Source organism: Sparus aurata, chromosome 12 (genome assembly GCF_900880675.1).
Source record: "Sparus aurata chromosome 12, fSpaAur1.1, whole genome shotgun sequence".
Taxonomy (NCBI): Eukaryota; Metazoa; Chordata; class Actinopteri; order Spariformes; family Sparidae; genus Sparus; species Sparus aurata.
Genome location: NC_044198.1, coordinates 22,221,554 through 22,293,642, shown reverse-complemented (window position 1 = coordinate 22,293,642; position 72,089 = coordinate 22,221,554). Strand labels below are relative to the sequence as shown.

Sequence of the window (72,089 nt, the reverse complement as noted above, 5' to 3'; positions counted from 1 at the left end):
TAATCAATAATCGAGGCCGTTATCCTGACTAAGCGACTCTTGCCGGAGCCATATGTGGTGTCTGGCAGATATGAAGACATACGCTCTATCTTGATTGCAATCACTTTAACGGGTGATTGAGGTGACTGAAGTTCCTTGAACTTGAGTAGATGGGTCAAACACTTCGTGCAGCAGGTCTTAAAGAAATTTTTTTTTCGAGGTTGAGATAAGTGGAACAAATGACTCAGGAGGGTAGTTAGTTACTCTGGGGAAGTTACTCATAAAGGCAGTTAAGGTGCTTTAAGGCTCTCGTGGACAGAGTGCATGATTATTTTGGCCAGGGGTTTAAAACTTTCTGTAATAAACAAAAAATCTAAAATCAAGTACAGTCAGAGTCTTATCAGACTCTCAGATCTTATCAGGATGCCGGAGCAAAATATGAACTGCTTTGCGTCAGTTTACGGGTCATTGACAGCTGCTTTAAAGGAGCTGTATGTAAGATTTATATCACCGGAACATGTGACATAACAGATGCTGTTCTTGTTCACGTTATGTCAGAGATGTGTAGCGTTTTCTTTTTTTCAGGCAGAAAAGCGCTGGCTGAACGCTCCAGAGCACTGAGACAAAGCGCATTCGCCTCTCGTCTCTGACAACAATAAACATTATTTGCCTCTTGTGCGCAGCTGCTCCGAGCGCTTTTCAGAAAGGCGCCAATGACATCATTGTCTTTACTTTTTCTGTTTCCTGGCCTAGGCGCGATCACTTACCGTAATTTTTTGTCTCTTATGGATCACGTCATTTACCCACATCCTCTTCACTCTGATGTCCCGATGTCAAATCAAAAACAAGATACAAACGTCAAGATATTTTTGTCATAGAACGCTGTTTTTTTTTTGCCCTCAGCACACAAAGGCCTCATCTCAGAAGTCCTGATGTCAGAAGCGCTTTTCTGCCTCGAAAAGACGCTGTGTGGACACAAGAAATGCCAAGGTACAGCAGCCAGAGGTCAGCAGGAGAAAATAACCATAAAAACAGTCCAGTTTCACCAAAATCTGTGAATAATGTTTTAAAGTTGTAGGTGTATAGTTTTAATAATATGGCAACATTGCACTTCCTGTTTACATTCTCCAAAGGCCAACATTTTGGGAACTGTGCTTCAAAAACTAAGGTTAAAGAACTTTTTTCATCTTGCATTATGAATACTTTCTCAAAACAAGATTCAGAATGTCTTAATTCAAATACAACGTCTTCATGTTTGCTTAAAAGTCCTGACAATGTATTGTGTCAATCAGAATCTTATTCTGAGCGACTTGATCATTCACTAACACACAATTTTTCTGCCAGAAGACAAGTTAAGATATATCTACATATTTCTTTCCTACATTCTCTTCTGGCTCAAAGTGGGCGTGGCTCAGTTGGAAAAAGATGATGTCGCATCCAATTAGGCGATTGCCAATCAGGATTTCGCATCATTTGAATCGGAATGTGATTATTTATTAGTCACTGTTAATCAAATCTGATCGAACCACACCCACATAATCCTAACAGAGCCGATTAGCTGACTTTTTTTCCAAGCATAAACTCTCATATTATATCTCGAAATGTTATTTTCTTTAATTGTTGCTCATCATGTCATGAATATTTAATGTTATAGAGAAATACTTAAGATTTAAAGCTCAGATTTCAGGACCTTTAAATCCCCAAAAGGTTCCTGACTAAGTGGAATCTATAATGCCGTCTCCGCAGTATGTTCAAAGATAATGCTCAAAGCGATTATCTAATTGCTAATGTGTAATATGGGTCTGTTAATAATTAACGAGGCAGGGGCCGTACAGCTGCAATGACATCAGCTCTGGTTAGTGCTGCTGTTTGAGAGCCGGCCAGACCATAAACTCTGGTTCCATTATGGCTTCATTTATTAATTTCCCAACAAGTCCGTCAGGTCACAACCCACAAATGGCAAACCCAACAGAATCTGCGCCGCCTCACAAACAAAGATGTTAGATTTGACTCGACAGTGAAAAATGAATGGCTGTCGAGGACAATGGTATTTTTTATTAGCCTGTGGTTTTCCCCGATCACTTGTTAGAGCTTGTTCACCCTTCAAAGCTGCACCCAAGGCTATAAAGACTGAATTACTTTCAATTCTTGGCTTGTTGATCTTCCCTTCAGGGTAAGTGTCAGAAGTCCACCAATCGTAAAATTCAGAGTCTGTAATTTCAGGTATGACATGATCTCAACAACAACTGAACATAAGTGACACATGTAACAGATACTAGGCTTTTACAGGTGTTTGTGAAAATAACTGGCAGTGAATAAGTTTTAGCTGATGATGGCTGTAGATGAAAAGCTCAGGAAAGGTGTACAGTTCATCCTGAGGGGGACATGAATATATGTGTTAAAATTCATGGAAATCCATTGAGACATTTCACTCAGCACCAGAAATGTCAACCTGGTGGAACTAGAAGGAAAGTCTGAGGATCACCAAAGTCCCTAGGATACCTCCTCTGGGGATCATGAGTGTCACAATTTCTTTGAATAGATGTTGAGATATTTTACTGGATGGGTGGACTGGACGAAAACGTTGACAGGCTCGTGAAACTAGATGACATTTCAGGGGATTGCCGAAGACTATTCTCTGAGAACCATACATATCTGTAAATTTCATGCCTATCATGAAACAAAAAAACAAAAAGCAATCTGTCGGTGGTGCTGGGGGATTCATCAAAGTCATTGTTGACTAGGAATATCTGGACCAAAATTTGTGCCAAAGTTGTTGTTGAAAAATCAGTTTGAGATTACTGGAGGCTCTCAATGAAAACAAAAGTCTTTGTCTTCTGGGGACATTGACAATTTGAATGAAATTATGCATGGCAAGAAATTCATCCAAAAGATGAGGCATTATCCCAAAAAACTCAAATGTCGACATAGCGTTGGTGCAAAAAGGGAAGTCAGAGGATCACCAAAGTCATGAGGAAGCATCTTCTTGTGATCATAAATGTGACAAATAGGCGGAGTGGACGTAAAAGTTAACATGCTGGTGGTACGAGAGGAAATTTCAGGGCAACTCTACAAAATTTCATGTCAATCCATCAAACAACCCCCCCCCCCCAAAAATAGCAATCTGCTAGTGGTCTGTGAGAACCATGAATATCTGGACCAAAGTTGACATACTGGGGGCTCTAAATGAAAAATCAGGGGATTAACTACCAAGGTTTAGGATAAAGATCTTCTGGGGAAAATGAAAATTTGAATGAGATTATACACCACAAGAAATCTATTCAAAAGATGAGGTATTCCCATAAAAAACTAAAATGTCAACATAGCGGTGGTGAAAATAAGGGAAGTCTGAGAATCAACCAACTCCAGAGGATACAGCCTCTGGGGATCAAGAATGTGTCATATTTTATGCCAATTCCCAGAGTAGATGTTGAGATATTTTACTGGATAGGTGGACTGGACAAAAACAATAACATGCTGGTGGTATGAGAGGAAATTTCAGGGCATCTGTACCAAATTTAACGCCAATCCATCAAAAAAGAAAAAAAGGGCAATCTGCTGGTGGCGCTGGGGGAGTCAGCGAGAACCATGAATATCTGGACCAAGGCCTTTATCATCTGGGGTCAATGAAAATATGTATGAAATTATATACACCAAGAATTTCATTAAAAAAATTAGGTGTTCCCATATAAAATGAATATGTTGACATAGCTGGTCAGAAGTCAGAGAATGACCAAAGTCCAGAGGATACATCTTCTGGGAACAATGAACATCATTGACAAATTTGTGCCAGTTCATGGGAAGATGTCTAGATTATATCTCAAGGAATTACTCTGAGATTTAAGAGAGTTGATTAAGAGAAGTGTGACATGAAAAGCATCTCAGTTGATCTCAATATGCTTCCTGCACCTACAGAATGATGAATTTGCTCTCATGACCCACAAGACCATATTTGAGCTCGGAGGCTTCGACCTCATGATGTGTTGACTTGAGTCAACACTACACAGTAATGACTCGTAACCTTGTTTAACTGTCACAGATAAACTGACCTGGTGGCGAACGAGCAACACCATTTTTTCTCCTTCGTAACAGTGCAAGCAACAAACTGCTCCTCGGAGGCCGTCGTCAGAGAACTGTGGTTTGAGCAGTTTCACAGAGGAAATGTGAACACAGAGGATGCCACCAAACACTGAATGCTTGTCAGTTAACTATTAGTTACTGTTTTTCTTTCCTTTATGCGTCTTCCTGCAAATCATGTTCGGATTTGTAACTTCATTCTTTTGTCATTTGCTCTTTTATTCTGCATGAAAATCGATTCTTCACACCGTCAGACCAACAAAATCTTCCCATTATCATCATCAGCCTCTACTGACCCATTGGTTTGAAACCATTTCAAGGCTCTTTGGAGGCCTTTTGTGTTTTTATTTCACAAAAGTAAATTTCCAACAGTTTAAAAAACAAATCCAATCTGGCTTCAATTACTTTTATAGTCCTAAAACTGCACTCATAACTGATTTAATGCATTAATTTACATTTTTTCTGGTTGAAATTTATTTTATTGTTAAGGTGTAACAAGTTGTATAACTCTTTTATTCATGAGGCCACTAACCTTTTAAATGCTCAAGACAATCCAGGTGATGATTAGTTCTCCCATTTAAAGGGAAACTCCACCAATTTGACACATTAAAGTATGTTAATTACTTTTTTTTCACATATGCAGAAGTACTGCCCTGTAAAGCCTTTTGTGGCTCCAGAGGAAGCTACTTGTAATCTGATAAATTGCCTCCAACGATGTCACTCGTGGCTAAATTGCATTGTGGGTAATGTAGGCGCTAGCTTTTAAAAAGGAGAACGTGTGCAATAAATAACAACGTGATATCTCTATCCATACTGATGTTTGTTTTTAAACTGTTCATAATGAGTCCAACAGTGTAATGAGTGAAATGGGACTACGTTACCCACAATGCAAAATTTTTAAAACTATGTTTTAACACATTTTGGTTTTATATTCTATGCACACTTTATCATTATTCTCTGTTATTATTATAATTATCATAAGAATATTTTATCATTTATTTGATATTTTGTGAAATTGTTTGATAATTGTTTTTTTTTTTGTTCCTATTAATATTTATTGTTCCTGATATGCAGCAATGGCATCCATCCATCTACTGTACACATCCAGGCCATCAGCTCTATTGGACACACATCAGAGATCAGTGCCCACATAACAAAGTTGGTTTGGCACAGTGACGGTCCACACAGCCACATACACTCGGCCCACATTCAGTAATGAATTACGGTCCAGACCTGGCAGCCAGAACTCGGTGCCCATGACATATGCATGCCTAGGTTCTGGTCCAGAATAGGGTCCGCTGTAGTCAGACAGTTGGCTATCAGATCTGGACCACCTGTGGAGCATAATTCATTGCTGAATGTGTCCCAAGGTCTAGCTTGTCAGCGGTCCTGACCAAAAATTGCTCTATGGGTGGTTACACCAGGGCTGCAACTAATGATTATCTTTACTATCGACTCATGAGCAGATTATTTTCAACCCAGAGCCCAAAGTGACGTCTTCAAATTGCCTCTTGTCCAACCAACAGTCCAAAACTCAAAGACTCCTCATTTACTGTCAGAGAGAACAAAGAAAAGCAGCAGATCCTCAAATTTCAGAAGCTGGAACCAGCAAATGTTTGAATCTTTTGCTTGAAAACTGACTTAAATGATTAATCAAAGTAGCTGGCAATTAACCACTAATTGATTTATCAACTGAAGATTGCAACAACTCTGCTTCCTTGATTTATTTAGTGAGTAAATTTGAACATCACCGTGCAGAACGCTATTATAAAAAGTAACTTACGGAATAATTAACCAAAGTGGGTCAGGAGCTCCAAGGAAGCCGGTGAGAATGCAGTGAAAATGTACTGGCAGATAAAAACTTTTCACCACCGGACAGCCCCTCTAAAACAGCTCCGCACTTATCAAAAACGGACACCTCGCTGGAATGACAGCTGATCAAATCTATGTTTAGCTATCACAACACAGATGGGGATTTAAAAAACATTTCAAATGTTAAAGGCCATGGAGGAGCTGACCTCTGGGTTTGAATGCCCGGGGATTCATTGTGATGCTAATCCTGTTTTATCCAGTCGGACCCTAAAATAAACCGAGCGCTCTGAAGAATGAGCCGTAATCCCCGTCAGCGAGCCCGTGTGCTCCTGTTCTGAGCCGGGATGTTATGTCACGGAGCTGCAGAGCTAAAACCATCATCAAATGAGAGCGAATGATTGAATACGAGCAGGTACAACAGACATCATAACGGGATTGTCAGAGTTGATTTGAAATGTTTTTTCACAGCATGCAAACAAACAAATACGTGCCTGTTGTGTGGTGACGGAAACACAGACTGATGGAGGGAGAGGCAACGTCTTTCTTAAATGTGATTTAAAGGAATAATTCAACATTTTGGGAAACAGCTTATTTGCTTTCTTACAGAGAATTAGATGAGAAGATTGATGCCACTCTTTTTTTTCATTTAACCTTTATTTATCCAGGAAAAATCCCATTGAGATTAAGAACCTCTTTTTCAAGGGAGTCCTGGCCACTCTTATAGCTTATATGGTTAGCTTAGCAAAGCCAGAGTGGAAACAAAGGAAAACAGCTCATCTAAAGCTAAACAAACCATGAAATCTAAATGATTAACACTAGATGTCTTCTTTTTGATTTTTTTTTTTTTACATGTAATCAAACTTAAGTCTAAAAAAGAGCAACGACTAAAACACAAATTGTAGTTTTTGTCATTTTTATACTTTGGTTTTTGTAGAAAATAAACAAACAAGGTAAAACATGTTACCAGGTTAAAAGTGACCATATCATTTGCCTGTGAAAGCAGCTTATTATGACCTCGATTACTCCATAGTAATTATCATGGCAGCAAAGGAGGAAGTCATGGGGGGGAAGTATGGTAACTCTAGTTATTCTAAGCCAAACCACGATGTTTTCCTGAACATAACAAAGTATTTTTGTTGCCTAAACCAAACCAAATGTGAGTGTACGACAAAGATCTGTTATGTGTTGTTGTTAAGCTGCAATAGTCATGTTGTTTTGGGAAGATTAACATGTTCTTTTAAGAGCTTTAAAGGTGCTGGTAGTAGCCAGCTGTTCCCCCCATTATCAGTCTTTATGCTAAGCTAACTAGCAGCTTTACATTTACCATACAGACAAGAGAGTGACATTGATCTGTTCATCTGGCCTTCATCCACAAAGCAAATATTGTTTTGTTTATTGTTTTTTGTTATTTTTTAGTTTCCCAGCACACGTTTATCAATTTATGCTTAGCTAACTTGCTGCTGGGTCAGACTTGAGATCAGTCTCATTTTTCTCATCTGACTCTTGGCAACAAAGAAAATAAGTACATTTCCTGAAATGTCAAACTACTCTCTATAATAAAAAAACAAAAAACAAAACAAAACACGTGCTGCAGAGTTCAAAGGTTGAGATATTTAGTCTGAAAAATTGGACCCCAACCAAGCAAAGCGCCTTAATGTCTATTTGAAAACCCAATAAAGCAAAGTACATGTTGTTTAAGTTATAAAACACGCTTTTCAATCAGGATTACCCCTCCTACAGCAATTAAATGCACATACATGGCATTTACTATACATTCTTGAACGTATACATGCTGATGGAATTTGGTAGAATTCGCCCTAAGGAGCTTTGAACCCAAAACTCCCCGAGTCCAGATGGCAACTTGATGAGGTAAAAGAAAATGGGGTTGTGATCTCTGTAGTATGCAGGACCGCGATGAAGCAGCTTGAGCCCGTCATATGTGAGATTCAACATGCATGCTCTAAACACCACCAGCCACAATCCTCTTAGGCTCAGGTCCAAGTTGACATACATGTGCAGCGATCTAATGAAATGTTTTTTTTTGTGTTTTTCTTTCTTAATGCCCTCAATGTAAAGCAAAGGAGGACTGGCCATGAACTGCAATGTGAGGATTACAAGATCCCTTCATTTGGGCTAAAAGTAAGAAGAGCGGCTGCACTCAGAACAAAGAGATCAAAACTAGCATGCAGCGGAATAATTCAGTTTAATGTCGCTGTCAGCTCGGCATTCTCGGCTTTTCATCAGAGGTCAGATATCTGGCCTTGGAGCTTTCATGTAATTGCTCTGCTTTTCTGAAATGGACAATAGCATAAAATCTATACATTTGATCCGATCCTCAGTGATTAACTAAATGAGCTCTGTTGTTAATCTATGAAATAGGGATCCATTAGAGGAGATCATTCACCATCTTGATAGGTTATAAACCCGATGCATGTTGGTCCACACATAGAAGGTCACTGACATTGAGCGTTTTACACGGATGGATGGATGCAGCCATTGTTGAAGCCCGCAGATGTCAGGTGATGATCCCAGTGATTAATGATCATAAGTGGATGATTTTACACAATCCTTAGTGTCATGTATGTGACGCTACAGTATCACTACGAGCTGTTTTACAGGAAATACAATAATTTTTACGAGTTAACCACTTTCGATTAATGAGGTGCAGTTACTGTTAACGATTACAAATTACAACTTGTCTCGAGTCAAAACAGTTAAAATTATTTGACTTTCTCTCTTCAAATAAAAGTTTACGAGGACGAATCCTAATGGCTCTAATGATTTCTCGACCTTTCATAAGTGCCACAATGATGATGACATTTGTGGTTTTAAGTGAAATACTTCAATAAGTATCGGATGGGTTGTCATTTATTTTGATACAGGCATTAATGATCTTATTTACAGTTGAGAAGTTGTAAAAATGCTTTTGAAAATAAAAAAGGATTAATCTGCGATCAAATCGATCGACTAATCAATTAGCTACGTACAGTATGTTAATGTCCCCCTCAGTAAACAAGGCACTTGACTACGCATTAAAATTTGATTTGTCCGAAGATTAAAATGTATTCCCTTTAAACTCTGACATTAGCCAGTTTTAGCATGCTAAGCTAATACAGTACAGTGAACACTGTTAGCATTATACCTGTTTGACATTAGCATCACAAAACATAACATGATATTAGCATGCCAAACATTAGCAATTAGCAAAACCTAGCTAGCATGGCTGTAGACTGTAAACTAATACCACTTTTCCACCAAAATTCAGTAGGTGGTAGGTGGTTATCTCATTCCCACAAGGCAGCTGTGATTTATAGCTGAGGCGTTATGTTGTACGTCACGTCACGTCACGAATGCGCCGGAAACAGATTTTACAGAAGAGAAAACAACAATATAGCCTGTGAAACAAGCTGGGATACATTCTTTTGACTGGTCTCACTATCATTATTTGAGCCAGTCTATCCAATAACATTTGTAAAGTCTAGAAGAGCCGCACAATTAAATTATTTATCCTCATTCAGGTTAGCCGGGCGCTAAACAGGAAGTTAGCTGGCTCGCTCGGCGGAAGTCTACAGTGCTCGCGCTCTATGGGCCGCAAAATGTGGAAGCCAGCCGGAAGTCGAGCGTTTTTTTTTTGGCTTCATGCGCCACTAAGCAGCTTTCAAGACTCAAGGTGCAAGATTAAAAGGTTTATTTATCACAAGAATTAACTTGTCTCCGCCGGGAGGACTGTGTCCATGGTTCACCCACATCAGTTGTTAAAACACGATGGTAAAGACACACAAGATTATACCTGCTAAACATTAGTACCACCAAAAGCTAATGAGCCTAGCACTGGTACTACACTTGTGTTAGCATGCTTGCATAAGCAACACTGTGCTTCTAGTAGAGCCCAGCTAGCAAATCTGTAGACTGTGAATGCTAAGATGATAAACATGGTAAACATTATAGCTGCTAAACGTTAGCAGCACAAAACAATCATCTGACACAAGCATTGTTATTGTACATATGTTAGCATGCCAATATTTCCCAAACTAGTTTGGAGTGAGCCCCACTGTGCCTGAGTACAGCCTCACAGAGCCACTTCAGCCTGTAGGCTTGTTTAAATTTAATTTATCCACTCTGGAAAGTCTAGAAAGTCCTCTCTGCTGTAACTTGCTGTACACAGGTCAGGAGCTGCTATGCACACTTCACTTCTTATAGGGTTAATGCAAGAAGGTGAGGCTCCAGTTCAACAAGGACCTGCCTGAATACATGTGAACCCAAATTAGCCTTCAGTTCTCAGAACTGTCATGGTGTTGCGACACATGCTGATACTCTCACTATTTGTTCAGTATTATATCATTGTTTGCTCAAAGAGCTGCCTCGCATTTACACAGCCAGCTCTCTCCTGCTGATGCAAGACGAATCTGCCTTCTCACAGTTTCTGTTCAGTTTAATTCACTTTTTATTATTAGGTGATGTTCTGTGTGTTATTCCTACATGAACTGGTGCTGCTTCTCCAACATGTTATCATGCAGAAAAGGGGGTATAGTATGTAAGCTCATTTCCCCCTAGTTTTATAAAAAGAAATGGATGAAAACTTGATTTAAAAAAAAAAAAAAGAATGTGTATATTTCCATTGTATCCTTATGGAGATAGATCAAAATTATGATAAAAAAAGAGAAATTATGAGATTTGAAGTAAAAGCTATGAAATTTTAAAGTCATTATGTGTTAGAAAGTCAAAATTATGGGATAAAAAGTCAGAATTTGGAGACAAAAAGTCGGAATTATCCAGAAGATACGTCCAAATTATGAGATAGAGTATCATGGGGAATTTCATTTTAAATCAAGCTAAAGTTTCATCTATTTTTTATTTTTCTTTAACTGTCAGGGATGGGTTTCCATAGTTTAAAGTACTCTGAAAACTACATGGCGATCATATAGAGCTTTTTTTTCTTCCTGAGGTCGAAAAGAGCTGAAATGAAAATGTGATTTCTGTCTGTTGAGCAAAGGTGACTCTGTTGCCTAAGAAAACCTGTTTGCATTAGTCACGCCATGCAGCCGCGCTGAAACACGCCGAACCGCCATAAATCATGTTTTTCAAGGAAACTTTTTCCCAAGAGTCTGTGCTATATTTGAATTGGCTCCGCTCTCGGTGCAGAGTCCCTGGCACTGTGTGAACACGTATCTAAATCATCTGCCACGACCCTGTCAGTGCGCTCAGCACTACTTTCCACTCCACCATCAGACATATGTAACTGAAAAATAGGTAATTTCACGCTCCGTCTCATTATTGTAAATGCGGAGCGACTTCCTCATACATATGTTGTAAATTGACGATGAAGGTACATTAATTTTGTGTTTTTTACAGTTCAGCCTGCAGATTTGATTTCATTTGTATTTTTCATCCTTAAAAAAATATGGAAGCAGATGTGAATTTCTGGAGTGCTAAAGGAAAGTATGAAGCTCAGACCTGAAGTTTGACTCCACAGGAAAGAGACACTGCATCCATTACCTGGGGGACTGCACAAAACAAAAGTACACTCTACCGACCATTGTTAGACATTGATTAATGCTGTGTGTATACTATAATGTGCTGCATTCAGGCAGCAGCACAGCAGGAGTACAGGCCTGCCTGGTTCAGTGAAACTTACTGTAGGGCTAGTTGTCAGTGTAATGGATCAAATTGATACAGATCATTAATATTAACCAATATTCAGATTTATAATCCAATTGCGTCATGTGGTTACACAACACTCTGGAGGTAACAAGTTATGTTTGACCATTAATCCCACATACCTCGATTCTTTAGAGACCTATTAAGACTAGAGACTGCAGAGGGGTCGTAGATGACCAGGGGGGCAAATATGAAATAAAATTAAATTAAATGTATATACTTTATGTGGGGAAATAAAGCAAACAAGAGTTCGCTGATGCTATCGTTGAATTTCCCTTCAGCTGGAATTCTTTTTATTAGTTGCTTTTTTTTCTTTCAGTGTTAATGATTGATACAAACTGGGGGGCGGAGAGCTTGAACTTTATTCAGCTTCTGAAGGGTTCATGACAGGAAAAACTTTTGAGAAACACATACTGAACTACAGAGTAAAGCCAAATTGCTCGTAGTTTTCCTAATTAAAAGGTGCTGAAAATACAGATAACCTGTGTAAACAAAAGACAGGAGTAGTGATGGAACTTCTTTACTCAAGTAAAAGTAATAGAGTAGAGGCTTGTTTTCTGTGCAAAGCTAACTGAAGCGCACGGCATATTAATACAATTCAAAGACTATTAAACTTAAAGGTAGCATCATTAGGATTTGTCACAGCTGTTCCTGAATGCACCACAAAGATAGTGATTGTTGAGTGTCATTATAAACCAGTTTTTCTGCTGTCATACCACCAGACTACAGAGCAGCTGCTGTCCTCAGCTCCACCACAAAAATCATTTTAATTTCTGGAATCTAACCCCTGGCAGACATTACATGTACCGGCAACTGCTGCCAACTATGGCTGCCTTTAGCTAGTTAGTTCAGTTAGCCGTGCAGCTAGTTATCTGGATTGGGAGTTTGGAGGACCAGGGGGAGTGCCGGTGTTTACGACACGGCACTGCTAACATGCTGATGTTTGCATGCTAAATTAAGCAAATTAGCATTATGCAGAAAGTACAGCTGAGGCTGATGGGAATGTCAATAGTTTTGCAGGTATTTGGTGTACAAATTAAAATGTAAACCTTGTGATGTCAGTGGGAAGTCAGAGGATCCTGTAAATTACAAACAACTCATCCAGGAGAGAAACAACACGGCGATCAGACCAACAGTCGTCACAATATTTCACCCAAAACAGCAAATGTGAACCACGTGGTGGCGCTTCGAGAAAAATCACTGGATTTCCCAGAGTCATTACGATCTGTCCTCCTGAGACCTCCGAATGTGTGTAATAAAACTTTCCTGGCATCCACCTCATGGTTGTTGAGAGGTTTCAGTCTGGAGCAAAGTGGAGGATCAAATGACCAACAGACATCAGAGCTGCACCACCAGCGGGGCTAAAAACATTAGCAACCAAAAAACTAGCCATTTCCTTTGGTTTGTTTTCTAGAAAATCTGATGGATTTAGGGCAGCAAGCTGTGTGTGCTGCAGTTTGGCTATTTCACCTCTCAGAATACATATGATCTCGTAACGAGGCCCCTTATCGTCTCTTATCTGACCTCCTGACAACAGGAAGTGATCGAGGTCATAGGAAATATGGTCCTGATTTGGACAAACACAAGAAGCAGATGATTGTATAATCTCTGTGGGGGTAAGATCACTGGAAATCCTTTACTGGAGGACACTCATATCATACGGACGTTTGCCTCATGACACCCCCGAAGTCCTTATTTAGAAACATCTCAGGATGAAATCTGATCTTAGCGTTGGGCTCAGGCTAGAAATCCAGGTCAAAAGTTATTTCTAAGTGGAAAACTTTGAGCTCCCTGCCAGCCGACATCTAGTGTCTCATCAGGTCCTCTTCGCATTCCTCATTGTCATCTTCAAACAAAATGTTCCAACATCTTTAACCTTTAACAGCTGAGAGTCACACTTCTCTGAACACATGAAGAATACTCTGAAACCACTGCTGTGATCGTGACTGCCTGTGACTGAGTTGTCGGTCTGACTGCTCTTGAGGAGGATCCGATGTGAGGGGGCTCAAATGTGCCGATTAAATGGAACTGCAAAACAAACAGAAGCAGAGGGGACACAGAGGCGGCTGCCGATCAAGACGAACGATCGACCCGAAGCCACCTGACTGATGTCGAAAGACTGAAATGACCTTAAACTTCCGAGCCAGCACAAAGTAGGACGCAGAGATTAGTCATACTTCATCAAAATGGTCCCTCATTGAAGGCTCTTGTGACTTTTAAAAAGACATCGTCTCATTTAGCAGAACCACCTCAGCGATGGATGCGATGACAGCTATTGATTTTGTGAGGTTTGCACAATAAGGCTCCAAAGGGCTCCGGTTGCAAAAGACTGATAACGCTAATTTTAACCTAAACTTTGGAACTTCTGCGAGGCTGCACTCGAGCCAGCCAAGCATGTGTCAGGATATACTGGTACTGGCGATAAACTGATATTTCAAAATTAAATACTTGTAATAAATAAATAAATAAATAAAACCATCGTCTCTTACGTTCGTCATAGCAGGAGTTGGTCATGCACCTTAAAAGACAAGTTCAGTCAAAAATGACATTTCAGTCATTATCTAAACAATCTCATGCTGATGGAAAAGTCAGGTGAAGTTTTGTGGTCCACCAAACATTTCTGGAACTTCACAGCAGCATTCTCCTAAACAACTGAATTAGATGGGGACTTGCAAATAAAAAGGGGCTCAATTTGAGATCTCTGGGATCTTCCTGAAGCTTCCATTACACCATACGAGCTTTATGGAGCCATTTTATGTTCTTATTCATCTACTTCAGTTGTTCGGGGGAATGCTGAAACTTTGTTCTGCTGTGGAACTCCAGAAATGTTTGGTGGACTACAAAACTTCACCTGACTTTCCATCAGCACGAGGTTGTTTATTTAATGTATAAAATATCCTTTTTGGGTGAACTTCTCCTTTAATGCTGTTTGCCACTGACATAAAACGGTTCAAATCTTGTGTACATTGATGTGAAGATATGATCCTACTCTTCCCGCTGTATGTAACAGTAATTCCTACTATAGCTGATCAATCAATGTGACTTGGTCCAAGATAACTATAATATAATGATAATTACTTGATTTGACTTGCAGGTTTGTTTAAGTTTAATGGTGTGGATCTGAAAAATATACAGGCCTTAGTTCAAACATTTTTTGTCTTTCTTTTTAATACCCAGTACCTTTTTTTTTCTTAACAAACTCAATTCTAACAATTTTAAAGTCTTTGATATGTGCAAATGTCCCAAACAATTAATATTTATGTTATTTACTGTCCATTTGCTTCATAACATATAGTCATTGGTAGCAACAGGTCACATTCAAACAGCACATCACACTCTAAACATGTATTGCACAGAGAGTTAATGCTGCCATCTGCTGGAGCGGAGGTGGAAATGAAAAGAGCTCAGACACACTTTTATCAAACTAATGTTTTTATTTGTTTTAAAGGTTGCAGAGCATCAGATCCTTTTTTTTTTCCTATTAAAATAAGTAAAGCAACATTTAAATATGAAGTCAATGGTATCAGTGGCCTCAAAATGTGACTGGTCACTTGGCCGTACAGTAAATATAAATGACATTTTATTCTTTAAGATGAATTGATTTATTCAGCGTATTCTTGTTGATGACACTGAACAACTTTATGGGATGTGACGCCTTCTGACTATGTGCCTTTGACATGTTTCTGATTCAGTGGATCATTTACACAATTTTACATTTAACTCTCATGATTACAGATGTTTGCTGTCATTATGGTTTGTGTCCATTCACGCTGAAAGTCTTCACTTCTTTTCTCTTGGAACGCAGAAATATAACAAACCAAAGTTGCCAAATTGGAATGGCTACACAATAAAAACGGCTGACTGTTTGAGTCTTTGGTGTGATGTTATCAGAACTGAACGACATTCAGTGTGATTGTCTTGTGTTTGTGTGTAATTTACAGAATGATTCGAGGACGGGGGAACATGGGAATTCATGACGAGGCTCGCGGGAGGCGGAGATGAGGTGACGAGTCTATGATCGCTTTTTTCTGTTCTCAAAATTTCTGAAGTTGGCCGGCCTGATCTTCATCTCTGCAAATTCAATTGAGTGTTCGTGGCCCTTCCAGTGGAACCAGTTGATCCCCTGTGGAAAAACAGAAAGAGCACAAATGATGAGAAAGAGGCTCGAAAAGTGAGATATCTAACACTTCAGAGTCATCTTTCCACACACACCACACACATCACAGAGGAGGAGGAAATTCTCCTGGAACAATCTGACTCGTGTCTTTATTACACTGAAGGTGAAAAATAAGAAGTTACATAACGTTTGACATAGTGTGGAACATCTGATGTAGATCACTCACATGTTTTGGAAAATGTTATATAAAGTTTGACAACAAATACTAGGATATTAATCTCCTTTTAGTTGTACTTTATATCTTCAGTTGCATCTTTATATATACATTGAGAGCTACTGTGACTAAAGATATGACACAAAGCACTTTGAGAAGAAGAATGATGAGCTAAAAGGTAAAATAGCCAGGGCAGACAGAAATATTAATTTTCTTACTCAAGCCCTTCAGGTAAGTATAAAGCTACGAGTATTTGGTCTCCTCAGATGTAGGTTTTATGTAGGAATGTTATTAATTATTCAAATTAGATTAATCTTTTTTTGCCAACAGGTGATATCACACATTATGAGGTTCAGTCGTGGATTTAAAGACTTTCACACAGGAGGGCTCGACTCATTCAAAAGGTGGATAAATTACATTAGATTTAGCAATTAAGACCACACCAATTCAAATTCAGACCATTTAATGACTTTTAAAGCCTAAAATTTTATGAAGTCATAAAGTTTTAAGGAGGAGCAGTCACCCCGAAAATGGCAACAATGGAACAGAGCTGCAAATAAAACCATCATCAGGACTGATTGATGAAAAATGTGAATAAATTAATTTTGTTACTGTGATCGTTTAATGTTGTGGACCACAAAGGAATCATCCCTCCGTGAACAAGACAGGGATAATCTTGTCTGAATGATTTTATGGAATATGTGCAAACTGTACCCACCTTACTGTGACTTGTGTCTCCATATTTCCCCATGAGGTTGACACGGTGACAGTTTTTATACCAGAAGGCGCCTTTGTAGGACAAGGCGCAGTTGGTGACAGCGATATCGTTATCGTTGTCGTAGGTGGAGAAGGGTCGACCCTGGTGGTAAGTCATGGAGTCACCTGGTGGAGACATTTGAAAGGTAAGCCAAGAAGACACGAACACTTGAGCTAATTCATTTACAGACTGTGATTTTTGTTAAAGGGGTAGTTCAACAATTTGGGAAATATGTTCGTTTTCTTGCAGAGAGTGAAATGAGAGGATCAATACCACGCTCATGTCTGTGTGCTCAGTTTGAAGCCGCAGCCTGGAGATCATTACCTTAACTCAGCGGGGTTTTAACCTCATGTCCACATACAGATTATCATGATGTCTGGATGGGACATTTTCAATATCGCCCAAGCCTAACTGCATGTTCTTTAAGAGGTAAGCTTTTCAAATCAGGATGACCCTGTACTTTTTGCAATTCTATGCACATACATGACTTGTTCTTCACGTACATTAATGTATACGCTGATGGATTTGGTCAGACTTTGCTGCAAGGAGCTTTGAACCCAAAACTCCAGATGGCAACATGATGAATAAAAGAAAATGAGGTTGTGATCTTTGTAGTATGTTGTCCCCAAAGTCCTTTAATGGGATACCTACCTGCTGTTCCGCTGTACGCTCCTATGTAGAGTTTATAGCGTGTTCTGGGCTCTGCGATCGTAAACTTGTCGTACTGAGCGTAGGCCGATTCCCCTTTGTCCCTCAGGTCCACTCGCAGCTCGTAATGTCCAGAATTTGTGATTTTATGGAGGTTGGAGAGACCTGCGATAATTTAATATGTGTGAGTTGGGAGAGCAGTACGAGGGAGGTGAAGTGTATAAGACGAGAAGACGACTGTTCTCACCCAGCCAGAACTCATCATTCATGTTCCCGAAGCCAGCGGTGTAGTTCTTCCAGTTCCTGTAAAACTCCAGCTTTCCATTCTGGCGTCTGAGGAGAACCTGAAGGAGAAGAGGAGTGTCACAACAGCTTCACCATAATCACAACGAGCACGGCCAAGTTCACTGTGGTTCAGGCGCTGCATAACTTCTATGATCACATCCTATTTGAAGCGAGTTATGGTTTCAGAGCTGCTATTAATTGGACTCCAGCAGGCTGATGTACTCACCATCCATCCCCCGCCATCTGTCGTCATGTCACAGTAAACCTGGATGGGCTGGCTCTCCTCTCCTCCCACGTAGATGGTATACAGACCAGAGGTCGTCTCACCGTTCAGTAAAATCTGAGCACAGTCCCGAGGGCGTCTGTACAACTGTCCAACTAGAAGCACACATTAAAAAGAAATCATCTCAGGCGACACAGTTGCTTCATCTTCATCTGTGATGTATATATGAATAAAAAAAAAGGAGTATTGAGTTTACAGGATCGTGTGAGAGTCAGGAGCTTGGAAAGAGGAGAAGGGTTTTGAAAAAGGAAAATTAAATCCCTTTGGGAGCAGCTCAGACAGGATGAAAAATAAGCACAGGTGAACTGACTGGAACATCACTTGAAGTGAAAGGAATTTGCATTAGAAGAAGGAATATCTGTCTAAAGGACTGTTGCGTAACGCATCACCAACCAGCCAACCAAAGAACCTTCAGCTTTACTCACGCAAATGATTTCTACAAAATGATTTTTTTTTAAAAAAGGAAAAGAGGTTTGATCTGGCCTTATCTCATCCTTACTGGTGGTGAAGACGGTGCTGACGAAACGACTCCTCTGGACTCCAGCGATGGCTTGTAGTCTGACGGTGTATTCTGTAGAGCCAGTCAGTGGAGCCATGCTATAGGAGGACGCAGTCGGGCTGAGCACCACTTCCTGAATCCATGAACACACATCAACACAAAGTACTCACAGAGATCAACAACATACTGTGCACTTTACTGATAACCACTTTATTAATACTATATAAGATATAAGTTGACAAAATGCCCAAAAAGTGTTGCTACTGATGAGCAAAGGTGACACAAAATAAAACCTATAAGCCAAACAACACCAAAACATGGAAAATGTAAAACAAACTATGTAAAATTATTAGTTTCTTGCATCGAAAAGTTCCTCGAAAAAAGCAGATTTCCAAAATGAATTTCCTTGAATGCACAGACAAAAAAGATTAGGATTGATTGCCAATAGTTCTTCAGGTGTAAGCTGAAAACAATGGCTGCCTAGAAGGTAGAACATAAATTACAGTATGTTTTGGAAAATGGTTGTCAGTAGAGAAGGACTGTGCAGTCTGTGGAGTTTGGGTTTTAGCCATGGACTTATAAAAAGATGAATGACGCGTCTCCACTCCCTCCAACTGCACAAAAATTAAGCCAAAATATCCTGAACCGGAGTGTTGTCATCTTGTGCAGGTGATGTCATTTGTAGCCAGAGTCTGCACAGTGTAGATCTGGCGGTGGTGCGAGCAACATCACCTCCTGTAACGCATCAAATAACTAAAATGGCACTCAGAGTGCATACCTCCACCAAGGCTCAACAGTCCCCTCTTGCACTCACTCATAGATACCAGCAACTTAAATACACCTGATTCAGCAAGATCAATGCATTATTACCTGAGAAATTAAGAATGGTGGAGCTGTTGAGGATATCCTGATTGAATCTGACTGAGAACCCGAGGACACGTCATGGTAGCAACTAGTCAATCACAAGGTAACCACACCCTCTTATATTTTACTCTAAATGAGACTTACAAAATGAAGAAGACTTGAAACTAGAGATTAAGGCCATAAACTCACTAGGAAACTGTTTATTAAGGTCATGCATAAAGTGACAGGTAGTGTCATTTTCTCATAAGACTTCTTGAAATCAGTAGAGTACTGGTCATTATTAAGAAAACAGATTTTAGGCGCTTTACAGTCAATGGTTGTGAAAAGCCACCAGTGTTGTCATCAACTGAATTTAAGTGAGGATGTACGTACCCTGATTACACCATCCACAGAGGAGAAGGTGAGCTGGTAACCAGTGACAGCAGCCTGCGGAGGTTTCCAGGTCAGAGTCGCACTGTCAGTCTGGATGTTTACAGCTGTGAGATCACGAGGAGGGTCCACGTCTGAAAACACAACATCACACTGTGGGTTAATCATTCATTAAAAACAGCTGCGAAATATACAAAGATTAGAATAAAAGTTGCTTCATGGTCTTCTCTCTCAGCGTACCAGTGGTGAATTCAGTAACAGCAGAGTCGCTCTTCTGAGCTTCTTTCATAGCGTGTACTCCAACTGTGTAGTGAGTTCCTGGAACCAGGGAGCCCATCTCGAACTCCACTACGTTCCCAGAAACATGCTCCACCATGGGGGACACTGTAAGGAGAGGCGCATCAATAAATCAAACCAGACGATCAAAGTTGCTCTCTCTTACACACACACACACACACACACACACACAAAGAAATATCACTTTTTAAAGATGAACTGATTTTGCTTCTTGTGTAAATCAAAGGTTAATACAAACAAATGAAAACACTGTAAACTCACCTGAATCTGCGCTGTATGTGATGACGTAGCCATCGACAGTGGCCACAGACGGTTGCCACAGCAACAGGGCGGATGAGTCCGTGACATTGACTGCAGTCAGACCCTGAGGTCTGTCCAAAGCTAATGGGCACAAACAGGAACACAGAGTCAGGAGGGATGGCTTCAATTAAGGTTTCCACGAACTGACTCCACAGGAGGACTGACACAGAGGACGTGAGTGTTGTGTAAAGAGAAGAAGAAGGCTGACCTGTGGTTACAGTGTCTGTGCTGGGGTCACTTTCCTCCAACCCCTTCACAGAGCTCACGGTCACTTGGTACATTTTGCCGGGGATCATGTTGGAGAGCAGAGCCTCAAACACGCCACCGTCAACCGTCACCATCATCGGGCTACCTGAGGAGGAGAGAGAACAAAATATGAGTTTTACTGGGCACAAAAACAACAACAATCAAAAACCCTCCTCGTTTATAAATGATAGGTGCTGTGTTACTTAAAAAAAAAAATGTAGGACTAGAAGTATTACACAAAAACTACTGAACAGATTTGCACTGAATTTGCAAGGATGATGGGTTTTGGCCACTTCGGTACAGATCCAACAATATTTTCTCTCTGTTAGATAAGCAGTTTCCACATGCAACATTTATGTTAATTTCTCAGGAATATTGCATGGCTCCTAATGAAAAAAAATCAGGCGTGATGAGGTTGGTTGAATCTTTCAATAATTTTACTTACTGATGCAGATTAACGAGACTGTTTACTACTGAGTGCGATTCTAGTTTTTACGTTATCCAAGTTGGAAACAGAATTAAAGCCCACAGTAAACTATATCAAAGCACAATAACCCTGATTGACCTCTTACCTCCTTCAAAGGGCAGATAGGTAATTCTGTAGGTGTCCACAGGAGAGCGAGGCATGGACCAGTGAACCACGGCTGAGGAGTCAGTCACTTCAGAGAAGTGAAGTCCCCGTGGAGTGCTCAGGCCTGGCAAAGTGCAAATGGATATGCGGGGACAAGAAAGCAAAAAACAGGAGAATTAAAGTGAAGAAAATATGGCCAATAACGTTGTAAGAAAAAAAAAAAAAGGAGAAAACTATGAGCTCAGAGGAGCCACATTAAACTCCAGAAATTATGTTTCCCAAAGGACCATTTTCCACTACAGTCAGACATGGAGTTAAGCCTACACCAGACAAATAAAGATGATTAGTGGGACTGTGGATTCAATTCTGACAGCAGACGACACACCAGAATAGTTTAACAGTTAGTATGAAACTGCACACTCTGCAGTGTTCTTTAGTACCTGTCTGAGCCACCCCAGTAATCGAATGGGAGCGTTGGTCCAATGTGACCCCGTAAAGCTCGATTTCATACTCGGTGCCACTCATGAGTCCAGTTAAAACCTTGGTTCGTTCGTCTCCACGGACACTGAGCTCCTGAGGATGAGCTAATCTTTTGCTGTCTCTTATTTTGATCACAAATCTGTCAAAGACGTCTTCATCAGAAGTCCACGACAGACGGAAACTATCGGCTGTGATGTCCGAGACAAAGAGATGCTCCACCTCCGGCTCAGCCTCTGGTTAGACAATAGAAACAAAACGTTGCAGTAGGTTTGGCGTTTTCCCCGCAATATTCACCAACTTCTCAGAGATGGCCAAAGACATCAGTTTGGAAGAAGTCGACGATCAGGCAAGAAGGTTTCCGGGGTTAGATTCCAGCCTGAAGGCAGCTGTGATCTGCCATGCTCAGGCGTCTGTTAGTGTGAATCAGTCGAAAAACACAGCACACGGTGAACAAAGACGTACGTTTGGGTGGATTAAGAAGACAAGATGCTTTTGGTAAATGTTTATTTATGTCAGTCAGCAGGTTCACATTCTGTAAAAGGCTCCAACGGATCTGTTGGAGGTTGAGACGAGGTCCCCATGCGTCTTCAAGGCCGGCCTCGATGCATTCAGTGCATTCAAAAGGTAAAGAAACAAATGAGATCAACTGACATTTCATGCTCAGAATGTCTTGTTGATGTTTCAGTGTTTTCCCGCTTCTGTTCATTTTGTTTTAATCAGTGGTTTCAGCCAGATTTAAAAAAACCAGCATGAAAAGGTAGCAGCATGGTGAAATCAGCTTTAAAGAGACATTTCAACCCTAAATCAAAAAATACATGTTTTCCTCCATTTTTGCCTGCAGTGCCATTTATCCATCTAGATTGTTTTGGCGTGAGAATCTTTATACTGAACTACATCCATCAACCGTATCGCAGAATAAGTAATTGTGTATCTATTCATGGATTAGAAGCCTGAGCATGTGACGGCGTGGGGCTGTAAATAAACGCACAATATCCCAGAATTGACACCCAGAGTCACATCAGATTCTGCTCTGATTCGGAACCATTTACTGACGGAGGAGAGCTCAAAGATTCATTTTTAACTTTTGGGATTAAAAAGTGGATTTATCTTTACTTCTGTTCATCAACCTGACTGCTGCAGTTATGCACGCAGACCTCTGTTATCGAGTGTTTACTTTCTGTAATGTTGATTTTCGATTACAGCTGAAGGGGATTTGAACATATGTTTTGTTGAGTTGTGTGCATTATCCTGAATGTATCCAACAACAACAAAAGTCAACAAGGTGTGGCCTCCATGAGTAGATGCTTGCTTCCTCTTATGGAGTGACACTATGATGGGAAAGAAAATAATTCCTACATGAAACTGCTCACATAAAGTCTGTGGATTATCTTGAGTGTCATGATTTTGTTTTTTTGGCACTTTTTAGCACCACAAGCCAAGTGCCATCTAGCTCCAATATATGAGAGAAAAGTTAGCCATCTCTACAGCTGATATCTCCAAAACTCAGCCCCTCACACCAAAACAGGTCAAAATAGCACTACAGGTAAAGGGAAAAACATGGGCTTTTTTGGTGAACTGTCACTTTAAAAGACAGACTGCATTCTTGTCATATATCCAGAGACAAATGTGGTCAGACATCTGAAGGAAAACACATTTTAAAATATGAAAACAAACATATATGCTTGCTCATATTTTTTGGAGGTAAGAGAAAACAGACGGGAGCTCCACATCTCATCCTCCCGTTGACGAAGCTTCATACCAAAAGAATGCTTCAAACAGAAAAAGAAAGTGAGGTCATTCTGGAAGAGAGTTGTGTTATAAATCTTGAGTTGGGGTTAGGTTACAATACTGAGCTGAAGCCTCACAATCCAAACATAGCAGTAACCAATATTTGTCAGGCTGATTTTGTTACATCATCTCTTTTGGCAACTTCTAATAAAAAGAATGAAAATCAAATGATTCTTTAATTTACAGATCTGCCAGGTTGTGATGGTGAAACTTCAGTTCGGATCATAAAGTTTAATGATCATATTTGTACAGTGGTTGAACAACAGGAACTGCACTCTTTAGTTAGAGGAGGGGCCTTGCAGCGCACTGTGAGTGGTACCTGTCACAGCCACTGTAGTGAGAGGCCGAGAGAGAAGCCCTGACTCTGACACCCCGGTCAGCCTGACCTCATAGCCAATGCCGGTGATGAGGCCCCAGATGTCCAGCTGACTTTGGTTTCCTGGCACAGTGAACTCTTGAGGCTCCAGCAGCCAGCCAGAGTCTGTCACCACTATGTGAAAGTGGCTGAAGCCACCACTAGAGGGAGCTAATTCCTCCTGCTGCTGCAGCTGCTGCTTCACCTTCCACGACACACGGAAGCCGTAGGGGGTTATGTTGGAAATGGTCAAGTTTTCCACTTTAGGCAAAGGAGCTGGAGGGGGAGTGGGTTTGATTGTTTTATGAGAGGGAACACATGTGGGAGGGGAAGAAGAGTGAACAACCAAGTGTGCAATTATTGCAAAAGCAAATCTTAATATCTGTTCTTCAAGGTTTTAAAGAGGTAAAAGGAAGTTGTTTTGACATTCAAAATGAGAACATCTGATCTGAATAAAAGGCCAGAACACAATAAGGGCAAATTTGGCACGCATCACAATGCTGTATATACTTCTACAACAGACTAGATGAAATGAATGCTCTTTCCAAATATCGTCTAGAGCCACAAAACTAAATGAAGGGGGAAAAATTATCACTGCTGGAATTCAGAACAAAAAATGGCAAAGATACTTCCCAAGACAAATAGACAACATACACTGCAAGAGGTGAAGACAAAAACCTGACACAGACATTCAAATTCCCCTGAGAGCTCAACACAAACATCTAGTGGTCATTTCTGGTTCTGCACCTTGAGACAATTTTGCTTTATGGCCAAATTATCACCTGATGTGTTCTAGTGACATTCCTTTAGGTTTAACATCAACCCTGTCAAACAACAGCAGTTTTACTTTAATGTTTACATTTTATACTACTACCTATATAACAATTTATTATTATAATAGACTGCCCAGCTGTCCATTATGTTCTTAACCTGGCAACAAAAAAGTTTATTGTTTCCATGTATGATTATGAATTAAACGCAGATTGCACTATGTAATGGCTGTAGAATAATGACATCATTGGTGCTTGGACTGGTTTCTTTCACTTTGCTTTCACTCTTTAATCTGTCTGTCACCTTGACAAAAATCTTGTGAGAAAATGATGGCTGACTGGTGATCGAGTATATCGAGTAACATAAAACAAATAGTTTTTCTACCATTGTCTTATTTTTTAATACTCGGAATCCACTGTCACTAGCCAGTTTTGGTGAGATAAACTACTTCTACACCATATGGAAACTAACATTTGAGATTTATTCTGTCGTATATCAAAAGATGGTTAGCTGCCAGCTGATAAAATATAATTAGCAAAACTTTAACATCTGTCTCTGACCTCTTTGAGGTTAACAAATCAAATTGTTTTATGCACCAAAATTGTTACCAGATTGTGAAAACAGTTGGTGCTAATGATGCATGTCAAATTGCTCTTAATGCATTTTCAGACTCTAGACCTGCAGACACAAATGGAAAAACCTTTTAAATAAACGTTGAAGGTTTTCAGTCATTCAGGTCATGGTAATATAACGTGCTATATCATCCAAGCCTAATGGATGAGAGGTGAAACATCAAGAAACTGAAACAAGTCCAGTTGCCTATGATAAAGCAACTGATGGTAAATTAACATGACAGAATGACACAAAGTTCCTCATTTTAGCCTATTAAATGTTTTGATGCAAAACCTTAAAACTACAACTGATGACAGAGTTTAAGACATGAGAAAAATACGTAGTACCTGTGACAGCGTGGGCTAACAAAGAGGGAGTGTGGCGCCCGTGAGAGATACCATACAGCTCAATATCATAGCCTGTGGCATCCATCAGGCTAGAGATGGTAATGTTACGGGCTTCACCAGGCAGTCTGAACTCCAGTGTATCAGACTGCTGCTCAGGGTCACTGACCCGGATAACAAATCCATCAAAGTGGCCCGACACTGTGCTCCAGGACAAACTGAGATCATGTGGGCTCACAGATGAAGCAGTTATGGGCCCCAACTGTGGGACGTCCTCTGAACAGAGAAAGAACAGTGCTTTTCAGTTATGTTGTGCTGATAAATCACAATGTGGTTGGTACATGCAGTGTCAGAAAATGCATGTAGTTGTGATACCTGTTGTAGCTACATCAAATAGGGGCTGTGTGTTCTGGCCACCAGCGCTGGCGTACAGTTTTATGTTGTAGCTTGTGCTCGCTTTTAGCCCGGCCATGACTGTGGAGCGCACGTCTCCAGCCAGAGCGCGCCCCATCGCCTGCGAGGGCAAAGCAGACTCTCTGACTTCAACTATAAAGTTATCAAAAGCCTTTTCTCCTGTCCGCCACGACAGAGAAATTCTGTCTGAGGTAATGTTAGAAACAACTAGCCTGGACAAATCAGGCTCTTCAGCTACAGGGGAGAGAAAAATATAAAGTATATTCATTTAATGAATTAGAAAGCATGTATTTGTCGCTCTTTAAAAGTCCAGCATATGCATACAGGCCCAATTTAGCTTTACGGTGCAGATATTAACTGGAGAATATTAAACATAGCCCTGGTCTTTGTAAGTCTGACAAATACAAAAAATCCAAATACCTGTTGATGCAACAATACTGACAGCATTTGTTCGGGATCCCTTGTATGTCCCATAGAGGTAGGCTACATAGTCAGTGCTGGGCCTGAGCCCTGTGACATCATGGGACTTTACATTGTGGGATATGTTATATTCCTTTGGCTCCATCAGCCAATCAGAATCAATTATCTCCAGGATAAAACCATCAAACTGTCCTTCAGTGCCGTTCCAGAGGATTGAAAAGCTCTCTGACGTTAAGTTTGAGATATATAGCTTGCCAACCACAGGCTGATTCACTAAAGAGAGAAATCATTATTACATTTTCATCAAAAGCATCTTAACACAAACTGATAAGTGTCCTAACTTATTGGTTGCTTGGTGGTTTATCTTATAAAAATGAATATAGTGTTGCAGGACACTCACCACCACCTACTTGAAATTGACGATAGTCTGAGTAGCTCAACAAAAGATTAACACGTGCAAAATCTTTCGCATTAAAACCCCTCCACAATAATTCTAAAACAAATATCTTTTAATCAAAGCATTTTTCATCAAAAACATTATTATTAGAGCCTGACTGATATATTGGTCAGCTGATGTCATTGGCTGATGTTTGCCCATTGTCCACAGATACATCAGTACTAGGGTTGCGGTATACCATGGTATAAAAATTGTTGGTTACTGTACCATGTACATTTGTTTATATAAAGGTATTGATTTCTACTGTATTAGTGCTATTAAAAATATAGTATCAAGTTTCATTTCTATCTTAACATTATAATAATCTAATAATTAATTTCACATGGACATAACGTAACATTGGTGCTGCAACATACAATCATGCACAAGCCCCAGATGCACTTGTGTACGGTGTTGTAAACGAGCAAGATGCTTGTTTACAACACCTCTCCATGAGAGGCTTTTCAAAAGCTAAAGCTTGAAAGAAGAAAAGCAAAGCAAAAAGAAAACAAAAACAAATTACAGCTACAAAAACAGTACAGGTAAAAATACAGTACGTGTTTTTGTATAAGGTTTGAGAACAGTGTTGTTTCTTTTTGACCCATGATTCAACACTTCTGTTTAAAACATTTAAGTTGTGTTGCATTTCATTCCTTAAAGTATCATTGTAATTGATAATAACAAAAGTAATTGCGTAATGCATCTGAACTTTTTTACTCGCCAATATCGCTATCGGCCCCAAACATCCAGTATCGGTCAGGCTCTAATAATAACATGGACAAACAAGTACTGCCAAAAAAAAAACACAAAAGCCTTCATAGTGTAGCTGAGAATTACTGGCCTGCAAGTTTAAATGACTCAATTGTTTATTTAAATGTGAAAATATGGCGAAGGAAGAAATATAATTGGATTTAGTCTCTTTCATGCATAACGGAGGAACTGCTGGCACTAAGGAGAAGATCAAATCCACATAATCTTGCAAACGATCAGTTCAAAGCAGAATGAGAGTGCTACAGAGAAAGTTTAACTAAAACACTATTTTTCCATGCGATGAGAGTTTTAGTCAGTTGAGTGCAAACATGCAGTTGAATATTTAGGCATCATTCAGATGTAAAACAAGGAGGCGTGACTGTTAACCTCAGATTGTATCGTCAGCTTTTTACCTTGAAAATGACAAGATGATTTAATCATTTGCCACCTAGCAGTCCAAAAGGAAATGAGCAGTATTTACTTTGACGTTCTGTGCAAATAAACTTCATCAGAATCGACAAAACTGAACTAGCTCAGTGTCATTCACACAAACCAGCAGAACTCAAATGTCACTAAAACTGTGAGTACTTACACATCCACGGGCAAATGATCCCTCAAGGTTAATCAATTACACACTGAATGAGGGGTGATGGGATGAAATGAGATGGTCACGCTGTCGTGGTGCGACGGGCGTGTGAGGATGAAAGTTATCGGTTTGCTTTTGCAATCATTGCAGCACATCAGCATCAAACCTCACCACGATGCAGGGGATGGTAGAAGGGGGAGGGGGCTTCATGCACTTTGGTAACTGGGATGGATGGAGCAGCTCGGGGTAAGGGTGAACATTTGAGGGGCGTTTGCTCGGCTCAGTGATGCGGCACTGGTGCCCATCACCCTGCCCTCTCTCAGCTAGACAGAAACAGTGGCTGGAGGGTAAAGAATGGGTCATGACATGTTTGTTAAGATGAAGCAGTAGAGCACCCTGAGGCCAGGGTGTCGGACAGTGATGACAAAACAGAAATTAGGTTATTATGCTGTTCTGGTTTCATGCAGCGACGCTCCACTGTGAGTCAGGAAACAGAGGTTCTAGTATGTGTCTGTGTGAAACCAACTGGAACAGAAAGATGATAAAATATCAAAGGAAAGAAAGAAAGTTAAGAGGATAAAACGCTGCAACGCTGTAAGTTGCAGGTACCTGTGGTGGCGTCAGTGTACACGGGTTCAAGGAAGGAGCCCTGATACATCCCAAACAGGCCAACCATGTAGCTGGTGTTGGGATTGAGCCCGGAGATGACCAGGCTGAAAGCGCCTCCTGACAGAGTGAGGTTCTGGCTCTCTGCGAAATTCTCCAAGTTTGTTACCTCAATGACAAAGCTGTCAAATTCCCCACCAGAGGGGCTCCAGGACGCAGTGAAGCCGTCCCATGTAATGTCAGATATGGTGAGGTTCGTCACCTTTGGCTTCAGCTCCTCTGGTAGATAGACAGATCAGAGTGGGGTCAACTGAATGGCAAGATGGATTGTAAAAATTACTCGCACATAAGGAACAACACAGAATGACATGAGTGTTCGGGCCACGGTTACAGAAAATATGGAGGATTTAAGTCGTTCTATAATGAAAAACCTGTACTTCAAGAGGGAAGTTGTAATACTTTGAGAATTAATTCAGAAAATATATCTTGTAATATTACAACTTTCTTCAGAGTATTATAATTTTTACCTTTAAAATATGACTTAAATCATAAAACGGTATGACTATAATCTTAAAATTACAAGTCTTGCTATATGACTTTCTTTGATTTCTATGTTATAACTTCATCAATCTTCAATATTATGACTTTTGATTGAATTTGATATAGTACTGAAATATAAGTTTTTGACTTTTGAAGTCTCTCCTCAGTTTTCGTGGCCCTAATACTCTGCCGAAAAATAAGATTCAGAAATCAAGTAAAAGAAAATAAATATAGAATGAAAGACAACTATCTTTTATAACAAAACAGTCTGTGGGGAAAAAAAATCACCATGCAGAAATACTGAAATGTTTAGAGCATTAAAAACATAAATGATGTGATGACGATGGGTTGTGATGAATGCCTACAAAAAGAAATACTTGCTCCATGTACCTGTAGTAGCAAAAACTTTGAGAGGCAAAGATCGTTTCCCTTCCACCAGCCCTTGTAATGTAATATTATATTGTGTCGAGGGGGACAAACCCTCTATTTCAGCCTTCCTCGCGCTTCCTGGTAGTGTTGTGGTCACATGATCTTTAGCTGCCCCTGACGGAGAACTGACCTCCACCACAAAGCTATCAAAGGTCTCGTCAGGTGCCAGCCAAGCCAGGCTTAGATTAGTTGAAGACACATTGACTGTGAGGTTCCCCAACATGTCCAGGGTTAAGCCTTCAGGCTCAGACCCAGAACCCATCACACCAGTATCAGATATGGAAGGAGCCTCAGTGTTTAAAGGACGGAGGAGATCTGAGTTTTGAACTGCTTCAGTATCCAGAGCAGACTGTGGGGTTGATGAGGAATCCTCGATGCTCAGCATAAGTTTATCTTGAGAGGTAGGCTTTGCTGCTACAGTGAATAAAAGCAGGTTAAAACATGAATACTGTATGTTGCCGGCTCTGCTGATGACTGAAAAATTAACCTGTGAAGAAGAAACTGGGTTAAAGAAAGAACACTGTAGGATTCACATAATACAGCACAAAGCTCTGTCCATCCGTCTAACTCCTGTTAAGATTTCATCGTTTTCTCTTGTCTTTTATCAGTTTATATCATCAAGCAACAGCTACGGTATTAATGACACTTGAGTCAGTGCCATTAATGTTTGAAGGTTCTGAGTAGTCCACCAGAGTGGAAGTACACAGTTGTCTTCAAATCGATGGTGAAGCCATGCACAGCCATTTTGTTGCTGCCGTCCTAAAGAAAGACTGTTGAGTCACTTGTTTGACATGCGAGTGACGTATGCTGTAATTTCCTCAGACTGCTACTAAGTAATTTCATTTTGTAAATGAGTTTGATGAAGATGAATGATGTGGATGGGATTAGTGGTGCAGGCTTTCAGAGAGCAGAATGGTTGCATTTAGGAGGTCAAATACAGGGTGGCTCAGGAGGACTTGAATTTCTTCTTGTATTTGAGGAAACATGTATCAGAGGAAAACATTCTGCCACAGGACTGAAACCATGTGAGATGACGGATGGGATGAGGTGAAGACGAATTGTTTATGAAAAACTATCATCTCAGTTGGCAGGGCCCCAGACTAACTTTTCAGCACCGTCCAAAAAGACAATTTTAACGAAAGCAAAATGTTTAGCACCATTAGCTATAAGTTATTAGCTCCATTAGCCAAACACTCTGCAGGACTTTGCTTCTCACAGGATGCTAACAGCTAACTAGCTTTCCTGCTAATTTCAACAGAGTTGATGTTCACATAGTTGCATTATCAGGGAAAAAATAAGGGTTCATCCCCCCTCGATAGTGAGCTTACTGCGTCCTTTTAGACTTGAAAGCGTGTTATTTTCCTATTTTCCAGAGTAGCCAGTCTGTCATTGCAAGTATGGTAACAGCATGAGAAGATGCACTGCTGTAGTCAGCACTCCGTTAAGTTTGTAATTTGCCAAGTTATACAAACAAGAATCCCCCTGCAAAGATCTCCCATTAACATTTTCTATTATCCCCTGGACGATAGGATGCCGTTAGTCTCAAGCCCTGTCTGCTGGGACTGTATTTATACCCTCATGCCAAGGGTTGCATAAAAGAGAAAAAAATTCATTGCTGGAAAATCTCAATGAGTGAAATGCTGGCATGCAAATTGTTGTGAGACTCTGATTGGAGTTTTGTCCTCTATGAAGAACAGATTTCCACTGAAGTCTCGAATGAATATTCATTCTAAAAGAGAACTTTATACCTGTGACTGCAACAGCTTCAAGTAGCGCAGATCTCTGGCTACTGGTTACTCCATAAAGTTTTATTTCATATTCTGTCGATGCCTTCAAGCCTTTGATTCTAGAGCCAGTGGCATCTCCAGGAAGTTGGACCTCGCTCACATCCCACAACCGCTGAGTGTCTTTATATTTTACTGCGAAACTATCATAGAGACTGTGAGCCTTCAGTTTCCATGAGAGGTCAAATCCATCAGGCGTGATGCCCGAGACTGTCAGCTTTCCAAGCTCGTCCTCAGGCTCCGTCCCAGAAAACTGGGTCTCGGAGGGGTCTAAATACACAAAGCTAATGACATTGTCCTCCGAGCCTGTAGGAGTCGTTAGCTCACGGTCATCTGAGTCAGCTAAGTAAAATGTGAAAGAGGCTACGAGAAAAACAAAAAGGCACAAATCAAGAAAGCTTCTTTAAGTTGAAAATACATCCGATTTTCTTTGGGTTTGTTGGCTGCACCATTATTTCAAGATCATCAAATCAGACATAAAATCGCAACTTGTAATTCTAGAATTTTAAGTTGAACTCTATAATATACCAAGTTAATGATGATGGACTTACAATTAAAAATATGAACAAACTTTGGAAGAAATTCTTAGGGACCTGACAGCTTATTTTTCATGATGAATATCTTTTTTTTCCTCCTGAAGGAGTATGTTAGTGTTTATTTTTTAGATCATATTGTGGTAAAATTATCTTCTACCCACCTGTGGATGCAGAAAGTGTGACAGGTGTGCTCCTCTTGTGCCCCCTCTCTGCAGTCAAAGTGATGCTGTAGCTCATTCCAGGAGTCAGGTTGGGCAGGACAAAGCTGGTTGCTGTGGCTGGGATCTCCTCCTCCTCAACCTGGCCATCTTTGGAGACGTACACCAACCTGTACCTGCCGACTTTAGCCCGAGGTTTGACCCACCTCAAGGTGAGGGACGTCTCTGTGGACTCGACGTCCTTGAAATCAGTGGGAGGATCGATGTCTGACGGGAGAGAAATTAACTGTTAATGTGACGGATGGTAAATTTCACACTCAAACACTTCCCCCCCATATGATTCATTTCGTCACCCAATTTGTATCAACAAACTTGGCTGTCTGTGTATTTATGAAGAGGTGTGAGGAAGACTGTTTGGACAGCTGCTCGGCAGCCTCTCTCACCAGTCGCGGCGTTTGTGGTAGCAGGGAGGCTCTCTCTCTCATTCTTTACGGCTGTCACACCAATTCCATACTCTATCCCAGGCTTAAGCCCTGCCATTTAGACAGATAGGAGGAAAATTACCACATGGCATGACTGATACAGGTTGTGTATGTTGGTAATTTATAATGTTAGTCTCTTTGACTCTTACCAGTGATAGTAGCTCTTGTGGTGTGTCCTTGTCCTCGTGGGAACAGCTCCTCACCATGAATCGCTCCAGAGATGGGACTGTATTTCACCCGATAGCTGCCAACGTCAGCCTGACTGTTTGTCCACTCCAGAGTGATGCTGTCGTCCGTCTGCGACACAGCCTGAAGACCCGTGGGAGCATCCAGGGCTGCAGTGAAGACATTTTTAATCATGTGAGGACACACAACTTTCTTGTACACTTATACAAACACACTGAATTCATGACTATTATTGGAAATTGGGCCATTCCAATTTGCATTATAAAAAAACAGGTTATAAAGAATCACTGGACTTACTGAAGTGTTTTCTTTTACAAGAAGCTTTAAACTAAATAAAAATATGAAGTAGAATCTGCTATCATGAGCCCACCTGTAGTGAATGTGGCCGTCACTGGGTCACTTCTGATGTCTCCACTCCTGGAGATGAGTGACACCTTGTACTCAGTGTCTGGTCTAAGACCGTCAAGGCTGTACTGTTTGTCTGGGGGCAAAATCTGCACTCTGGTTTCATCTGAAGGGTCGGAGCTTGGCCCGTAAAACATGGTTACTCTCTCAATAGGAGCCACAGGCTGAGACCACCCAACAAGAGCCGAAGAGTCCGTTACATCCTTCACATCCACCTGCCGGGGGCCGTCAATCTCTGGGATGGAAATTCAGGTTAGAGGGACAAGGGTGTGTCAAAGTTTAGTGGGACATCAAGTCATGAAAAGAAGAAGTGAGTTCTACCTCACTATCAAACTGATGGTGATGAAATCACTGAGACCCAAGGGCTAACTCATTATAAAAATCACTAAGAACTGAGACTATGATTGTATGGAAGTGCAGACGAAATGATGCCCAGCATTAAAATCATACAGAGTATAATATCTATAATAATAGAAAAATGAAAAAGGAGAAAACTAATAGCCATGTTCATTATGTAATTCATTACAAACACCCCTGAGTATATCAGAGGGAATTGTCAGAATTTAAGTAATCCCCTTGTTTTTTACATCACGCCATCTTCAGGTCAAAGTTTTCGTTTATGCCGAAACCAAAATAATGACCGTGCCTTATGCTTCAGCTTTACTTTGTATTCTGTCATATGTTTTATCCGTTGTGCACAAAACAACCCTTATAAGACTCAACTTGGCTTTTTCATAAAACAAAGCAATAACTTGGATCAACACAGGAAAGGCTATCGTGAAATACTTTAAGATTCCCATTCACTGACATTGTGTTTACTACCTTACAAATCTCCTGTGTCAACATATGGAAGAGACATCTTTCCTCTATGTTTCTGAGCTGTGTGAAAGGACCTCTGGGGGTAAAAGGGTACAAAAGGTTTAACCTTTCTTCTATCATTCATTTCTGGGAGCATTGTCTCGTTTCAGCCTACACAAATAAATGACATCAGAAATGAAATGGTTTGATGCTCTGGGAGTCCATCAGCACAGACTTGTAAACTAAATGGTTTTTCCTTGCACAATGAAAGTTTTTCAGCCTGGCGTATCATATCAATTACATAAGCAACTGGAAGCATTTCACAACGTAATGTATGGAGTAACACTGCAATAAAAGCTTCAGAGAGTGGAGCATGAGAGCTAAGAGCATGATTTAGTGAAAGTGGAAAAAAACTACTATTACATGGTCATGCTAGGCTGACATTCAATGTGTTTGAGTAATCACTCTTTAGGTAAAATCTGTGAGAAGAAACTGTGGCGAGCCAGCTGGGATTTCCTGTTGTTACTCTTCATTATGGAATTTCACTTGTTGAGACTAATGTATTTTTTTCCTTTCTTTGTGCTCCAGTGAAGTCAAAGTTTTTCACATCCTTCCAAAGTAACAGCTGCCAGACAGAGTAGGAAAATGAAATGCCAGCTGAAATGGATATTAGTAGCAAGTGGATGTTTTGAGACATCTATGATCTCATCGGTTAAATCTAGCCGACAACTCTGACACTCACTGGTAGTGACTTTTTTGGATGTTTGGGGTCCTCTGGTGTTGTTCTTGATGATGTTGATGGAGACTTCATATTCCTGGCCTGGTCCAAGGCCTGACTGGAGAAACTGGTTTTGGGCGGATGGGAGGGTGCTCATGACTTTTCCATTTTCTTCTTTCTGCAACGACACAAAATGCATAAACTAATGTGAGATAACCCTAACCCTTTTCAGATTCATCAATCCATGAAGTTCTCAGCTTACAGAATTTTATGGATTGAAACTACATGCAGCATTGATGATTTGTCAATGTATTCACAACATATTCGCTTTAAATTTCCACAGCAAAGGAAATGTGTGAGAGGATTGATAGCCAACACCTTGCTGACTGAAAAGTGCAATAAACTCCATCACACAGCCCATTATCACAATTAACATGAAGGTCAAGAAAGGACAACATCTTGAGTGCCCAAGAATGGATAAAAACTTTCAAATGGACTCCGACTTTTCAGCTGGCACAGCTAAATAACTGGCTCGGATTCTGAGCAGCACATTTACTCGCAGTTCTTTAACATCCAGGCTTGCCTTCGCTAAGTTTTTCCATATGTCACAGCAATTTTAATGGTTAGCACTGACATAAATCCATGTTTTGCTGAGACATCCAATAAGCTGGCATTGCTCATCACCTCTTACTTTTTCCCTGTCAGTTAGTAAAATCCCGGGCACGCTTTCAAAAGAGATGGGCACACTGACCGTGTTGCGGAAATAGATCTCCCAGCCATCAAAGGAGATGTCCAGCTGGTCCCATACCACCTCTACTGATGTCTCTCTCACTGATTTAAATATTAATCCCTCTGGCTGTGGAAGATCTGGAGGGATGGAAACAAAACAGTTATAACCATTGATAGCTAAGCCACATAAACTAGCATTAGGACGACTATGATATACCTGTGGCCACCCTCGCGCTCACAGGAACACTCCTCTTGTTGCTCAGAACAGCGTAGACATTGATCATGTACTCGATGCCTGGTTCAAGCTCTTTGACAGTGGCAGCAGTTTTGTCTCCTGACACAGCGAACTCCTGGAGAAGACCGCCAGGACTGGTGGGCACGTACGTCACAAGGTACTCCGTCACCAGCATCTCGTTCTTCCAGGACAAGTCCACTGTGTCACTGGTGACCTCGCCAACAGTAAGATCCTTTGGAGGAGACACTGGAAAAAGCAAAAAAACTTTGCTGAGGGTGTTTTCTTGGATAGATTCTCATGCCCTCAATCACACAGTATCCACCCCACAGAGCTAATGCAAACTCCAGAGCCACATCTGGCTGTGGTGTGAACAACTGCCAGAAGAGTGCGAACCAAGTGCACAGAATGGCAATACACAAACCAAAAACTTTTATATTCACGGAAATACTTTTTCTCAAGATGAGTGGGGAGTGAAATTGGAGAATAGAAGGAAATTACATCATTGTGGATTTGCTTTTATACAACATCTAGTTAACACATGGAAAATTTCAGGACTTGTGAACTGCCAAATGCTTTTTTTGGTGTTTCTGCAGTGAACTGAGCAGAGCTCCTTACCTTCTGAGCAGTCCTCTCCGATGTAGCCCTCATCACAGACGCACTGACCATTCACGCAGCGGCCTTTGTCCTGGCAGTTGTTCAGACAGCTCAACTCTGCACAGCTTTCTCCTTCATATCCACTCTCACACAAGCACCTTCCATTGATGCAGCGACCCCTGTTGTTGCAGTTCCCTGGACAGGAGAGCACAGAGCAGTCGTCTCCTGAGTATCCTTCCTGACATACGCAATTGCCATCGACGCAGTAACCCCGGGCCAGGCAGTCGTTCAGACAAGCTTTCTGACTGCAGTCTTCTCCAGCAAAGCCTTCGTTACAAACACACTGCCCGTCGATGCACCGGCCACGGTTTTGGCAGTTGTTGGGGCAGCTCAGGTCACCGCAGTCCTCGCCAGTGAAGCCTGCATGGCACATACAACGTCCAGCAATACACTCACCGCGGCCATAGCAGTTGGAGGGGCAGGTCCTGATGCTGCAGTCCTCACCAGCGAAGCCTTCCTCACACACACACTGGCCGTTAACACATCGCCCCCTGTCCAGGCAGTTGCTTGGACATGAAAGCTCTGCGCAGTCGTCTCCCTGGAAGCCAACATCGCAGGAGCACTGTCCATTAATGCACTGGCCTCTGTTGTTGCAGTTGTTTGGACAAGCTAACTGACTGCAGTCTTCACCTTGGTAGCCTATGTGGCAGATACACAACCCGTTGTAGCATGTGCCTCTGCCGTTACAGTCGTTGAGGCATTTGAGCTGAGAGCAGTCTTCTCCGCTGAAGCCGGCATGGCAGTCGCACTGGCCATCTACACAGAAACCATTACCGTGGCAGTTGTTGGGACAGGTGCGTTCTCCACAGTCCTCCCCGGTGAATCCCTCATCACAGTAGCAGGTGCCATTCACACAGCGACCCCGGTCGTAGCAGTCTTTGGGGCAGATGAGTTCAGAGCAGTCGAAGCCTGTCCAGGGTTCATCACACACGCAGTCTCCGTCTTCACATCGGCCGCGGCCTAGGCAGTTGTTGAGGCACTTGGATTCAGAGCAGTCTTCACCGAAGAAACCATCTGAGCAGATGCAGGTACTCCCAACACACTGGCCGTGAGCTCCGCAGTCCACAGGGCAGACTTCAAGTGTGCAGTCTTTTCCGGTGAAGCCCTTGAAGCACACACACTTTCCGTCAACACAGCGGCCTCGGTTTTGACAGTTATTGGGACACTCCGGCTCAGTGCAGTTGGGTCCCTTCCAGCCAGGCTCACATAAGCAGCCGCAGGTTTCAGAACTGTAGTTTCCATGACCGTTGCAATAGGGCTTAGTTCCCACCTCACCTTTGAAAAGAAGATAAAGACATTTTTTGTATGCATTTGCTGGCTGTGCCTTGTCCTGGTACAAATGATTTGATTCAATCTTTTCTCCGCAAAAGTTCTTCTGTCTGGAACAAATTTACTAATGACATCAATCCGGGAAAAATTAAGTTCTCTTTCAAAAAGTCAATCAAAGCAAAACTATATATCCACTTAAAGATGCGATTGCATTTTTAACTGTTTTGGTGCTCTGAGTTTTTTGTTTGAGCTGTGCATTTGACAATTTTGTTCTGTTTCTATTGCTTTTGTTGCTTTAGCTGGTCCGCTTTTTTGTATGTTTTCTGGTCTTTATACTGGGCCTTGGATTGTGAAAGCTACTGGGGTCCCATTAAAGATTTAAGAATTGAAAAGTTCTGTGCACTGTCATCTCTGTGGCATTGTATTTGATTATTGTGTAATACATGACTGCTGTATCTTCTGCATAAGCAATAATCAATTGGCTTTTGCTGTTATCACAGAAATTCACCAGCTGAATTTGGTTCCAAAAAACCAAAACTGACACTCACATGTGTGGCAGACAATTAGGTTAGCATAAAGTTTGGAGACATGGGAAGGCAGCCAGCCTGGTTCTGTCCAATGGTGAAAAAAATCCACTATGAACATCTCTAATACTCCTAAATCTATGTTATATCTTGTTTGTTTGATCTGAACGTAAAAACTAGAAAGGATTTAAAAATAATTATTTTCTTTAACCAGTTCTTGGTTGCATCCGTGAGCATGACTCTTTTGTTCTTTATGTTAAACTGAACTAATCAGAGCTAATTAGACAGCAAATACCCCAAATTGTGAATCACTCTTTAAGAGTGCATCATTATAGACATTGTCTGAGTCTGAGTCTTATTTTAGCAACTACAAAACAAGACTTCTTACTTTCATTGATATTCAGGGACTGCATTTCACAGCATCTCACATTTGAGTCGAACAAAGCCCCATTCAAACTAAGTGTTGAGTTGTCGGAGTTTTACACCCCCACACTGAATTCCCAAGAATTCAACAGATGAATGACACAGATTATACTTACACAGACTCATCAAGTTCTGTAGTGTTCTCAGGGTGGCACTTTACAATGCATTTTTAGAGAAATAAAGGATTATTTCACTGTTCTGGCTGCAATCTATAAACTCATAAGACTTGGCACACCTACCTGTGACCTGTGCACTGCAACATGCCCTGTCACCATTACAATGATCCCTCAAAGCTGAAACTTCTCCTTCAAGCATCTCCAACCGGCTCATGAGGTCTTTGAGGCCTGGCATGTTTTCAGTACAGCCACAGGCCTGCCGAGGTATGTTGATGCGATGGGTGAAGACTATCTGGTTCTCTCCATCGACGGTATGCTCAGTGGCGTGATGGCCTGGCGACAGTGCTGCATCTTTGGGCTGCAGCTGCATGCTCTCTGGAGAGTCCAGGTTCACTGAGCACAGGGAGCTGGCGGGAACATTGATGTTGTAGACGTGGTTGAAAACCACAGGATGGCCTGCACTGGGGAGGGTGATGTTGTGTTCTTCAGGTAAAGCCATAGTCTGTCGTCGATGCCGAAGGATTTTCTTCACGAGCCCAGCGTTTGATAAGCCGAGCAAAGCAGTCAGGAGGAGGCAGCCTAGAAGGCTTCTTCTACCCATGCTAGTTGTGGGACGTGGATTTAATGAAATATCAGTTTGAACCTCTAACTAGGGCCAGTCCTGGTTAATGCTGAAGGTTCTGGAAAACAGAAAGAAAGTAATTCACATAAATGCAGTTTTATTTTTATATAGAGCTGCAACAATTAGTCAGTTAATATTAAATTAATTGGCAACTACGAACAAAATCCAAGATTTTCAAATATGAGAATTTGATGCTTTTCTTGAATTTAAACAATGGTAATCTGACAATTACTGGGATCTGTTTTTAAAAACATCTTATATCTGCAATATATAGTAAATATTAGTTAACTAACTTAAATGACATCCCAATAATCAGACGTGAGAACTGGCCCACACCTTGAAGAATGGAGTTGGGTAAAAGAAATTAAAAAATAAAGAATCAGACATACATATTTTCCAGCAGTGGTTTTTAAGCGGTGAACCCTTAACAAAAGGGCACAAATAAAATCTGACGGATTGCAAAATAACAGGAAAAGCAGAAAATACATATATTTGCTGCAAAAAATCCTTTAATTTTAATCTTCATAAATTACTGGATAATTATATCTATTCAGGCCTCTAAGAAATGTATATGTTCTATTCATCCCATTGGGGATGGTCCAACTGTTTGTTGGCGTACCATCACAAACATATTCAAGTGTGTTTTTAGAACAAAAAACAAAGTCAGAGGTTCCAGGATCTCCTCACTTTACTCAAACAAACATCAGACTTTTTTGTGGTCCACAAAAGTGTTTTTTGTGACTCACTGATTATTTACCCTTTGCTCCACACAAGTACCTGAGTCACTGTGCTGAAAACAATGCAGCAAGCAACAGTGGGTACTGACATCTGCGCAACAGAGATTTATGTGGTAATTTCATTCATTTCAAAACCATTGGGAAACCGGAAACAAAGAAATACTACTTTGATAATTGTCTTCACGTGTGTAGAAAAAAGTTAAACAAGCAAAAAGCACAAAAACGTAGTGTTAAACTGCCCAAATTCATCACAACATCAAGAAAAAGTGTTCTTACTGCTGCATTAAAGGCTTTGATACTAAGGAATTCACAGTTGTGCTGGCACATCAAGTTTCTTGCAAAGTACTCTTACACATATTTGAAAAGTCTCAGCTGTTGGCTGAAATCCCGTATATAACATTAAAGAAAAGCAGAATTGGTCCCATTCACAGGACTCCTTCTGGCCCACGAATCTCAGATGACTTCATCAGCAAAACACCAAGAGCGCTATAATTTGTGAGAGCCAAACTACTGTAGAACTAATGAGAATTTTCTCCAGCAGTGTGGGAAAGCCTCCCTAGATTACTCAGTGTTGAGTTTCCAGAAGAACTGAGTAAGCACGGGAAATCAATAGACTGTACCACAATGACTTCACAGACTGTATTTGTGTACCGGTCTCTACCTCACTAATGGAAACATCTTTGCTTAAAGATTTTTCACATGTATCTCTGCTGCTATGACTGGGAGGAAGCCAACTATACAGTGCCTCTATAACGGGGTTGCATCTCTGCGGTGGAGGATTTTGTCCAGATTTTGTGATTAGTAGCGTCTGAATGAGCCTGCACAGGCAAACAAATGAAAAATGTCTTCCAGAAGGGAATAGTTCATGCAGTGAGGGCTATAAAAAGACAAGTGCTGCACCTGGATATAGATTCTCAAAGACTTCTGGAAACTGATACTGATACTCAGCTGCACATCTACTTTTTTCCCCCCTTGTAGTTAAGATTCAACTGAGTGTTTGTTGCATCTCAGTGTAACCATGACTGCATTCACTTTTGTTTCTCTTGCCATTCCCTTGACACTTCCAAATTGTACCTTCCAGAGATACAAAATCAAAATAGATAACAGCATTTGCACATAAATCAAAACCTGTATTTCAAAGTAATACCCACAAAACTGATACAAGATGGAGGTAAAAAGTATTTTAAGTTGTCACACGATGGGAGAAAAAACAATTCTTTATCCCAGAACGAAATCTGCTCAACCATTCAGCATCCCATCTAGATTTAGACAAATCTATAAATCTTTACAACGTTAAATGTTCCGAATGAAAGAATCTGGCCAAAGTTTGCAAAAAAAAATATCCACTGCATTCTCAATATTAGACCCAGCCCTTGAACCCATTTCTACCTTTGACCCCACACCACAGGATTAATGCCACGTTCCTGATATATCAAAGTTATCCTAATTTTCAAGTTTCAAAGCTTGACACACCTCTAGATACAAAAAACCTGGGACTTAAAATACAGAGAGCCTGAAAACTAACATACAGATGCACTGGCTGGAAAAATATTATTTGTTGGGCTCTAATTAACATGGGAATCTTCTTCCATCCATCCCACTGGACGTGACAACTCACAACAAGACTTCACTACTATCAACAGAAAGGTTCAGGATTAACAGGTAGGTTGAGCCTGTGTGTATTCACTTTTGCTCCAAAATATGAAGCACTTGCTGGTTGTGATGAATTTTCCTGTTAGGAATGCCTAAGATTTATATTTGTGAAAAACCAATAAAACAAATTAAGTAGCAGGAATAAACAAACTTTGATGTGACAAGTTGTCGGCTATTGGCCAACAGTCTTTGGATGCAGCGAGTGTCCTACTGGCTGACAGGAAATGTTGTGGTGTTGTTGTAGATCAGGGGAATAGCATGATGAGTGAAAGTTGTCCTTCACTTTCTATTCTTTTTGTTTTCTTGCTTATATTTTTGATGAAAGGCAGCATGATGGTTTCTCCAAAACAAAAATGATAGCTATGACAAATATTTTTTCTGTTGGGCTGAGGCTGAAGTATGAAGGAAGACCCCTGACATCAATCTTCTTTTCTTCCCTTTTATTGTCCCTGACCTTTGACCCCTCTTTCTCAAGCATTTTTTGCACCCCTTCATCTAATCTGTTAAAGACAGGGATATAACACTGAGCTTGAGTTTCACGAGTTCTCACACATCTGGTAAGTAACAGGATAAAGGTAAGTTATGGCTGGTGTTGTAAATCTGAAAACTAGGTCTTGTCAATATGTTTGTTCTCCTTTCTGCAAACTTTACAGGAAGCGAAGACTAATAATTTGCTCTGAAAGAATGAATCCTTTAAAATCCTCAACACAGCTCTTGCAGTAGGCTACATGTTTCAGCTAAAGATGTTCTTGTAGCTATTCTATATTTCAAATTGCCCCAATAATTTATACAAAGGTGATTTGATATTGTAGTCATTTCTCTATATCAATAGACAAACTCATTAAACTATATGAGTCTAATAGTGCTTGCAGTAAAAAGCCAAGAATCCATCAGTCAAAGCACCAGGGGTTGAGCGAGGACATTTCGTTTGACTAGGGGACATGGGAAGACAATTTGGAGAGAAAATTGAAATAAATATAACCTGTTCACTAAGCTATAATCCAGAATCGCTGTAGCTTTAGTATTCTTCCCCCATGCTGGCAGCGAGAAGGGAACTTTCCCGCGTGGAAAAGACAAACTGGGAATGTTGGCCCTGGACTGACGACATCTGTTTTGCCTAGTCAAAGAAAAAAAGAAAAGGCACTGAGGTACTTGTCCACATCGTGGCTCAGTTACTGCAACCTTCAGTAAAACTGAAAGTGCCACTGCATGCTTTATTCATTGAATGTTTATTTTGTTGTCTTTGATCAGCTCATCTGAAGGACTGCTCCTGGACGCTTCATCTCACACACTGATTCAAACCAGTCACATACATGAGAGCACAAGTGCAGCATGTCTGGCCTCATTTCTTATGGAAAACATTTGTGGCTGACAGCAACGTGTCACGACTCTGGTCAGTAGTGAATATTAATCCAGATTGTCTGCTTATTTGCTATTATGTGATATTTCAGCATTTTATTCACCCTGAATGGTAAAGTCATACTTTCACAACATCTTGAACAGCTTGAAATCCTCCTGAGACAGTTAATTGGACAGATTACTGAGGCACAATAACAGAAATTGTAACAGCTCATGAAGATAGTACACTTTCCACACTGCTGCACAGATATCCTGAAGCAGTCCTTTAAGAATAATAAACCTGAGCTTTATGTGTCCCCAGTGGAGCCTGAGCAGGATGCACATTTCAGTTTCAATGTGCATCTACGTGCTTTCTCAATCAGCGGAAAAAGCTTAACAATTTGTAATAGGAGACTTTTTCTTGATGATTTGTTGCTGTTGATCCCAAACCCAAACATTTGGTAGTTCCAGCATCTCAAATTGGATGATTTGCTCCTTTTTCTTTGCCATATATGTTAATAAACTAAATATCCTCGTGTTTTGGACTATTGGTTGGACAATCAGAAGTCAAAGTCATGATTTTCCAAAATGATTGTAAAAAGGTGCTCGGTGGAGTTATCCTTTAAAACAAACAAATGTGTTTGTTTTCAGTGTCACCCACCAGATAGTACCGTGTGTACCCTTGAGGGCTAACAAAAATGTCGAGTGCATTTTCTTCCTAATTAGATATTTACAAAGTAGCCTGTTTAAGCACTTTTAATCTAGTTTTGTTTATATCCATGTTTACAAGTTTGTAGTCGTTTTCTTGCCACCTCTCGATCAGTGGAGCAATTTAACACCACTGTAGGACAAGCTAAACACAGAGAGGACCCCCATCAAAGAACAACACCATAACTCCATAGCGCTACTAAAGGTCTAAAGAAAATACTGGCAAAATTAACCAATAAAGAAAACCAGTTGGTTGAAGCTCTAGTCTACTGTCAGCGACTCTGTAAGGCTCTCAGGCTGAAAAAGAAACCAAACTGTTGAATGGATAAACTGAAGTATATAAAGCATATAGTCCATTTTGTTCTCTAATCTCACATGTGCATTTATGCTGTGCAAGACATCAGAAGATATTCCTCCACTTACACAACAACCATCTGTCCACCGCCCCCCTCACAACCAGCACACCTGATTCTCAACACTCTGGCAGATTTACAGTGTCAAAGGCCTTACACTGACACAGCCAGAGCTGACACAGAACATGCAGTTATATAAGCATTAACTTTATTATTAATTTGAGTATTCTGTACTTTGAAATTATGTCCAACATGACTTAAATCGTCTTTTTTTTATGTAGAAGAGAGAGATTATTTCATTATTTGATGAATATACCCGACACAGTGCCCTCACTGACACTCAGTGTCGCCGCACTGACCCTTCGAAATTAGGAACTGGAAAAAATCTAACACACTCTGCATAAAACCCGGAGGCGTGTGATTCTGAATTATGATCTACCCCTGGCTTTTTCTGCAGAGGTCACGCAGAGGGAAACAGTGTAGGACAAGCCCTGGGGGAGCTCCAGCTACTGAACCAGCTGTCCCTCTAACTGTTCACCTAGACACCTTTCTCTCACTCTGCTGCACAGACACATCCCAGGACAGCCAACACATAGCAGAGAGGCTGTAAAACATCCTGGCCTGAATATCTGCAGATGGGACACGACATGGGTTTAGATAAGAGTTTGAGAATTGGCGGATGACACATAAAAGCTTAAATAATCTGGACAGAACACCAGAGGAGCTGAATGATTATAACCTTCAGCTGTAATATTTATATCTGAACTGAAGTTGAAAACCACTGTGAGCCAGAGTTGGATTTCAATTAGGCAGAGCTAATGGACTGAATGGATGAAGTATTTTTTCTCCATGCCCACACTGGCAAATCCTGCTACCCACTTTTCCCTTAATTTAATCTCCATGATGGAAAAATGACACACAATGAAAACTGAATTGCATTGCCCAAGGTAATGCAATGAATCATCAGGCTGCATAAACTCACCAGACACAAACACACATCATTTCTTTTAGCCCTCATGCACAAACACACACACACACTTACACACACAAACAAATGGACAGGTTTATTTTTAGGAGTATTGATCTATAACCTGAGAAAATTTTGACTGAATCTTTTTGGCATGAAGCGTATTGGCTGCGGGCCCTTCTACAGTGACGATCAAAGCGGCGGATAACACTTCCACATGTTCTCTCCCACAGCAGTCCGTCATCACCTCTGATCTTGCATTGGCTGCTATGTGTGTCTGACTGAGGAAGAAGTTGCAGTACACACAAAGAATGTACTTCTAATAAACTGTAATCGATGCCTTCTGGTGCTGTGGTACCCTGCGCTAGACTGAAAGGTACTGCTAAAAAAAAAAGTGTGCAACTACCACTATATGTGCCTCTATTTTTAAGACTCATTTCATTTAAAGGAAATTCAACTAAAAAATCATAAATAAACAAAAGTCAAGATATTTAACTATCAGGGAAATACATAAAAAGACATTCTTACTTGGGCAGGTAAGATGAGGCGCTCCTCCGGGTTTTCATGCATTCATTAAAGCCAAGAAAATGATGCTTTGCTCTGTTGTGTCACTGCTCTGTCTTGCAGCCTCTCCAGCAAGGTGGCAGCTCTGTCAGCCCTCCCTCAGCCAGCTCCTTATCTTTCCTCACAGCTCAGGCTGAGGTTCAGCTCCTTTAGTGACAGAGAGAGAGTGAGACGAAACCAGTGAAGGAGAGAGAGAGAGAGAGAGAGAGAGAGTGGGAGTAAATGTCTTTTAAAGTGTTTGGGTCAGACCCCCATTGCTTAAACTCCAACCCTTAAATAGCCGTCATTCTCCCTCCCTCCTCAGTCTTTCTTCCCTCCCTCTACTGTAACTAATGGATGCAGAGCTGGGCTGCTGCTGCCTTCAAATGAGATGCCAGTGTTACTGGGAGTCATGACAAAGCGAGCAGCGCTTGTGGTTGTGCAGGAAAATTAGAGGGGAAAGCCGGGAATGAGAGGAAAGTGAAGTCAGACTGTAGACAGAAGACAGACGATTTCCCTTTAACCATATTAACTTTGCAGTAATGACTTAGGATTTTATCCTTTATGATTAATGCTAAAGAAGTGAAGCAGATTCTTTGTTCAATTTACTCAAATATTGAATCAGGGAAAACCGCCCTCAATCACCCATCACCATGACTCTTTATTTCCATACTTATCACTAATCCCTCAGTTCATAAAAGCTCACAGCGTGAATCTTTCTGCAGCTCTGTGACAGTGATTGATATCTACAGCAGCTGAAACCACACTGTATTATACATGTACCAACTCTTAACTGAATAAATATGACATTTTCCTAATTGAATGGTTCCAGTAATTGTCCAGAAAAGTGGATGCCCAATTTTAAGGCCAATCTCTAATTCCTGGAGGAAATGTTTCCTTGCACAGACACAGTTATATCTTGCACAGACATGGTCATATGTCATACATTTAACAGATGGACTGAGCAGGAAACAGACACATTCTTAACTGTTGCGTCCAACCATCTTGGATTAAAATGAAAGTAAGCTGCGAGAAAATATGTGATATCAGTTGCCGTCTGTCCTGAATGTAAAACTGCAACACTACTTAGAGTTCAGCTGTGGAAGCAGGCAACACTTCACCATACGGCTGCTACACAGTTTAATCTTAATATAAGATTAGTTGAGGATAAGGCAGGTATCAGTTTAAACCTTTAAAGTGAGTCTGTGTAACTGGTTAAGATGTTCAAGACATGCTGGTTTGTTGCTTGTAGTTTATACTAAGTGTAAAACACCTTTAGATTCAGAAGATTATACAGATTAGGGAACTAATTCTTATTGTCATAATTGATTATGTGTTGATGACCAATCAATGAATCATTTGGTCTAAAAAATGTCAGAAACTAGTAGTGTCAGTTCTTTGCTGTGTAGTTTCAAGGGAAAATCATCTGACTTTCATTCGTTTGTGAGGTTTCAAGGATCCTACAAAAAATTGCGCAGTGACAAACAAACTAAACATTAAGATTGTGGAAATCTACACTAAGGTTTCATACCACAACTACAAGACTATTGGAGGTTTTTCCGTCAATGTGGTGTACTGAACAGCCATGGGAAACAATGGAGGGCAAGAAGCTCAAAAGGAGCAATGAAAGACATTCTCTTGGTACAAGCTGTCAAATGCTGTTTCCGTTGCCATCTCAACTGTGTTTTGCAAACCATATTGAAAGTAATGGCTGCAACCAAGGAATTTTATTCATGATAATTATCTTGTTCTATTCTGATTTCTCACTTGTTCATTTGAATATAAAACAGTAATAAACTCACACGCTTTAAGCCAATTAAACTCCTGTGAATAGTTTGTTTTTAGAAACCAACAGCTCAAATTCAAAAGATACTCAGTTTACTGTCAAATAAGACAAACAAAAGCAGAAAGTCCTATAAATGTTTGGTAATTTTACTGAATAAAAAAATCATCAAATTGTTTGATATACAGCCACTCATTTGTTTTGCATTTTTTTCCCCCAAACTATACAACTTAATTACAGAAGTAAATTGTTCAAGGTGTAAAGATTTCATCTACATTAAGGTAAATCAAATATGTAATACATTTGAATCAAAAAGTTAGTTGTGGTCTTGTTTTTATAAACTGGCCATAAGGAGGAGCATTTAAGAGTCAATGGACTAAAACAATAAATCCTGACTAATCTACCAGGACAACCGAGCTAAGTAGATTTGTCACTTTTCATTGCAGGTTGTTTGAGTCAGGTAAATGAACCCTCAAGACACAAAGACAACAAGTGTCTGTACTTCAGGATCCTATAATGCAAAACAGGAAATATATGCATGTCTGAGATGTAGTTCAAGTATGTGTTGAAGAGGTTCCACTCACAAGCCAGGGAAAAACTCATAAAATCTGTCACCGTTCTGTAAATCAAATATTCTCTTAAGCTTCAGAAGACCCCAGGGATCTGGTCTGGTGAAGAGCCCTGAAGAATGAGAAAATGTGGAACCAAGTAAATGGGTCACACTGTGGCCCCTTTTAATTTAAGACTCCACATGTGTTTCACATGTACAACACACTGCAACACGACTTGTGTGGCTCAGGCAAACCATAGAACATTTGCAAGCTATTGTGACTGCAGCTATAAACACAATAGGCAGTTATGATTACAACAAGACAATCTGAAGGATGTCTGCCAACGTTAGAACAAAAACACTTATGCAACCATGTCTGCTACCTAACAAAACTGAGCGTCTACAGCCATGTTAGCAGATCTGAGAGGCAATAAAAACGAGTACAGTACAGCTGACATTTACCACTGCAGGTACTTGGTCATTTACCAAAGTATTGTACAGATTAAAATTTTGACCTGATGATGGTGCTGAAGAAGCCAAGGGGTCACAAATGTTACTGCACTTCAATCCAATAGTGATTGAGAATTTTTCCTCAACACCACAGACACCAACCATGTGTTGGCACAACAGTAACAGTCAAGGGATTCATCATCCGAGTACCATGAATATCTGAAAAAAAGAAAATAAATGAATAATCCATGGTAATGCATTCAAAATGTGATGATATTTTGCTAAAACACAAAAAACACCTGCTGGAAAAGCTGCGTCTGGAGATCACCGTTGTAGGATTTATTCTCTGGGGAAACTGCACTGATCAGCCTCAACATTAAATCCCCTCTCAAACATTTCAGGGAACTGCAGTGTTATTATATGATCAAAGTTATTCACATCACCTGAGTGCTTTTCATGTTGTGGCTGATTGGTATAGATAACTTTACAAAATTTCAACCCATCAAACACTCAAGTTGTTTCAGTCTGGACCAAAGCGTGAAACCACCATTGTAATTCCAGGAGCCAAACCACTAGCATGGATAAAACTGTATAAATCTAGCATAGATCCAAAACTTTGATAGTGGTAAAAAAAAAATAATAAATTGTTTTCTATATACTGTCAAAAACATTTATAACCAGATGTGCAAAGCAGACGGCTCTGTGAGGAGACTTGGACCAGACAAAAACCATCCTCCGTTAAAACAACACAGGTGTTCTGGTGTTGGAGGTTAAAGTAAGTGTTACAGATATAGATCTTCATCACCTTAAAAAAAGGTTCAACTCGATATTTTGAGTTTTCATTCAACAGGTGGTCTTAACCAGATACAGAAAAGTATGAGCCTAGTGAAATAAAGTAGACTACAGTGAGAACATGGTTTTAGCTACAACACAGAAGTTCAAAGTTAAGATTTAAGAACACCTTTCAATGAGAAGAAAGCAATCTAAGACCCACTTTCTTCATCTTTTGTGGCAATGAATTAATAAGCTTTGCGTTTTGGATTGACTTTGGACTAAAGAAGCAACCTAAAGAAGCTATCTTACGTGATTGGCAATTTTAACTGTTTTCTAAATAATTCTGTTAACATGTTTCTTCCTCAATAGACTACAGGTAATTACAATAATACAGTAAAATAAACTATTAAACTATTCTCTCTTTGTGCACTGAAATGAATTTTAGTCTCCTGTGCACTTAACAACTTGCCCAAGACTAAACATCTATTGGTAGTTTATACAATGGCATTCTTTCCTAGGAATTATGGTTGATACACCCAATCCATACAGTTGGGCTGTCACACTCCTTGGTCCAGTCCTCTATAATCTCAACAGGCAGATCCTGGCATAAAGAAAAGTAAAGTGTCTCCAGTCTGACCTTTGCATTGGGTTGTAATCATAGAGCTCACCGGGTTATGGGTGGTTTGGGCTCAACAGTTCACCTACAATGAACCACGAGGTCTGTAAATGTAGGTGCAGGATTATTTTTATGAGGATTACAAAAAATGACAAGTGTTTTTACTTTCATTTACTGACATGCACAAAACCGGAAAAAATATGTGCCGAGTTGCCGAACAATTATATAAATTCATATCTACAAAATATTTTGTAAAAACTTGGGAAAAATTAAACTGGCATATGATTGAACTGAAATTTAGTTACAATGGCAACAAAAGTGATGGCTTTTGTTGTGTGCTACCAAAGCCAAGTTGGCTAATGAAAGAGTCATATAAGTAATTTAGTTTTTTTCATGTTGACAGGCATCACGTTGAATTATTTACATAATTTACTTAATTACGTAGCTATAAAATTACTGAGTGTTTCTGCAGGAGGTTTTAAAATGGGAGGTGTGTGCCATTTGATCTTTTCTAGTTAAAGAGTAGAAAACTAAAAAGGTAAGAACAGAAAACAGTCTGACTTGAAACAAAGTTGCAGTGCAAATGTTTTGTGCTGTGAAGGTAGCTGTAACGATTGACAATGCTTAGTGTATTAAATCAGATTTGTTTTGTTGAGGAAAGGGTAAGTTTTTTCTTTCTTCAGTTTCTCTCAAATATAATCAATAGAAGTTTTCACAGGTCACTGTTTTACGGTTCCTAATAATATATATTCAACTGTAATCCCAGTTAAACCACTTCAGTGACTTAAAAAAGTTCCCGTCTCATTTCCTGGCTTGTGCTTTTGAACCACCTTTTCTTGCCTGGAGTGTTGCTTAGTCTTCCTGATTGAGTTTTTTTTAATATTAAAATCATTTGAAACTATGCACAGGTCATTTTTAATTTCTATCCAACTTATAACCTATACATCTACCCACAGCCAAATGGTTGCACAAATTGCAACAGAATTTCAAGAAAATCTGCAAGAGAAAATCACAATTAATGCATGTTTCCATTCATCAGTAACGTGAATATTAAGAGTTTTGCACTAAAGTTGTTAATTTTAAGACGTGTCCCTACATAACCTGATTGGAAGACAATAAATAAGGTCACAGAATAAGATCATACATTGCATCCATTTCTGTTAACTTTTAGATGTGAGGATTTTCCAGCGGGGGTCACGAGATTTATTATCAACGAACTGTCCACAAGTCTTAAACATAGCAACACAGAAAAGCTACCTCTCAGATGACCTCATTAGTTTAAATGACCCACTATAACTCTTGCAAATTCTTGACACAGGAAAGACATTTGATTTATCTGCAGATTAAATTAAATAGCCTCAAATAACAGCGGTGGCCGTGATAACTGAGCTGTGGTAAAGTCAAGAAACCTTGAAACACTGTTTAACATCAGACTTGTAGAAAATATTAACATTGGCAAGCTGAGTGACAATCAAACAACTGTGGCAGAGACACAAAAAAACAGAAAGATTGAGAGCCAAGGATTCTCATACGTGGTGTTACATCCTCATCAGTCTAACTCTGAGTCAGCTTCAGGCCATGTGCAGACACTGAGCAGAACAGAGATGTCACCGCTCACACAAACATGAACTAATATGGCTCTGAAGGCATAACAAATCCTCTCAGGTCGCTCCCGAGGCTTGCCAGCACATCTGCTGAGAGCTTCTGATTGCAGTCACTACTAAGGGCGGCTTCAAGCTAAACCAGACGGCAATTTCTGCATGGAGATCCCTTCCCTTTGTTGTCTCAGTGTGGTAGCTCTAATGAGCTTGTGTTCTTTACAGATTAGAGGATCTGCACTTCCAGGCATTAGTTTACGGATTATGGTGACACTCGTGAATGATCTGTACTGAATGTGACTCTTTGTTAACTGATGTGTTTGGCTGAATTGACTGAGAGCTCAATCAAGCACAGGGCCAGATATCCTTAATAAGATCAGTGATGTGTCATTCATTGCTACAGTTAATGTCATGGTGATGAGAGGAATTACAGGACTGCTTTCATCTTTCATAAAGTTGGCACATAATATATATTTATGTTGCAAATCCAGCATTTCCCTGTGTTTTCAAAAGGGACTGGCTCAACATGAATACATCTCCCTCAAGTAGTGAATAGCTTTGGCAATTTGATGGCAATCAACCAATAGTTTTTCAGACTAACTCAAAATGTGAGATGATAACATCTTGGTGGTCTTTGTACATAATTTAATGGCAATCAATCCAATACTTGTAGATATAATATCACTCTGGACCGACCAACCAATCTTAGTAATTCCAGATAAAAAAAATTAATACAACCCACTATTAATTATTTGAACAGATTTAAACCACTACCCAAACTTTTAAACTACAAAGAAGAATATGTCTTGTGTTGTAGTCGACATGGTCCAATTTAACCTACAGTTTTCCAAAATAATCTCAGTGCTTCATTCTCTCCTTTTGATGGGTTTATTTGCTGAGTTAATGGTCTTATTGAGCAGGGAGAAAAATCATCACACAATTATCAATGTCAATTAAAACAGACAAAGAAATATAAAGACATGCTTTGACTGCATTAGGAGAGTCTTTTGTCAGTGCAGCACGGTCCAGTGAACTCAGTGTTGTAAGGGGAAGATGTTCAGGGATTGCTGACCACACAAAGCGCTTCCTAAAATGCAGAAAGAAAATTGAGCAGTAGATATAATCTGTGTCAGCCAAGTGTTAATTAAACCATTATATCTGACAGCATTTGCCATGAATACTTAAAAATAACCATCATTTTTAAAGCAAACTATGACAAGGACTTTTATAGCTCTTCTGATGCATTTTGCCGACAATCATAATTCTACATTAAACCAAATATTTATTGTTATAACAACACTGACACTTGCCCACTTAGGACGACAGTCGAAACATGCATTTTCCCCTAAAAAAAATCTTACAAGGCTTACAACAAGCACCACACATTGTCCCAAAATCCATCAGTAAAGTCCCAAAAGACAGAAAAATCTACAAGAATGCAGCTGTGAATGTGTCAGCTCAGATATCACATTGAACACATAAGCCAGTGTCTCTACTGGAGTTTAGATCACAGCATTAGACCGTAATCCTCCCTCAGGAGTTCATGACATTCATGCCAACAGAAATGCTGCAATGTTTGAAATGTTCCATGGTACAATTCAGCTTCTAACTTTTAACAACTCTCTGTTTAAGCAATATTCAAAGATCTTAAAGCATTAAACATATTTTTTTGACCTTTCATTAGGGTCGTTGAAGGCTCCGTATGTTTAAGTTGTGAGCAGCTCAGCCAAATTGTTGCATTTCAATAAATTGTAGAATCATGAAGAGATTGCTTTGACTAACACCTTGTGTGTAGCACAAAAACATGCTTCCCTCAAACCTTGCCAAAGGCTGTAGTTGGTCAAAGCACAGCCAACTTCTTCAAGTGGATTGCGGAGAACTCACATGGGCTTCATCATCATTCAGGGACAAATGGTAGCTTCCTCTTCAACATCCTTTTAATCTTCCATTCTCTGTTTTTCATGCAATAAGATGTAGAGTCCAAGCAACACTGTAATAGCCTAGAAAATCCATGATGATAGGAACATGGCAACCATAACTGTTGCACAGTACAATAGCAAATAGTGCTGAAGAGGGTGCTGCTCTTAACTGTCATCAACTCAGGACAAACGCATCAACAGTTATAGACACGCCGTAAAGCAGGCAATGAAAAGGGAGTGCTGCTGTCAATTCAAGCCAGCAGGTGTGTATGGAAAAGGACTAAAAATGGAATTAGCATTACTATACAAACTAAAGAGACGGGGTTGGATAGTAGAAGTGATATAAACTTGCAGATCATAAAATGATGTTGCGCTAGAAGTGAAAAATTGGTGATATTATTTCAATTCTCCTGATATTTTTAACTCCCCAATATAATCTTCAGCATCAGCCTCAAAAATCTAGTATTGGACGGGCCATAAAAGGATGTACACTGTTCTATAAACAAGGAAAACTACAATTACAGGGAAGACATCTTACTGTTGGTCGACAGAAATCATTAACAAATGCTTCAGTTTATTCTCACACTGCTGATTCTTGGCAGCTTAATATTGCGGCTTCAAACATGCTATTTTGTGCACAAGTTGCCCTTCAAAAGTTATGGCATAGAGCTGAAAGCTGTCCCAGCTAAGTTATAACACTGCTGATACTCTCTGCTGAGCTGCAGGGCCTCCCCAGTTTCCAGGCCTGCCTCATTCCATCCAGCTGACATTTCCCCACTGTGGGAGATGGCTGATCTTCACAGAGGCTACTCAGTCTGGCCTTAGTTAGCAGCTACTCAGCGCTTTCATGCACACAGCTGCATGAACTCTGCGGTCTCAACTTGGACAAAGACTTATGGAAAATTGTGTGGGAGCATGAAGCGATCATTCTCACTCATGTGACGTCTTTCACTGTGAGGTAACTACTTTTTCATCCACATGAGAAATAGTCTAACACAATATCTGGTGAATCTATAAATGCTGACTGATAAAGCTTGAGGCTCTTTTCCAAGATTTAAAATACACCAGTGAAGAAAAGGTGACACCTAACTTCCTCTCGCACAAGGAAGTTAGGTGTGTTAGACAATGTCAACAGACAAGCTGCATTTTTTTCATCTAATACTTTGGTGTAGCAGTAAATATTGCTTGCAGAAGTGAAATATTGCAGCACTAATACACAACAACTACACCACCTTCAACTGGGAATACACAGAGGTAAATTATTTCTTCTAAAACAGTCTGTTGCTGACTGATGTGCAGATAAGCTGGCTGGCCATCAATAACTGTCAACACTGGATCTGCTGAATAGAGGTCATAAAGTGTGCACCCAGCATAAAATACATACACCATGCAGATACAGTATTTCAAACTAGCTGTCAGGCCACATCGAGGCAGCACGGCGCACCATTTCTCTCTGCAGTCGACAGGAAGAACAGAAGAGTCTGCAACTGATTATCTCTTCAAGATTCTTTTTATATCTGATAAAAGAAGGTTGAGGATACGGTGAGATGACAGAAAATTAAATTTGGCTCAATAGTGTGATTAACAATGGAAAATAATACTCTGTACACGTGTCAAACATAAGATGGAGATTATATTTTGGAGCCGCTGTACATCTGCATGAAAGCCATCTACTGAACATATAATATGCACTACTATCAACACATCCCTCACACACACAAATACAAACGTATCTGCCACACCTTGGAAACATGGTGTGGCAGATATGTTTGTTACACTAAAACATGCCTGGCTTCAACACTGTAATATAACATGATAAGACAATTAAATACATCTTACACAACCCAGCAGGAGTAGGCATCAGCCAGTACAGGACTTCCTACCTTTAAGAGCTTAATAAATAAAATGTGGGGTCAGCTGCGTATGGAAGCTCAACCCTAAACCTCCAATATCAGTTTTTTAACACTAAGGGTGAAGCAAAAACAAACTTTGGCCCAACACTGATATATATGGTTAGCGTCAAATGCACCCAAAAGATAACTTTTGCATATCCTAGCGTTGCACAGAGTGGCCAAGTTCTACTATTTTCATTCCATCAACACAACACGGAGCATATTCTAACCATCAGCTTCATCCAGCCTATTCTAGAACACTTATCAAATAGAGCATTCATGTGTTGCTACAGTACACCCCTGCTGCAACAAAGACAAAATTAGATCAATGTATTATTAGCTTTGTACAAGATCTTACTAGATTAGAAGACATCACAGAGGAGGCTGCAGTCTGAATGGGACAAAGCCACCACAGTAGGAAACTTCAGTGAAGATTGGGGCTGTGAAAAGCATTGAACATTTTTTGCTCAAGATAATATTTCTATAAAATGTGGTAGGAAGCATTAACAAATGCACACAAGGTACAACCAAATATTTACCACACGAGGTCATGTCATTTACTAGAGCACTGCAGACAAATTTAGAAAAGGTAGAAAAAGAAAACTAGGTGTCAATCAGCAGAGGGCATTTCCACAACAACTCCTCACAACTGTCCAGAAAGCTAGTTTCCCCAAATGTTTATCACTACAGATGCTCAGTCAGCATCATTTGTAGATAAAAATGGTAAGTAGAAAAAGAGGAGCCCTAAAACATAATCCAAAGCACATGCTACTTTGAATTCATAAACATTACGTTATATCATCTTGAAATAATTCTAAATCTGCAAAATAGGCAACACACAAAACTTCAATGTTATGATTTCAAACAGATTTAAGATGTCAGTTTGTTGATATTTTCCGCTTTGCATGGGAGATCTTTGTCTTGAAGAGCTGATTCATGTACTTAACACTAAATACCAAACCGGGACACCTCTAACAATCCCCAGCAGATTCCCCTCAACCACCAGTGAGAAATATTCGTTAAGATGAAGCTGGCTTTAGCACAGCAGCTGCTTTTAGATAAACTTCTCTGTGTGACCTGACTGTTGTTATGCTCAAAACACAAGTTTTGCATACAGCCGGTGAGGGGGAGGTGAATTCATGTTCATCAGGCTACTGGAAAAGTTAGTTCAGCGCAAAATACTGGATAAACATGTCTCTGTTAAATTAAACATCAATGTGACAAGTGTCCATTAATCTGATTACTTACTGGACAGAAAATGTAATCAAAACTCTCAAAGCACTACCATCTATGCTGTCATTTACAACACTATCATTTACAAATCTGTCTTAAAACAACATACACTCATAGGGGCATAGAAAGAGTTACGCTTCTTAGGGTGAAATAAGGTCTTGTTGAAAGGAGGGAACTGCAGCTAACCACACACAGTGAACATGCCATGGACTGTGGGAAGCACCAAACCACCCAGTCATCCTGCTGCACACGACTGAAGTTCTGCCAAATATGAAGTCACATGTCGAGTGGTTAGGTAATTGTAGAAGCGATCTGTTCTTCAGAATTCATTTTAAGGCATCAAGAATTTCTGTTATATTGGTGTTTTCAGTGTTTCATGATGCTATTTAGACACAATGTTCTTCAAATTAAAGCGAAACTCTCGCCAAAATGCAACTGAGGCTTTATTTGGGATTGAATATGAGTCAAACCTTCGGGTGAAAGCATAATTACGACGAAAGAAGCATTTTTAAGATTTACCATTGTTTTGGTTTTGGGCACGTTCATTTTGAACGGGAGAGCTAGGGGCATGATACGCTAGCGTCAAAATCGTTATTTTTAGAACACTAAGAAGGCTCGACACAACATGAAACTTTGCTCTTAGCACCACCAGGGTCTCTACTCATGAACACGAGCATTGAGAACATTGTTTGTGTACGCAAAGTGTATGAAAAAGAAGGTTTTTGAACTACTCACGTTAGCTGCTGCATCTCCGGCGCGCGGCCGTCATGGCAGGCAAAAAGTGTTGATCCGGTGGCACCTCTCTCTCTCTTCTCGCCCTTTCGTCAAGCTCTTGGATCTCTTCGTCTGTAAGCTCGGGCTCGAAAAGGTACGGACGTCCGTCGAACTCGAACACCTCGCCCATTAAATCGTATTCTTCATACCCAGCCATGTCTTCAGGTGTCTTCTCTCGGTGTGTGCTGTGTTTGTGTCTCTCAGGTCACCGGTAGCATGCTGGCTTCCGGCAACAACTATCCACGCGAGACATCACATGACTTTTCCGGCTGCTGATTGTAGTATTGCTTGTAATATGAGGCTCCCTTTTCAACGTGGACGTCAATGTTGCTTTTCGCTTAAGACAAAAAAATGAATTATCCGTGCATTCATATGGAACTAAGCTTGAGGAGCGTCCCACCATTACTCTCCTTCCTGATGGTCGCAGTCGTGGATCGACACTTTTTGTCTGCCATGATGACGGCCACGCGCCGGAGATGCAGCAGCTAACGTGAGTAGTTCAAAAACCTTCTTTTTCATACACACACACTTTGCGTACACAAACAATGTTCTCAATGCTCGTGTTCATGACTAGACACCCCGGTGATGCTACGAGCAAAGTTTCATGTTGTGTCGAGCCTTCTTAGTGTTCTAAAAATAGCGATTTTGACGCTAGCGTATCATGCCCCGAGCACTCCCGTTCAAAATGAACGTGCCCAAAACCGAAACTACGGTAAATCTTAAAAATGCTTCTTTCGTTGTAATTATGCTTTCACCCGAAGGTTTGACTCATATTCAATACCAAATAAAGCCTTGGTTGCATTTTGGCGAGAGTTTCACTTTAAATTAAAAAGTTAAAATGCTGAAATCTAAAAGACACACACTAATGACTTACATACTTTCATTTGGTTTCATTAGGGGAGGTCCAACTAAACGGTGCAGCAGCTGCTTAATATGGTAGAAATTCTTCAATCAGTCCTATTCATGAAAGACGAACAATTTTTTTGATGACAAAGTGGAAAAGAGCTACTCATTAAAAACTGTCCCCCTTACCAAAAGACCAGCCTCACTTGCCCAAACCAACCAAAACAATCTCAGGTTACCATGACAACTGTACCACTGCCTGTTGATGCGGGTGACCAAGGGAGTAGGAACATTTCCGCAGAGGTTACTCAGAGATGATTTTCATATGGTACACCCTCTAAAAATAGTCATCCTGATGACAATTTGAATTTCTGGAAGATTCTGCATTAAACATAATACAGTTCTTTAAATAACTGCTCAATCACATTTAAGCTATTTTTGCTTTTTAAAAAAATGCTATCTTAAGATTCTGATGTATAAAGACTTCCTGCTATTTTGTTTTCTATAATTGCATATGAATATGAATGAAGTGATAACACATTTTTTCCTGACATTTTACAGACAAAAGCATGAATGTGTCAATGATTTATAGAGACATTAATATGTATATTAAATCAAAAGTGAAAAAAAAAGTATTACTTGCAGCCATAATCATCATTGTTCGTTTAAAAAAAGCCCACAATTAACATCTTTTCTACAAATGCAACCAAACCAATACTCCATTCAGACTAAACAAATTAGCCACAAACTGCCATTAACATCTGGCTTTTGGCTTTAATGTGAATGAGTACAACTGGAATTCACTCACGCATCGAATCACTCAGCAGTAGTCTTGGGTGTTAACTAGCTCTGATTGGCTGTGATGGAAACACAAAACTAGGGCCAACACACTAAATTCTGCCTCTTGTCAAGTGTGTTACTATGATGCACATTAAAGTTAAAGATGCTAGCTCATTAATACTTTTTAGTTCGTCTCTGTCCAAGCAATCCTTGTTCAACATCAAGTTTTGAAGAGAAACTGAGTACAAATCTCAATGGAGATGAGAAAGAAGCAACATGTCCCACTCCTTAGCTACTTACATCATCAGCTCCAGAAGAAACAATGCATCTAATCCAGAATGTTACTGATTAAATATTCAGGTTGCAGTCTGATGAGGTATGTGCTCTGCTGCTTTCTACTGTTCCCCGTTTTTGCCAGTGAATTTGTGATGATAAACAAAGGTGACACACAAGAAGCAAAAAAACAACACTGTAACATTGTCACAAAATAAACAACAAACAACAAACTTGTCCACTAACATTGGGAGAGGAGCCAATCACTAATTTAACCCAAGTTTAAAAAACCCTTATGTATGTAAGGACACTTTTGGTGGAACAATGGTATCAGTCCCATGCTACAAGAAATGTTTACTGATTGTTTGTTTCTACTGCTGGAAGCAAAAAGTCTACAACTCTACAAGTCATTCTGTAAAGTGTCCCCATGACAAACTGCTGGTCCCCTGACGATATTTGAGATTTGACCCCTACAGTTTAAAATCAGACATACTTTCAAGGTTGTATTAAGCACCGTTTCTGTTCTGCTTAAAGTAGCCATCGATCTCCAGGGGAATGTGACTGCTGTCTTTAAAACCATGGTGAGGAAAACACAAACATCTCAACAGGGAGAGTGACTTGAGGGAAAGCTTGGTGAAGCAGGCAGCCTGAATGGTGGATGTCATCTGTCTGAACCAGATGTGCTTACAAATCAGCTGCTGTTTTCAACAACTCCTCAACAATACACTAATTTACATTTCAGTTGGGGATACTTTTCTTATGTTGTCTTTTACTGCTGTTAACATAAAGTATCAATTATAGGGTATCCTATATCACTTTAATAGATTCCAATGTAGCAAAAAATACATAGCAATTATCTTAGATAAAACAAAGTGTATATTGTATATGAAATAATAACAAAGGAGGAGCCAAAACCACTTTGACGGGAGCAGTCCAACATACTCTGATGGGTATTTTGAGCAAAAACTGGATATCAGTTGTCCATTGAATCAATACCACAGTATATTTCTAGTCCAACCACCCCTGGGGCAAACTGCCATGTGGATTTAATACTTCACTAAAACACCACAAATCAAAAAAGCCATATTCCTCTACTCACCAATTTGTAAATGTACTTTGAACACAACAGCCGTCTGCTGAGAAAGACCAATTTATAAAGACTAATGGTAAGTAAGAATATTATCCATTTTCTTAATATATCGAAAAAAGTGAACCAGTAATAGGACTTACAGTACAAGTTGTTCTGTCCACTTCAGCTCTGATTCAGCTGCAACAGATGAACTTCAAGTCTTCAGGAAGAATCTTCCAGGTCATCAAGCTGATGATAGAAAGGCAAAAACACGAGCTTAATCCACAACTAGTATCACAGAGAAGTTCTATCCATCAATGGAGTATTCAGTCTTTTGTCTGATGTTTTGTAAAAGCAAAAAACAAAGAAGTAAACAATTTATCTTAAGTGGAACAAATTGTCGGTGGCCAACAGTAGCTGATATGTGCATGGGTCATCTGGCTCCCTGCAGGAAGTCTGTAAAATAAAGGAGCCAAAATCAATACCGGTAATAAGCCATCAACTGAACAAAAGAGGTCAGTGCTTCCAGACAGAGAGGGATTAGAGCTGGCATGCTTGTCTGGGTAAAGCGGTCTGAACACTGCTGTCCTACACTTGGACTGAAGTTTTACTACCAAGCGTTTCTACTTTTGTTGGCGGTACTGTGTAACCTACTGTCTCTGTGTGTTTATGGAGAGATTAATTCATTTACTTGGCTTTTTATTTGAACAGATGTATGCACTTTGTCAAGTAAACACATGAAGGCTTAAGTCGCAGCCTACTTCAGGGCTTGTCTTTCATTTGATTGCCTTCACAGGGGTATAGCAATTGTTTTTATTAAATCTGAAATGTGCGCATAAAGAGAAGCCCTTGCCATGTTTCTTTTTTATAGCATTTACAAAATCCTTGCAAGCATGTTATCACATTTTGAACTCAATTACATTGCTGCCATCATGACAAAAACATATTTGCTCATTTTCTCATTAAAATAAAAACATTACTTTCTTTTTATCCCTTTCAAGTTTTAACCAAACAAGACAAAACAAACATTAATTGCATTTTCTTAGTGTAGCTGCATTTCATATTAATGTACTTAGAAATATGTCTTATATCACTTAAATATCACTATATCGTGAAACACTCATTATTCGACAAAACATATCACAATAATTAGGCATAGGTGCACACGACAATATAAAAGCTGCTCACAGCTTATTAAAAACATACAACATGTCTGGATCAACCATTTTATTTGATTGCTGTAGACTGAGGTATCATTCAGTTTTCATTACATGAAATCAGTTTGTTTTAAAGAATGCAGCCATTTTATTTTCATGATAAGCAGTAAGTAATAACGTCATTAATAGTGTGGGGTTCAGTGTCTGACACTTCGACATGCAGCTCAGCTCAGGCTGGAGCAGGGATTTGAACCAGCGACCTCCCAGTCACTAGCTGACCTGCTCTACCCACTGAGCTACAGCCGCCCTCCCCGATCCCTGCCGAATTCTAACAAATAGCTAGCTACATTCTAATGACCGTGCCTGCTAGCAAAACAGAGACAGCATGCAGTTAACTTCAGTTGTCTTTACGATGACATAACATAAGAAAATAGTGGCTTCGAAAAAAACCAGCTGACCTTTGGGTTAAATTACAACCCGCATAACATTAAAACACATAAATCTTGTGTTCCTGGAGAGAAGGCGGTAAAATACAGCTGTATGAGATCTTGCGTTAAATCCGTTGTAAATACTCTCCTTTGTAATAATGTGTGCAAGTTGTTAGCAGGTCAGAGGTAAACCTGACATGGATACTCTCTGGCGTCTTTGATCTGTGTCCTCAGGAGGTTGTCCTGGAGGAATTCTTTGAAAACAAATCATTGGCCTGCTGATTTATATTAGTTCTGACTAATGAAAGGCTTTCGGATATCCTCTATGCTTATTTGCCAGTGCTAACACTAACGTAATTTCCAGGACCAAAATAAAAGTTTCCTTCTTTAGCTGTCAGTGTTGGATGTTATTCTACCTCAGGGGTTATCTGGAGACACGGAGGTGACGAGTAAATCAGGACTATTTCATCAGTTTTTGTCTCCCCATTGGAATCTGAGGGTTCCGTTCCGTTTTCTTTCCGCTTATCCATGAGGGTCGCGGGATGTTGCCGCTTTTTTTTTCCCCCCTAAGGGGTTGCGGGGCTTACTGGGGCCAAATCCAGTCTTACTCTATGGGCGTAGGCCAGGGTACACCCTGGACGAGTCGCCAGCTCATCGCAGGACCCTTACTGATGGCAGTGGCTGCCTTCACAAGGTGCCAACTGCACATCAGGAGCAACTTCGGGGTTCAGTATCTTGCTCAAGGATACTTCGACTTGTAGCTCAGTCCCGCCCTGGGGAGCTGGGATTTGAACCAGTGATCTTCTGATCACCAGTCAACCAGCTCTACCCACTGAGCTACAGCCGCCCGATGGAATCTGAGGGTGTTAAATGTTACCTCTGAGTGTCATCAGTTGACTTCATGTTCCTGAAAGGAACAACTGGCCAATTTTCAACCTTATTTCCATGCATTAGTCATGAGACTGAGATGTCTACAGTGTTAACGCCCACCATACTTCCCAATGATTTCTTCATCACTGCAGTTACTGAATAGGCCCAGAGTGTCCCAACAGCTCAATCAGCCATCAGGTTAGTATGTTTTAACAGCAGAAATACATTTATTGTAAATGTGTTGAGGATACAAGAGCCAAACATGGTTAATCTATTTGCTTATCAAGAGGAAATTAGTCATCACAGTTTATAAAAAAGCCATCTTGGCATCTTGAAAATTCTGATGTACATTTTTCACTATTTTCTGGCATTTTTTTTTACTTTAAATTAATCAGATACTGCCCTCTGGAGTACTGCAGGATAAAAGTCTCACAATATATATGTGCTCAGGTACAAGTGATGGTCATGTCTGGACCAGTATGGACTGATTCATACATTTAATGAGGGTGGTCCGGAGTTGCATTCTGCATGGGATTCCACAAAAAAAACGCAGATGATTATCTGCCTCATCCTGGTTGTTTACGGTTATTTTTAACCCGTCAATGGTGTAGGGTTCATTCCTGAAACAATTGACATATTTTACATAGAAGGAATTTCCCTCTGATTTGGCGTTAAAGCATTTTATGTAGATTCAATTTCACACTTGTTACAGTAAGCTATATTTTACATTTATACTTGTTTTCGGCAACGCAGCATGCATGTGGTCCATTAGAATTGTGTAACTTCAGCAACGTGAGTCCAACAAGAAAACAGGCCTTCATTTAATGCTGCTGCCAAGTTCTTCAAGATCTCCCCTCTGAGAAGAAAACCATGGAAATGTCCAAACTGGTTATTTGAGTAATGTTGTCGTCAGCTTTGCCTAGTTTCTTGGAAACACTAAAGACAGAATACACAATTTATGCTAAAGTTTTAGCATACAGCTGGCAGGATCATTTTCACGTGTTTTGAAGTAATGGAGACAGTTCTCTGACCCCTTATCAAAAATCCCTGAAGCCTGATGTTTCTGTCTTTAAATATTTGGTTTCCAGGGAAACCTTGAAAAGCAGAAGTACAAATGTTTCAAAAGCTGACAAGAGTGTTCTTTCTGTGCATTTTTGGCTAATCAGTAAATGTACTAACAATAATATTGTTGCATGATTTGGATGAGATTAACAATATTGTAGCAGGTGACGCTGAGTCCACTGCTCTGTTTAAATAAGTCATTCATGGCTGGATGCCATCAGTAGCAGAGATTTCTAATTCCACATGCAGGATTCATTGGTATTGTGCTGCAGATGTGAATTTTGGCACTGAAATTAACAAGCGTAATTTATAACTTTAAAGGCAATACCAGACTTTTACTTTCAAAAGGCTTTAGACTCAGGCAGACAAAGACAAAGTGTAAGCAAGTTAACGAAAACCAAGGCCAAAAATCGACATCAGCATAAAACAACGTGATAAATCCGGCCGTTGTGAGGAAGCTGAAACACAACAGTTTGGGTCAAGCAGGGTTGTTGCGGCGCACAGTCTGTCCGGGGGGGGGGGACGCTCGTCAACGTCAGTCGGGGGGTGGGGTGGGGGGTTGGGGGGGCACGGACAGACGGTCATTAACTCTGTCAGTCTGCTGGATAGTTTCCTTTTACTTTGGTTTTTTTTTTTTTTTTTAAAATGACACTGCTGTACTGACACTCTTATAAGGCAAGCATGTATAAAAAGATTTTAGGCAGTAACTAATGGCTTTATTAATGATACGTAAACAGTTGATGCTTTATAGATCACTTATAAGCCATTTCTTAGCGCAAACTTTGGGTTGCCAGGTTGTGTAAAATTCCTTTGGCTGGCGGTTTAACCTCTCAAAAATAACGTCAACACAAACATTGTTTTAAATGTCGGTTATCCATTAATAAAAAGTGACAAAACTTTAAGCTATAAACAGGGAAGTAATGATTTCAATTATAAATGGAAAATTGATCAAAACGATCAATCTGCCCATTTATGCTCATTTGTAGGGTGGGGAAAAAAGTTGAATGTTGTTGATAAAAATAAAAAATCCTTGTTAGGAAGCTGATTTTGAAAATGAAGTGACAGTGGTCAGGGCAAAAAAACAATAATGTTTATGATGTAATTTTTACAAATACAATAGTCAGTGAGTGCTGAAAAAAACTAATGCTTTAAATTAATAATCAATCCTTGAACAGTCCTTTGTAGCCATCTTCCTGATGAATTAAAGAGTTAAAAAGACAAAGCCAATGTCTTGCTACTATAGAAAATAAACAGCCACTTGCAGGTAACTAATGCAACAAAGCATTCATAAATCATTCACTGACATTAAGGCGATCTGTGCCTTATTTGAAAGTTGATGGATGTTTATATATAAGCAATACGTGCTATTTTATTAAGCAATTTATCATTAGCATCTTTAGAGAAGCAGAGAATCTTTAGAGAAGCACTGCAGTCCAAAAAGTGTGCAAGTGAGTGGATATCATCCAATCAGTGACTGCTTGTAACTAATGTTTCCCAGCTGTTTGATCAAGCACAGTTTTTAAATCTTTAAAACACTGCCTGGTTATTCTCCTACTGACGAAATCATATTGTTTATATGTACTAATTTGAACCATTTGTCTACTGCAGGACCTGGATACAAGTTATTCTAATCCACTGTAGATATTTATCAGGCTACCAATATCCAATATCTCTGTCAGGATGTCCTGTGGCAACCTCATTAATTGTGTAATGGATATAAAAGCTCAAACTATAAACATTCTCCTCTTTTCTCCAGGAGTCCCTCCAAAAAAAACAAGGCCCCAGGAGGCCCTGGAACATCTCAGATTTTGTCATGAAGTTGTTGAACAGGGCTTCCTGATCCAAGAACGGCAATAAAACACACCTCTGCCCTAGAGGCTCGTTTATTTTAATGGGTGACCACTCTTTTGGAGATAACAACATGGATGATAAAGGAATATATAAATCCATCAAAATATACTAAGAAGCTTCATGACTTTTTGTGATGTAAAGCTCATGAATTTCATTTATTCATGGATGCTTGTACTATCATACTACGGTAGAATGTAAATTATTTTAAAGCCAATCATATCTACCATTGTCTGTTATCTGATTCAGCACAGTTTAACACATTGATTAGAGGCTCATTTCATTCAGCATTAGTTACCACATTAGTTGGCAGATGACTGCATGAGTGGAGAGAGGAAACAGGCACAAAGTGTCAATAGGTTCACTTGGGTCGGGGCAGATGAGTCACGAGGTGGAGGCATGCACCAGTGGAAATCTACTACCAGAACATTTGCACACTTAAAAATACTCAACCAATAATAACCAGTTAATATAAAACAAACCTGTGTCATACTCATTACAGACATTGAAATCACTGCCAAATATTCCAGATAAGTTCAGCAATTCAAAATGGTGGACCAATCAGAACTAACCAAAATTAGGAACGGGGATGTCATTTTTAGATACCGCTTGTGTCATCTACACACCTTTAGAGCATTTCCATTACTTTAAATTTTGAGCATTAAGGAGGGCAAACTGAGTTTATTTATTTGTATAGTATGTTTCAACTACAAGGCCATTTTAACTAGTATTTTTTTATTTGTCAATTGTGGCATTTAGCCTATTAGTTGTTTTGCTGTTTCATTAAACATATACATACATATCCAGTCCAACAAGTCCATCAAAATGATGAAATGATGCTGAAATACATCTGAGGTTTGGACACAGTTTGTTTAATCCCAGATGAAAATATCCTCGTATGAAGTGTGAAACAACCAACGTCAAGTTTAACACGCAAATCTATTTTTATGTTTTACAGCAAGACAGGGAATTTAATAAATGAGCTCACTGATGTCCAGGTGGGGGATGAATCAGAGGATGAGTTACCCGTTGGTCATGCAAACTCCTCACTCTCAACAGTGGAGCCGCTGACATCAGACTGTCTGTGAAACACAAGCTGGCCTTTCACTACTCAGCTTTTATAGTTCTAGTTATTTGATTAACTGGATGTATTGGATTTTATGGCAAAAATACAAGTTGTTACATGTCTTACCAAGATTCATAATGTCCTCTTTCCAAAACGATAAATGTAATGTTTTAAACAGAAGACATCATTAACTGTCCTACACTGCAGCACAGCCTCTGACACACCACAGTGGTTCATATGTGCAGAGACTGCATGGGAAGTGAGTCTGTGTCCCGTCTTTTTAATTATGTATTGACAAGACCCCGGGGAGTGACCTAATTTCACTGCTAACCAGCATTCAGTCAGCCAGTGTGGGACATGGTTAGAAGAACATATAAGAACATGATTCAATTCTGTATAAAAATATTAAACCTTTGTCTGCCTGGAGTGTCCAATCATAGTCAAGGTTTTTTTTTTTTTATGTTCTGCGTCACTAGTAGCTCCTGATCTCTATGATGATGATCAGATGTAGAAATGCCACAGTAAAAAATATTCAATACAGCACAAGTTAAAGACATTATCGCATTGAAATTATTGGATTTTGCAAAACCATTATTACCATCATAAAGGCTTAGCATAATAAAATAATGTGCAATAGAATTATGTGCAGTTAAAAGGCTAATAGGGGTCATAGCACTGCAGTTATATCTAGTACCTACTGTTTTCAACTGTAATACCAATTTAAGGAACCCAAGCATATAAGGTAAACAAAGCTTTTTATATATCTTTTTCTTTCTGTCTGAAGATATGTTCCCTTACATTTCCAATAGAGTAAAAAGAGCTAAAATCACGTTTTAATGTAGTGTTCCTTTTAATTTTGTATCAAAGATGACATAATACAATCACCAAAACCACAATGTCAATTTAAGGTCATATCAGCCAGCCCTAATATTCAAGTAAATGACAAGTAATTGAAAATTACACTGAAGTTCTGTAATTCGGGTGAAAGTACTTCTCTGCATAAGCTTCAGAGTTGTATAATTTACAAAAACTGATAATCCCTGCTGACACTGGCAGGCAAGGGTTAAGCAAGGGTGAGTGGTCTTATTTAAAGGGCACTCAAGAGCAGACCATAGCAGGTTAAATTCAATATAATCTTCAGTTTTAAATGGTTTGCATTCCCAAGAGCTCAGTAGTTACTCTTGTCCACCAGTGGCTCAAACACTGGCAATCAGAAAACATGTGGAAACATTCCATAGGATAAAAATGATCTAATGTGCTTCGGCCAGTGTAAGCATCCTGAAGTGTGCAGGATTGTGAAAATATCTCTTGAGTACTAGAAATAGCATGGCAATAAACAGCTGTAGGTTTATGAAATGTTCTTATGTGGTAGATGGTGAAAAGAATGTGGTTGCACTGCAGTTGTGGAAGAGATTCTAAAAAAGCTTGGAAAAACGTGCTACAAGGTCTAAATCAGGTCTGATAACAATTACCTTTGGTAGCAGTACAACTAAAATGCCTGGTTGAGTTGGTCTTTTCTCAGAGTAGGTTTATGGTTAGCTATATTTGTTTCTGGACACTTTCACTTTATTTTTGCCCGATGGTCCTTTCCAACAGAAATGACAGTTTTGTGTCAAGAAGGAAGTCTGATGGGAAAAATGTAATGTAATGTAAACAGCATGGTTTTAAAATACTACTAATACCAATTTAAATTTATTTTCTATATAGCTGCTACTAAGAATCATCAAATGACCATTTTCCTCAAGTAATTCTATGAATCGTGTGGTCACTAAAATTACAGAAAAAGTTCAATAAAAAAAAGAGTATTGGTTACTTTTAGACAAGCAGGAATAGCACAACAGGATTCTTTGTTGTCTTAAATCATGCTACAAAACACACAGCTCATTTGGCTGATGCTCAAGCCATAAAACAGCATCCAGAAACAGGAAATGGAAACTGTGGCTGCTGTAAAATCCATGGGATCACCGTGTTGGCAAACTTGGAATTGTTTGCAGCTTTATCTCCTACTCTGAACTGCCAGCATATTACCTTTTGCCTTGGCCGTGAATGCTTTTGCCGAATTTCTCTTGACACATTAATGTCCAAAGGGCTTCACTATAATCTGACTGTGAGACAAGTTCAGGCCATTTTAACTTCAATGCAGTGCTTCTTGGCAGCTACACAGTGTCCTTCACTTTAAAGTTGATGTGACTTTAAAAAGTATGAGGACTAAATAAACAGAGGAACTGCAGGTGTTTCTTCTAATCCCTTTTGACCAACTGCCAACAAACAATCGAGACCAGGCATGTCATCATGACAGCAGTTATGAAGTCTTAATCTGAGTGGGACAAGGGCAGCATACTTCAACCATGACACTACAAGTAAATGTTTAGATTACAGAGGATACTTAATACTGTCAACAGAAATTTACAATTTTTCAGTACTTCATCAATGCCTTCCACTACTGGTTTGACAAAACAAGGCTAAGAATCTACAGCCATGCTAGCAGCTCTGTAAGGCTTTGAGCTAAATGCTCAGTGCACTGAAACAGTAAACTTAACTGTGAATTTAATGCTTATAAATTATCCCAAGCATCCTTTTCTGCACTATAATCTCTGATAAACAAGTTTCTGAATCAGCCAATACCAATTTATCTGTGATATGCCAATATCGGCTACCTGATATGTTGGCCAGGCCAACAAAGTACAGCTTAGGCTGATGTAAATATCATTAGTTTTACAGGTATTAAGTCAGATTTGTTACTAGATTAATTATGATTTTGATCTGATGATTGCGCTAGATGAAAAGTCAAGGGTTCACTAAATATCATGCTGTAGGCAAAATTTATGTATACAATGTTTACAAAACTTCATGGTAATCCATCCAAAGTTATTGAAATGTTTCAGTCTGGAAGTGTTGGCCAGACCAGCAGACCGACACTGCCATGACCAAAACTGGTACTAAGTCTGTCTCTGGTAAGTCCCTTTTTACAGCCAACACATTACCTTAAAAAAAAAAACCAGACACCATTTCTTACTGCAGGCCATCTTAATAAATGCACTTCATTAACTTTACCAGCACAGTCCAGCCACAATCTTTCAAAACAGCCACATATCTGTTAAGTGAGCTGGCAGTTCTAGCGTTTACATGAGGTCTTTAAAATGGTGATATTACACATCAGCTGTTGCTACTGTATACATGACTTTTGAGTTGAGTCAACCAACTGCTGTCTGACCTGAATCCTGGGTGAAAAAAAGGAGAGGCAAAGACAAGGTAGACGAAACATGCCTGCTTTTTATCATCAAGGGAAATGTCCCAGTGCAGAGTTCACCAGCTCTTTTCAGGACACATTAAATTGATTTCTTGGCACAAAAAAATATTTTTATGCTACCAAAAAATAAAAACTTGGTTTTGTTCTAACCCATGAATTTCAAAATAAAAATGTAATGTGCATTTTTAGATTTGTGCCACAACATTTGGTGCTTGATATTTCCGTGCTTCCACTGATGGTCAGTGCAATAAAAGCACTCCCTCTGTTGGTCTTGGTTTTAATTTCGGTGTAATGTTTGAATCCAAGGCAATGAGTCATTCACCAAGATCAAAACCAAATTCTACTGTAGCTATCAGTCTTTTCCATACCATGTGTCCACTTATTGCTATATCTATTAATAAGAACAACTCTTGATTACTTTTCAGTTTAACAACTTATTCAAAATGTAATACAAGCATTGCAACTCTGCTTTTGATTTAGATGATGGAAAGCTTATTTCAATTATTTTTTATTCTAATTGATAATAAAAAATTATTGTTTGTTCCAGCCCTTAACAAAATCTTCCATTCATTTCAGATTAGAAAGTATTAAACAATTTAGCATTACTTCACCCCAAACAAGGCCAGTTAAACATCTGTGGTCGAGCCCTATTCATGTCCATCAACTGACCTTTATCCTTAACAAAAACAGAAAATGCACAGCGACTCTGAAGGTAATATGGACACATAAAGTTTATCAAATAACACTGTGCACATCCCGAATCATACTCACAATGCCTCCAACCCCACATGGGGTCAAAGCTGCACTAAGTTCCATGAAACCAAACAACACATTCATTACTCTGGTTGTTTAGTCTGGAGGACACCGCTGGCATCGGCACTTAGTGTCTGACTGAAAGAGAGCAACCCCAAAGTGATGAGGTATTTTGAATATGCCGACATCGCTCACGATGTCTGGCTTATGTACGCATTACAACTTGCTTGTTCGGGCCAAGTCCAAAACTGAGCATCCGTCTCACCTTTTCTGTGTCAGTTTACCTCCCGGAACAAGGGGGGTAGTACATTTTATAAGTCCTGATGAACTTGTATTTAAGCTCAAATGAATCAAATCTTTCTTTTTCTCTAATGAGACAGAAACTTCCCAATGACATTTGACCTTTGTTGAACTTGAGAGAAAGTTCTGAGTTTGGGTTCTACTACATGCTAGAGGGAAATACTGTATTTTTTTTTACTATAGTACATCTTTAATAACATCCAAAGTTATTATCTTACCTGCAAAAATGTTTCACTGATTGGTTGATTAGTCAGTTATCACAAGGATAAATTGACAAATTGATTGGATGCCTGATTTATCGTTTGAGATACTTTCCATGAAAAAACATTTTATGGTTTCAGTTAATCAAATGTGATATACTAACTTCTTGCCAGACATTTCTTGTGCATTACTGGAGGGCACAGGGTACTGTTCCCCTTCTATTCCGTAGTTTCACCTGACAGAAAAGCATAAGGACACATGGAGTCAAATGTTCATTAATTTTCCATCTGCTTTCCTGTAAGCGCCTGAGAAGCACCCAATGATTACTTATATTACAGGTTCACATGAGTACAGAAGAGTTATTTCCTTTCTGTGCTCATGTTAGTGGTCCCTACTCCACAGGCGAGAGAACATCATTGTTTATTATTCTTTTTTCCACCATTTTTTTTAGCCATTTGTGTTAATGCTTGTGTCCATTACACTATATTACTCAGCTAAATAAGAGATGTAAGTTGCAGGTGCTCCAACAAGTACAGTAAGTCTAAGTAATTTACCTACAGTGACCCTGGCAGTATCTGAACATAACACACAAGAATCGTGCAGCAACTAACCGAGCCAAATAACAGTCAACCTCCTCCAACAGAGAGGATAACACTCAAACACTCTGTGGAGATTAATTTAGCAACGGCAGAGCTCAAACAGATAGACGAGTGCAGGAGTGTGTCATCTATTCCACTCAGCAGTAGTCCATTTGACTGTTGGAAAGAGTATGCAAATGTTTATCCCATGCCTGCTCCACTGTCAGAGCCCATAAACATCATTCATTTCAGCACAACAAGCCCTCCAAATTAAACAACAACATATGTTGCTTGTACAGATCCTCATCTGTCAGGGCCTTTTCAAACTTTCAAACGGTTATCTGGTAGTTGAGGTTTGGTTATGTTAAGGCACAAATACAGTTTGATATCATGTCCAAAGAAGTATGGATTAAACTTTGTACAATAAACATTTCGGTGGCTGTTCTTTGTGATGCTAGTGAATTCCAAAGTGTCTCCGATATAAAGTTTACCCTAAATTAATAGAAAACCCCCTCTCAATGTTACACAATTCAACAGCATACAAACTACAGACAAAAATGATGGTTAAGCTATAACA

General features: G+C 39.8%; 1 protein-coding gene across 6 annotated transcripts; it reads right to left on the bottom strand.

Annotated features, from left to right (window-relative positions):
* Positions 1-14,940: 14,940 nt before the first annotated feature.
* LOC115592652 (tenascin-like) lies at positions 14,941-62,069 on the bottom strand. Of its 6 annotated transcripts, XM_030435672.1 has the most exons (31): positions 60,161-62,069; positions 48,294-48,447; positions 45,431-45,613; positions 38,648-39,204; positions 36,154-37,467; positions 35,521-35,784; positions 35,326-35,441; positions 34,599-34,752; positions 33,024-33,293; positions 32,617-32,802; positions 32,429-32,518; positions 31,989-32,252; positions 31,256-31,654; positions 29,469-29,921; positions 28,542-28,817; positions 26,161-26,433; positions 25,702-25,974; positions 25,330-25,602; positions 23,564-23,875; positions 21,417-21,689; positions 20,978-21,100; positions 20,368-20,511; positions 20,121-20,240; positions 19,803-19,946; positions 19,566-19,696; positions 18,330-18,462; positions 17,774-17,925; positions 17,510-17,606; positions 17,266-17,427; positions 16,576-16,739; positions 14,941-15,649 (listed from the first exon to the last, which is right to left on the bottom strand). In XM_030435672.1, exons 4-31 carry the CDS (start codon positions 39,123-39,125, stop codon positions 15,539-15,541), a joined length of 7,149 nt encoding a protein of 2,382 aa, XP_030291532.1. In that variant the 5' UTR covers positions 39,126-39,204; positions 45,431-45,613; positions 48,294-48,447; positions 60,161-62,069; the 3' UTR covers positions 14,941-15,538. The 6 variants fall into 6 exon arrangements, with proteins under 6 accessions (XP_030291532.1, XP_030291530.1, XP_030291533.1 ...); XM_030435670.1 differs by lacking the exon at positions 48,294-48,447; XM_030435673.1 differs by lacking the exons at positions 29,469-29,921; positions 31,256-31,654; positions 48,294-48,447 and having other exon boundaries at positions 60,161-62,066.
* Positions 62,070-72,089: the final 10,020 nt, after the last annotated feature.

Bases quoted from the DNA above. Each gene is read 5' to 3' on its own strand.
- LOC115592652 (XM_030435672.1), bottom strand. From the start codon at position 39,125: ATGGGTAGAAGAAGCCTTCTAGGCTGCCTCCTCCTGACTGCTTTGCTC. The intron at 25,975-26,160 runs GTATTTGGATTT...TCTCCCCTGTAG, and splicing joins CAGTATTGTTGCATCAACAG to CTGAAGAGCCTGATTTGTCC. The intron at 23,876-25,329 runs GTACTACGTATT...CTCCCCCTCCAG, and splicing joins GTTAGCCCACGCTGTCACAG to CTCCTTTGCCTAAAGTGGAA.